Here is a 71,370-nt window from a genome sequence, read left to right as displayed (position 1 = left end):
GCAGCAAGGGCCGCAGGGAGTCAGCTCGCGGGTCCTGCTTTTCCTCAGACACCAGAAAAGGGGTACCCCATCCATCCAGGCTTCCCAGAGGCCTCTAGGATGGGTGCTGACTTGCCCTAAAGAGAAGCTTTCATGATCCCCCTTCCCACTCTCCACCTTCGAGCCCAGAGAGCAGCACTGTGGGGCGTGTCACCTGACATCTGTGGTCAAGGGGAGAGGGTCTGGATGTGGACTTTACATGCCAGGTGTAAACCAAAATGAATCTTAGACTGTAATAAAGAATGAAAAGCATTTATTTCAGCAAAAAGGAGCAGCAGCCCAGGAAACAGGTTCAAGTAGCAACCTAAATTGTGTTCCACCAAGACAAAGGGGAGGCCACCTTTTATAGTGAAAGTTCCCACCCAAGTTCTTAATTAGGTCTGTTTTATGTAAATGAGGTATTCCAACTTGTATACTTCCGATTGGTCGAAATCTCGCAGTCCTGGCTGTTCGGCATTATTCGTCCTGATCGGTGGTTATGGAGCAGTTCTGATTTACAAGGCAAAGGTGCAGGGCATAGTAGGTGAAGCTGAGGGTTCAGCCTCACGTGGGTCTGCAGAGTATGTGAGAAGCCCTCGGTTGACTGTGGGGAGTCCATCTCAGCTGAAAACTTTCATCTCGGGGTTCATATCAAAAGAATCTTTCTGCCCTGGGCAGTTTGGCTCAGTGGTTAGAGTGTTGGCCTGCAGACTGGAAGGTCCCAGGTTCAATTCTGGCCAAGGCACGTGCCTTGATTGCAGGCTCGATCCCAGCGCTGGTGCAGGAGACAATCAATAGATGTGTCTCTCACATTGATGTTTCTCTCTCTCTACCTATGTCTCCTTTCCACTCTTTCTGAAAAGGCAATGGAAAAAATATCCTCAGATGAAAACTAAAAAAAAAAGGATGCTTCTTCTCAGGGTCCACATTTTACTGAAGTAGTTAAGTAGTTGGGGAGGGGATTAAAGAAAGATGAACGGGGATTCACTGTGCAACAAATGAGCAGCTTCAAACTCGACACTAGCCTTCCTAGAAACCCTTCCAGCCTCACTACCACTGGGGGTGTCTTAGGAACTCATCACCCACATGCTCTCACTGGCCCGTCTCCTTGCCCCTCACACTTCTACCTGCTCCCCTGACATCCAGGAGGAAGAAAGAAAACACAACCCAGCCTCGCCCAGTCTCCTGCACAGCAGCCCTCTCCTTCACCAACTTAGCCCTCACTGGACATGTACCTTGGGGCCCACCCTCTCTCCCAAGCAGCTTATCCAGTCATTTACACACACACGCACGCACGCACACACACACACATGCACACACGTGCACACACACACTGTCCTCTCTGAGAGGAACGCTGATGTCAGTTCTTAAACCAGTAGGTTTTTTAAAATAGATTTTTCACTTCTGTACATATACGAAAGCAACAAATCATTGTCCCACCTGGAAGAGACTAAGGTCTAATGTGGCCACCTCAATATAACGAGACATATTAAAAGATTACATAGTCAGGATTCAGAACCAAATGAGAGGAGACCGTGGCCACGTCTGGCGTCCTTTGCGACCCTTTCCTCATGCCCACCTTGGCATAGTGCCACTGCGCACTAGAAGGCAAGGTTTGCTGTGCCAGGATCAGCCTGGCCGCACATGCAACCAGTGCCCTCTCCCCGCACTGCTCAGGACGTAGCAATCTCCTCATGGCAGGGTGCACGCTGATGCCACTTGTCAGGTTTCCTGACAAGGGCTCTGGCATTGAGACGTGAGTGAATGAGAGGCATTAGGTGCTGGGTCCACGTGGACGAGCACATGTGAGGGGTGGGGATCACAGAGCACACCTTTGTTGTGGCCTGACACGCTCGTGCAAGTGCGGTGCTCCCCGCACTTGTCTTCCTGTGACATCACTGTCCACTGGCATTAGCCCCCATCCACCCGCATGTTCCTGCCTCATGCATACCCAGAGCCTGAGGGCTGCCAGGCTGCCAGGGCAGATGCCCCAGCAGCCAGAGAGCTTCTGGGTCGGAGCAGGGACTGCCCGTTTGGCACATGAGCATGTGCACATATAGTCATCACGGTGACTGTGCTGCAGGCAGGAAGAGGCAGGGTCCCCCGGCAGAGTGAGAAGTGTCCAGGACACAGAGAGCTGTGTCTGGAATGTGCCATCTGCCCAGGCGCAGGCGGGAACGGCAGAGCAGGACTCAGTGGCAGGAGAAAGAGGACGGGGCTGGAAGGGGGGAGCTGGTTCTCAGCCTGCGTCGTGCGTGGCCAGCCCTAGTAGCATCCCTCGCGTGGACCCTCAGCCAGGCCACGGCCCATTAGATGCCCAGCTGCCCAGCCCCGGCTCCCGTGATTTGGGAGCCTGTGCCAACCTGACTGCTCCATTGCCCTTTGTATTTCTCCTTTCCCTTTAACTGGAAGAGCCATGGCCTCGTTATGTTTTGGCGGCTTTAGTTGTTGACCCAGCATTAACTGGGCACCTACCAAGTGCCAGGTATTGGGAATACTAAGGGAGAAGTAGAGTGAAAAAGGAAACGTAGAGAAACAACCCCAGTAGGAATTCGAATAGAGGTTTTGCCAAGTGCTCTGCGAGCCCAGAGGATCCAGAGGAGGCGGCCGGGTGCAGGAGGGAAAGACGGGCACGGAGAGCAGAGGGGGAGCAAACACGGACGCATGGACATCCCCGGCGTGTTCAGCTGGCCCAGCAGGCACTGCCCTCTTCTCTCCACTGCCTTGTATCTGCCCAAAAAAATGCATCTGAGTTTCCACACAGCTGGTTTAAAGGCTTACGCCTTCCCTTTAGTACCCACTGTTTTAACACTTCAAAGTGGAGGCTGCGGAGGAGCCTGCAGTCACCAAACCAGGATACAAAGCAGCTCTAGGGACTGGTGACAGCTTTGTAAAAATTAAGTCTGTGTAATGATAAAGATGGGAAGAGATCATAAGGTTATATAAATAAGGTGAGGTTTTGAGTTTAAAGGGATTCTTTAGTATTTTTCTATTTGTCTAGATCTAGATACACACACATATCCATGCACAAGCAAACACATGTGTATAGATATGTATACATACACATACATATATGCACACACATTTCATGGGAGAGTAGCACCTCAAAGGCTCCAGAGCCATAGGGCTTTGCTTTAGATTGAGACCCGTTAATGTTTGCTGAATTAGAGCAAATCTCTGCTATGCCCATCCTGGTTTTTTATCGTTGACCATTGCTCTCGAGTTAATATTTGAACTTAGCCATACAGGAGGTGACAGATGCTGACCTATGGCCAACATTCAAAGGGGAAACAGCCTCCTATAAATCAGTGCACACTGGACAGCCCCGCCAGCAGAGCTGCCTATCAACTGCGGAGGGAGCCTCATCGCCACCATGAACTTCTCCGGCAAGTACCAGCTGCAGAGCCAGGAAAACTTTGAGGCCTTCATGAAGGCAATTGGTGAGTGTTGAACTGGACACCAAGGCTGGTGGCCATGGCAGTCAGTGTCTGGCTGGGCAGGTGGTGGCCAGTCATAAATGTAGGCTCGATGTTGGGTTGGGAGGAGAGGTTCAGGCTTTATACAAACCAGGGCAGTGTCATGCTTGTAACTCTTGCAGTCACAGGCAGCTTGTGCTAGTACTCACTGGACAAAGCCGCTCCATAGGCGAGTGGAAAGAGCGCTGAACTAGTGTCTGATTTGGACTGAAGCCACCTCTGCTAATAACTCATTGTGGGATTTTGTTCACTCATTCATCCATCCATCCATTCATTCATTCTTCTAACAGACTGATTCGAGGCCAACCGTATTCTGAGCACTGTGCTGGACAGCTACTAGGGAAACAGATAACGATGGGCCACATTTCCAAAGTCACCATTTACAGAGGAAAAAGAGGAGAAATGAATACAGTAAAGAATCTCCTAACATGTACTGAGTGTTAACTCAGTGCCAGGCACTGTGCTAAGCCTTTGATATGCAATATCCCATTGAATCCTTTTTTTAAAAACCCTCTGAGTTGGGTACTATTCTTTTTCCCATTTTACAGTCCAAGCAACTGAGGCCTTGGAAAGTTAAGAAATCCCAACCAAGGTCACTCAGATAGGAAATGTTTACACCAGGATTTGAAGCAGGCACTGGTTCCCAGAGACCCCAGGCTCACCCCCCACCCCCACCGCGTTCCCCAGAGGATTGTGCAAGAGGATGTCATGCTCACAGGAGGGCATGGAGAGATTTGATGGTGGTGAAGGGAAGCCATGACTAAACCTTGGAAGATCAGCAGGTGTCCACTAGGGGTCCAGGAAAGGGAATTGTGCTTCAGGTAGAGGAAGCCTTATGGGCAAAGGGGCAATGTGACAAGGAAGAGTGGCAAGAGGGAGAAGGGTGGGAAAGACAGAGAGAGGAGGACCTTCAGGGCCAGAAGAGAGCTTGGATCTTCTCCTGTAGGGCAAGTCATGCCACCTCTCTGTGTCCCACATCCCTCACCTGTGCAACAGGATCCTCCCTGCCCACTGTCAACACATGTGGGCTTGTAAATCTCAATTCATATGACACCTTAGACACCCTCAAATTTGTAAAGCTCTGTCCCAGAGCAAGGGACTCCTGATACATCTTCGAGAGCCTTGCCAGCAGAAGTTGAGGTAGGGCTGGGTGGACAGGTGTTTACCAGGACAGTCCTATCGTGTGCATGTTGCCCTGGCATAAGAGCACCCCCAACCCCATGTCTCACTCTCAGGAGCGACCTGGCTTGGAAGAGAAACTGTATGGGTCAACCTGAGTATAGAGGATGAACGCTTGTGCTCAGAGAGCCAGTTCTCTGGGTGTTAAAGGCAGGGGAGTGAGGCAGGAGAGTGAGCCCCAACCAGGTGCTTGCCAGTGGAGAGGTTCTTCAGGCCAGAGGGGTGCCTTCTTTATAAAGCAATTGGCAAGACAGTGAGCCGGCCAGGGCAGGTCTACTCAAGCCACTGACCTTTCCTTTCAAAGGTCAAAGTTCATGTTGCTCTCAGGACTCCAGTACATGCCTGTGGCCTCCAGGGAGACGCAGCATCTCCCTCTCCCCCTTTGTGCCACAGCCTCTCTGTCACCACCACCTTGCCACTCCCACCTCTGCCCATCTAAACCCCAGATGCTTCCCACCAGGTCTGCCTGATGACCTCATCCAGAAGGGGAAGGACATCAAGGGAGTGTCGGAAATCGTGCAGAATGGGAAGCACTTCAAGGTCACCACCACCACCGGGTCCAAGGTGATCCAGAACGAGTTCACCTTGGGCGAGGAGTGTGAGCTGGATATCATGACCGGGGAGAAGGTCAAGGTAGGAGATGCCCCGTCAGCCACACTCTGCTCCCAGAACTTTTCTTGGAGCCTTTTTTTTTTTTGTACCAGATGATGCTCCAACCATCTGAGCCACCTGGCCACAGCTGGCTAGAAATTTTTTTTTTCTTTATCTTTATTGTTGCAAGTATTACAAATGTCCCCCTTTTCCCCCCATTGATCTCCTCCACCCTGCACCCCTCCCCCAGGCCTTCACCCCACTATTGTCTGTGTCCTTGTGTTATGCATATGTGCATATAAATTCTTAGGTTAATCTCTCCCCACCCACCCACTGCCGCCTTCCCTCTGAGATCCCTCAGTCTGCTCCATGCTTCTGTGCCTCTGGATCTATTTTGCTCATCGGTTTATTTTGTTCATTAGATTCCACATGTGAGTAAGATTATGTGCACCTCATTTCTGTTTAGAGCCAGAGAGCTGGGAGGTTGGCCTCATATAAAGGCGTGGTAGTTATAAGCAGAGGCCCATGCAGGGGAACCAACCTCATTGGCAAGGGTCTTGCTCCCTGCCCGGACCCTTCCTCACAGGCCATCTCTTCTGTCCCCTGCAGGCTGTGGTTCAGATGGAAGGTGAGAATAAACTGGTGTCATCTTTCAAAGGCATCAAGTCCGTGACCGAACTCAACGGAGACACGATCACCAACGTAAGTTGACGCTCTGAGCCTGTGGCTCCCAGGGCCTGAGGGGAGAAGGTGCAGAGAGAGGAGCGGCCTTCCCGCCACCTTGGCTGTTGTCAGCCTCCGCTGCCACTTACTGAGGACCACTATGGACCAGGCAGTTGACACACGTTACCTCCAATCTTCCCAGCAACGCTGAGCTTTCTAAATGGGGAAACCAAGGCAACAAATAGCCAGAGAATGGCAGAGCTAGGGTTCCTCTAAGTGGGATCTGTCTCAGGGCTGCCGACCTCAGTTGTACAACTGCACACCTTAGGGGGAGCCACTCCCAACCAGAGACAGTTGAGATTTGCATACTTATTACAATGTTGCGGTGTCTGCTGGTAAGGAGCATTATTCTAACAAAACCAGTACAATGCATGAGGGTAGCTTTCCAACAGACAAAAGAACAGTGTTGTGAAGAAGGGGCCCCCTTTTCTGATTCACTAAAGACTCCTCATGTGAGGGCAGATGCTCCAGCTGGTGCTTCCCACTCCTCCTGGGCTCCTTTTCCTTCCCTCCTCACGGCCCTACCCTTCCTTCCCCAAACCTAAATAAGGTGGGGCAAGAGAAGTGCTTGGTAGGAGGAGACCCAGGGTCATGCAGAGCTAACAGCACAGCCCACCTTCCTCCTTCCACCTTCCTTGGGATGTAGCCACAGGACACGGTCACCGGCTAGGGGGCAGAAATCCATTCGTTGCCTCCTGGGGCCTCTGATTCACGGGCAACCCTTTCCACCAACACAACCCACATACAAAGAAGGCTTCATTTAGCCAAAAGCTGAGGCCTTTCGTTGCTTTTTCTATTTTATGATAGTGCAATAATTATTAGCCAGAACCCTCCTCTTCTGCCTCAGCACTAACCAAGAAGCCACCGAGACCTCTGTGTGCCCTATGAGCCGGGGGCACTCAGTAAATGCTTTTGTCCTTTGGCATTTATAGGGCAATAATACCCATGGCAATGTTATGGCTGCTATGAATCTGGCACACTGCCTTGGCTGTGTGCCACATCCCCCTTGGTGCCTGGCTGCTGGCCAGTCTCTCTGATCACCGCAGTGTTTCTCCATCAATTATACCCCCTGGGTCTGCCTTTCCCTAGGCTATATTTTAGGGAATAACAATAGGCAGAATGCTTCCCAAAGGATGTGTCATCACTCAGTTCAAGTGGGAAAATCCCTCAACGAGGGAGAGTGTGAGAGTCAAGCATGAAACCTGAGGTTTCCCGACCCCACCCGGGCACATTCACAGCAGAGCAGGGAGGCACCAGAGAGGATCTGTCCTGGGTTAAGCCCCAGCCAATGTCCTTTGATATTCTCCCTCCCCTCTAATCCTTATATCTCCTGTGAGGGAGGCTGGATGAGGGGTTTAATAGACTGATTGACCTGTTCAAGGTCATCTACAACGAGTTATAGAACCAAGGTTCAAACCCAAATCTTTTTATTCCATTCTATTGTTGCCGAAGCTAAGAGACTCCTTTTTAACTCTGATGACATTACCCGGCATCATTGCCACAATCTTGTTCAAGAGAATCAGTGAGAGCGAGGGGCAGGGAGAGAAAGGATCATGCCTCAAACACTCAAAAAATGATGAGCCCAAGAAATCCAGCTTTTATATGCTTGACAGCTTTGGGAGGGAAATTATGCTCTACCTGCTGTGTTCCAGGCTGGGTGCCTAGGTGTGCCTTTGCTATTTAACATGTTTGGTACATAGTAGGCACTCAATGAAACTATGAGAAACTGGACTGGAAGAGACTGGTTTTGATGGTCTTGCTCTAACAACCACTAATGTAGAAAAGAACTCAGTAACAGTCAAGACAACTCTCCATGTGAGGAACTAAGTGACAAAAAGATTGCCCACCCACCCTTTCTCTGGTCCTGTAAGGAAACAGTGGAATCTTTGGGCTGTTTGATCTGTCAGCATATTTAGAGCTATTTTGATGGCTTAGTTATCTCTTGCGATTCAACATCAGATGGGTAATGCATGATTTCTTTTCTGACTTTCAGACCATGACATTGGGCGACATTGTCTTCAAGAGAATCAGCAAGAAAATTTAGACAAGTCTGCATTCAGATTCTTTTACTGTGTATAATTGATGTAATAAAGTAAACTTTGTTTTAAAAAAAAATCCTTGCTCCTTGATGGCCTCTCACTGATGGTGGTGTTGATATCAGTGAGCACTGATCGCCGACGTTTTCACAAACTTTGATCATCTGCATGGTCCATCCTAATGGGGTCAGGTCTGACGCATACCCCAGGCTGACCACTCGGGCGCCCCTACAAGGAGCATGAAATGTGGCTGGATCTGTAGAACAGCCCTGGGCTCACTTTTCCTAGTACCTGTAGTTGGAACCAGAAGGTATGCAGGGTGCTGGCCAGAAGGGTGGCTCCCCATGGGGACAGAGAGCATTGCCACAGCGGCCTCACCCACCAGTGGACATGAACAGAAAGAGCAGGCACCGACCCACCAAATGAACAATTCCCTCCGAGGGAAGGGCTGAGTGAAGAGCTTAGCAAGAGGGGCCAGAAATAAAGGGGAAGCTCAGGAGGAAATTCCCTTCCTGCTAAGAGCAGAGGCAGGCTGTGGAGGAAGAATGATCTCTTTGAACAGTACCTTGTGCCAGGCTCTGGTAGTTGTCACCGGTTAAGCTTCATCTCCTGCAAATTTGCATGTGAAGTCCTAACCCAAGTTACCTCCAAATGTGACCTTATCTCAGAATAAGGCCATTGGGGATGCAACTAGTTAAGTTAAAGTGAGGTCATACTGGAGTAGCGTGGGCCACTAACCCAATACAGGTGGCACCCTCATTAAAAGAAGAGATTGGACACTAAGACACCTCCGGGAGAGTACACCGTGCAAAGACTGGAGTTGTGCTGTCAGAAGCCAAGGAATTACGAGAAGCTGGAGAGGGGCCTGGAACAGGTCCTTGCCTAGTGCCTTCAGAGGGAGCACGGCTCTGCCCTCACCTTGCTCTCAGGTTTCTGGCCCCAGACTGTAAGGGGATACATTTCTGTTGTTTAAGCCACCCCGTCTGTAGCATTTTGTTATGGCAGCCCGAGCAAACTGGTGTTCGTTCCCCATCTCTGAAGAGCTGCCAGCCTCTGACATTTCCACCTTCGTCACTGCTCTCAGCTTCCAGAACTGTGCCCAGCTCACAGAAAACTCTCAACAAAGAAGCTCTTTTGAGAAAACCCAGTTTTCCCCCTCTACTTTCACACAGTCCACTTTCTTGTGATACTTCTGATCACCCAATGTGTGTGTGTGGGGGGGGGTTCCCCCTACACCAAGCAATTTTAGGACACCAGCTCGGTGTGCTACAATTTAACTCAGTTCTCACACTAGATGCCCAGAGATGGTGTCAGATCCCACAGGTTAAGGGCTCAGTCCCGTGGGACCGCCACTTTCCCGCACACTTTAGATGCCAATTGCAAGTAGTCAGCCCCCAGGTCACCCACCACTTCCTGTTGGACTTGGCTGCAAATCAGAGGTTCCCATGACCTTCTCCTCTTTGGATCCAATTATTCGCTAGAATAGCTCACAGAACTCAGGGACACACTCGCATTCATCAGTTTATTACAGAATATGATAAAAAGTACAGATGAGCAGCCAGATAAAAAGGCACACAAGGGGAGGCCTGGGAGGGTCTGAGCACAGGAGCTTCTGTCCCTGTGGAGTTGGGGAGCGTGGCCCTCTCGGTACATAATTGTGCTCGCCAACCTGGAAGCCCTCTGAGCCCCATACTATTGGGGTTCTAGGGAGGCTGCCTCATGTAGGCACGATCAGTTATTAACTCCATTCCTAGCCCCTTTCCCTCCCTGAAGAAGTGGGAGGTGGAGCTGAAAATTACAACCTTGGCCTTTCTTACTGCTTCATCTTTCTGGTGACCAGCCCCGACCCAGGAGCCACCCAGGAGCCCACCCAGAGTCACCTCATTGGAACATAAGATGCCTCTAGTGCTCCTATGACTCTGGAATTTACAGGGGTTTGGGGAGCCCCATTTCAGGGACTGGGCATGAAGACCAAATGTATATTTCTTATTATAAATCACCATATCTTAATAAATAAATGAATAATAAATAAATGAATCTGTCACATTTCCCCCTCCTCTTTTCAACTTCTAGAGATGGAGTCCAATGACTTGTTCCTTAGATTATTTCGCAGTCAGCCTAAGGCATCTCCCTGCCTCTCTCTGTCGCCTGCAAACCTCCCCCTTCCCAATAGCCACCTTCCTTATAAACAGAGCCTGCCGTATGCTTCCTTGCTCATTGCCCAGCACGTAAGAGACAAACTCCTAAACCTGCATTCAAGTCCTTGTATCGGGCCAGTCAGCTCTTTCTAAAAAAGCTAGAGAGGAAACATTCTCAGCGTCGTGGCCCATCCAGTCTCTGTCACACTCCTCAATCATGCTATAGCACGGAGGCAGCCACAGACAATACACAGCTATGTTTCAATAAAACTTTATTTATGGGCACTGAAATGTGAATTTCATATTATTCTATATGTTATAAAATAATAATCTTCTTTTTTTTAGTCATTTAAACATGTGAAAACCACTCTCAGCGCACACACTGCACAGAAGCAGGCGGCGGCCAGATCCGGCCCATGGACGGCAGCTGGCCGACCCTTGCTCGGTCAAGCCTGCCCGCCTTGTCGAGCTTCCCACGCTTTCCTGTACCACACACGCCAGTCAGGCTAAACAACCTCTCATTCCGCTTGTGACTTAAGTGCCGCCTCTTACAAGAAAGTTTTCTTAACTGCACATTTTATGTGCACTATTCTTTTGGAATGAAATTCTTCCTGCCTTGCACTGTATGTAGTGTTCCCCAGACATGTGCCTGCTTTCTCCCATGTGGCTGAGGGTCTTGGAAAAAGGGGACAGCATTATTTCAGGAGCTAAGGCAGACTTACGGAAAGAGTTTTGGAGCATCAATAAAAACTCAGAGTTGGGAGATACAAAAAAAATCCAAAAAAACCAATGGCATACTACAAGACACCATTTACAAAAATAAGTTCCAAGTGAACTAAAGAGCTAAATCAATAAATGTGAAATATTACAAATAGATCTGATGGTAGATAAATAACTTGAATTACAGACGAGTTTCTTAAACATGGTGCAAAAACCATGAAAAAAAAGGTTAATTCATTTTACTACCTCAAAATTTTTAAATTTTATATGAAAAAAGACACTGTAAACAGTTTCAAAAAAAGCAACAATGCGGGAGAAAATATGTGTGGCTTACGTAACAGAAGTCAATAGAATATAAAAACCTCCCTCAAATTAGTAAGAAGACCAACAAGTCAATGGCAAAGTGGGCTGAGGACACTCATAAGGAATTCGCAAGATGAGATATGCTGAGTCTCAGAGTATTCAGGAAGGAGGAATGTAAGATGAGATATTTGTAAATCAAACTAGCAAAAGGTAAAAGGATTGGTAAGATCCAGTGTTTGCAGGGTAGTGGAGATGGAAATTGGTACAGCCCGTATGGAATACCATTTAACAGTAGTCATTAATTTTTCTCAGTGTGACTTGCCTAACACCTAGCAATGCCACTGCTGTATATTCCCCAGAGACATGTTTAAACACGTGCACAAAGAAATATATAAAGGTGCAACAGCCAAAAACTGAAAACAAATACCCATCTGTAAAAAAATATGGTTAAATAAACTGTGGCACAGCCGTACTCTGAAATAACCTATGGTAGATGAAATGAGCAAGACAGATCTATATGTACTGTCATAGAACTATCTTTAAGACAAAGCTTAATTTTTAAGAAAAAAGAGCAAGTTTTAGAACAATATCAACAGTATAATATTATTCATGTAAATTTTGTTAAAATGTGAAACAAAGTTATCTATTTATATAGATTTACATATATATGTACATGTGTCCATGGATGTTTGTATAAGAGCCATTATGCTACAGTGGCAACAGGAATTGGGTGGGAGGTCCAGAGAACTTTTTTGCATTATTTATATTGTTTGAATCTTTTCCGAGGAAGTAATTTTGTGGAACTATTTTTTTTAAAATAAGCAATGAATTCTTTAAAAAGCAGATGATGTAAAGTAAAAATATTGGACTTGAAGATATAATTCAACTAATCTATGATTTTTTTTCTACCTCGTTTTTCTCAACTGTAAAATGGGCAATACAATACCTTCTCTCGTGTCTTTTATAAGGAGTCAATGCATGTGCCATCCAAGTGAAACGTATTATTGCCAATTGGATTCCTCAGGGAACTGCAGTTGGGTTTGACATTCAGACCATGAGCAGAAACTCTGTTATGCCCAGAGAAACACCAGTGAGCCGATGAAGAGGCACCCAGAGGAAAAGCAGTTTGCCTGGGACTACCCAGCTGATAAACGGGGAGCTGAGGTCCTTTGACTCTCAAGGCACAGGAGGAGGGAAGCAGTAGAAACAAGGTGTCTCAGCCTCTAGGGAGCTGAAAAATTCCCAATCTCCTTCTAACTGGAAACAGTGCTGGGTTTAGAAGGGGATTGTTTGTATGTCTTCGCCTGAAAAGGAGAATACATTTTAAATACTGAACTTAGATTTTGTACAGGTGCCCAAAGAACTTTGGGCCCGAAACCTGCTTTAAGTAAATTGAGTAAACAGCTGTTGGTTTCATCAGCTCTTTTTCCCTTGACCTCTCTCCCCTCCCAACCCTCCTGCCTTCTCAGAGGGTGCTCCTGCCCCCAAAAGCCAGCTGATTTGAGAAGAGCCAGTATTGGTGTCTATATCCACACAAAAGTAGACATTTCTGTTGTTGTTTTTCTTCTTTTTTTCTTTTTTAACTGATTGCCATTACAGTAAAGAAAGTGGTATTTTTTTATAGGGAGGGGGCTCTCACTTAGTCCGTACTTAATCTTCAGAGCAGTTTTCTATACATAGTAGAGGCCATCTCATGATTTTCTAGTATTTCTTACCAGAAAAACATGGAACTTATTGACCTTCTTTACAACCTATCCTCATTCAGCCAAACCAGGGCTGGGCAGCACTAAGGTCTGAGTACACGGTGATCCTTGGGAGACTTGCTGTCTAGCAGGGAGGCCAACCCATAATCCACATGGCGACAGTGTGATCCGTGCAGTGGCACTATTGTGAACAAGCTCCAGACTTGCCTACCCACGAAAATGTCTCAGAGGAGGTGGCATCACAGCTGACTCACAAAGCATTCAGGGATTTTTTTATTTTTATTTTTTTGTCGGGGAGGTGCAATGAAATGAGGGCTTGGCAAGAGATGAGGCAGAGAAGAACAGAGTCTCTGCCATAAATAATCCTTTACTCTTGTAAGGAGTTTGGACTTGATCCTGGAGACCCTGGGGTATCATGGAAGGGATTTCAGCTACAAGAATAGCATGATACTAAAGGCATTGTAGAAAAGTTATTCTGGCCTTGGTGCCGAGACTAATGAGAAAGGTCAAGGCAGGATATAGAGAGGCCATTAAGAGGCAGTGGCCATGGTCCAGGCAAGAGATGTTGAAAGCCTGAGCTAAGGCGAGCAAAGCAGAAAGGTCCAAGAGCATTAGGAATTGGAATCAATGGGCTCTAGTAACGAGATGTGAGAAGTGTGTTAGGGACATATATGCCGGGGTTGTACCTGCAGGAAATAAGGCACACTCAAGTGTTTTCTTGACGAAAATTTAATGCAAGCACTGTCCATAAAGGTGCAGTTAGAGTAAAGGAAGCTGACAAGGTAAGTGAGAAGCCCAGGGACCAGCAACCACAGAAAGCCATTACCATCCATAGGCCTGAAAGGGCAACGTGGGGATCAGCATTACTGGAGCTCAGTGAGAGCTAGAGCCATCAAAGAGCCACCCAACAGGAGCTGAGCCCTGGCTGGGCAGGGAGGGGCAGGGAAGGTAGAGTGGAGTGGGGGGTAACAACCCACTTCTCTCTCCTTCTGCCTCCAGTCTCCTGCTGATGCCTCCTGTTGGCTGCAAATGCAGAGGCCAACCTTTCTGGGTACAGCAGGGCAGAGAAGAATGGGAAAGGGAGGTGGGTGAGCGAGCTGAGATGAACCAGCATGATGGGAACTCCTCTAGCTGCAGGCGAAAGCCACTTAAACTGGCCTAGGCCGCAATTAGAGTGGGGTGTGGGGAAGGGGTGGCTCACTGGCTCCTGTAACTGGAAAGACTAGATGAATCCCAAGGCTCACAACAATGTCATCAACAGTTTTTTTCTCTATTAATTCCTTTTCCTCCCTCAATGCCAGCTATGGTCTCCCAGAACTTTCCAGATAGTGAGTGGTGTGTATGACTACCAGCACTTCCAGGGTCACAAACTGAGAGCTTGCATTCCCAGAGAAGAGCAGGGACTCCTCTTTCTCCAATTCAGAAGGGCTCTGGCAAGGGTCCGATTGTCTGGCCTGAGGTCACATGTAATGGTGTGTTGGAGCCAGAGAGCACCGGCGCCCAACTCAACATACAACTTGGTAGCTTGACACTGGCCATGGTGGGAGTGTTTACAACATGGAAATCAGCAAGTGTTACAAGCATTTACCAGCACGCCATGACTCTTGGGCCATCGCTAGATGTCAGGACATGCTGTGCCATGATAGGTTCAGGCTGGGTCCTGAGCCAACCTGTCCCTAACAGTCCCCTAAGAACGTCATGGTGCAGAAGAACGGCTCTGGAGGAAGGGGGGGGTAACTGTTATCAGAAGTGGGGAGGAGAAGATGGGAAAGGACAAGCTACAGAAGCTCATTACAGGGGGTGAAGGAGAGGGAAGCATCTAAGATAATATCCCAGATCTTGGGGAACTCCGTGGGCGGCGAGGTGGTGAATGGAGGTCTTCAGGGAAGTGCCGAGTGAGTTCAGGTAGAAACAAGCTGAGCATGAATCGCCTGAACACCTGCCATGAAGAAGGGAAAATTCTGCCGCTCAAGAAACAGGTACTCTAACGAGACAGGAGGTCCATAAAATGCGAAGGACAGGCTTACAAGGCCAAATGCAAGTGCCAGCAAAGGACGCAGGCACATAGCTGGACTGCCGGGGGCGGCGTCAAGCTGGAGTTCCCTGCACGGCCCCCGCAGGCCCAGGAAGGCGCAGGGTCCACAGAGGCTCCACGCGTGCCACGCCTGCCCAGGACTGGTGGGCAGAGGGCAGCGGTGGTGTGCTGGGTGAGAACTGAGAAACCCCCGCTGGTGGACTGGGAAGAGAAAGAAGGCAGATTGGACATGGCTTCCATGTGACAGAGAGGAAGGATGATTCATTCTCAGGAGCCTGGGAATCAGGATTCAAGTCCCGAGCCTTCTGCTCAGAGGCTTGTGGCTGGGCCTGCACGGCTGGTCTGGGGGCTTGAGAGCAGGACTGCTGGGTGGGCAGGATGATGGCCTCCAAAGATGCCCATGTGCAAACTCCTGGGCCTGTGAGTGTGTCCTTACATGGCAAAAGAGATTTTGCAGATGTGACTAAGGGAAGGACTTTGAGAGGAGGAGATATCCTGGATGATGCCCAGTGGGCCCAATAAAGAGGGAGGCAGGGGGATTGGAGAAGAAGGATGCCATTGCTGGCTGGGGGACCACAAACCAAAGAATGTGCACATTCTAGAAGGAGCTTTTAGGAGCTAAAAAAGCAAGAAACGGATTCCTCCCTAGAGCCTCCAGAAGGAACGCAGCTCTCCTGACACCTAGATTTTAGCCCAGTGAGACCCATTTTGGACTTCTGACCTCTAGAACTGTAAGGTAATAAATCTGCATTGTTTTAAGTCACTAAGTTCATGGCAATAAGTTATGGCAAGAGGCAACAAATACAACTCCTAAAGACATCTGAGAAACTGTGCCTGGACCCGAATGTCCTGAGACCAAACCCTGTGAGGTGGGGAGGCCAAGGCTGATAGTGAGACAGAGTGAGTGAGCCCAGGTGTTGGCCTGTGGTCACACTGCACATTGTGGGTCTGTGAGATTGATGAGGCCTTCCTGGACAGTGGGACACTGTGATTTGTATGTAATGCTGGGCCAGGAGGGGACAAGGAGCTTCCAGAAGTGCTGTTTAGCTTCACACACTGAGTGCTAATCATTCACAACTGTGCACACCTTGGTCCAGAAGCATGCACCTCTGACTATCCTCAGAATGTTGCTATTTTCTCTGCTGTGTCCCAACTACATGGATTCCCTCCTGTGCCCTTAAGAGAAGTAAACTCTGAGCAATTCCCCCAAGCAGCGGCTGTACCTGGACTTTAATACATGTATCTGTCAGTATAATGGTGGTGCAATGGGTGGGTGGCTTAGTCTGAAGGGTAGTAATCAGAGGTTTTACACTGGTTTGTTACGACCTTGGGGGTGGAGGTTTCAGAATGCAGATTCCCCCCAGTTTAAGTAAAGATTTCTTTAGTGGTCTCTAAATTACCCATTCTGCTACTTCCATGTAGCAAACCCCATTTTACAGATTGACAACACTAGCAGTTAATGTGCTCTTCTAAAGTTAAGCTGATTACCATGGTGTAAATATTCCCACTATGGCCAATGTCAAAGTATCAGTGTGGTGTTGATAAATGCAGAGTTGGGAAGAGATGTGCACAGTCAGTTCTCAGAAGCTGGTAAGAGGTGGTTCCAGTACACTGCTTATCTCTACCCTTTACCTTCACTTTCTGATTGGGAGAAGGGACATCCCAACAGCAACATGGCTGGAATGCTCATGGAGCACTTATGATGGACCAGGGACTGTTGTAAGGGCTTTCCATTTTTAAATTTTAATTCTCACAGCAATTCTGTGTGGTAGGTGGAAATGGGGAAACTGAAGCATGGGTGAAATTACCAGTCCAAGCTAATAGCTTATGATACAAATTTAATTTGTCTCAGTGCCCATAATCTTGAGACCAAGATTATCTTAAAAGCTACACTAAAGTATTCTCTAAAACTTCACTGTCTAATACAGTAGCCACTAGCCACATTGGCTATTTTAATTGAAATTAAATAAAATTAAAAATTCACTTCCTCACTCATACTAGACACATTTTAAGTACCCAATAGTCACGTGCCGCTAGTGGCTACTGTACTGGATGACACAGATATAATACACTTCCATCATCACAGGAAGTTCTTTGAATAGTGCTGCCCTAAATAGGTTGTCAGAAAGAAAGAAGCCACACATATTTGCTTGGAAACAGTGGATTTAATGTCCTTTGTGGACGGCTATAACATAAAAACGGAAAATACACAGTCCATGTCTCTTCTGCTCTGAGATCAGCAAAGTCATTCACTTATTACTTCATTCATTCAACACACATTAAGTGAGCACCTACTGTGTTTCAGGACCTGTGCTAGGTTCTGGAGATAGAAAGATGGGACACAGCTCCTGCCCTCCAGGAGCTCACAATCTGATAGAGGAGGCAGACAAGTATAAAGGCAATTACATACAATGCCATGAGGAGAGTTATGATGGGGGATTCGAGGGTGATACGAGAGACTCAGACAGGCAGCCATCTGAATCAAAGGCATTCAGGGAAGGCTTCACGGAGGGGGTGAATTCCAAACTGGATGCTGAAAGATGAGTAGGAGTCAACAGGTTTGGGGTATTTTAGATAGAAAACTCAAAGAGAGGCACAGAGAACATGGGTCACTCAGGGACCCGCGAGTGACTGGGTTTGACTGAGGTCTAGGATGCAACAGAAGCAGGAGTCAGGCGCTCTCCGGTGGTGTGCTGAGGAGGGACAGATGTTGGGGAGGGGAGAAAGAAATTTTTTTCTGGATGTGCTGAGTTTGATGTGCCTGCAGAACATTCAAGAGGGTATGTGGGGCTGGAGCTCAAGAGCAAGGTTGGGAGATACGGATTTAAGACTCTCAGACTCAAGGCGGTGAACAAAGCCAGGGCCTGCCGAGCTCATGCAGGGAATGTGTGCAGACTGAGGTGAAACTAAAGTAAGAGTGACCAGAATGAACAAAACCAACTACGGGAAATGCCAAGATATCAAGGCATGCGGAGAGACAGGAACAGAGAGAGACTGAGAAACCACATCAGAGCATCAGCAAAGGAAGTGGTGTTCCAGAAATCAGCCCTAGGAGTGTCAACTGATGCAGAGATGCCAAGTGACATAAGGACCCAAAAGTACCCACTAGAGTGGACCTTGATAAAATCTCTGCTAGTGGAGTTCAGGAAGTCAGCCTTCAGTGGTTTCAGGAAGAAATGAAAAGTGAAGGAAATAAGACAATAACTATGAGAGACAAGCCCTTTTAAAAAAAAAAATACCCAGCTGTGAAGATTATGGCTGCAGATTACCCCCAGCATGTTTACTGGCTGCACTGAAAAAGCCAGGGGACAGAGAAATGTCCAGGATCCAAGGCAGAAGAGTAATAGGTGAAGCGAGGCCCTTGCAAGGACAGGGGGGAAGGAGCCCAGAGCGGGTGCAGGAGGCGGCTCCTGGCCACTGGTGTGAGGAGGGCAGGGAAAGGTGGGTGGAGACACGACACGCGTGAATGTAGGAGGAGGGAACTGAGGGAATCCCAGGGACATGTGTTTCCAAGTTTCTCCCTCAGCTTCCCCCTGAAAAGCCTTCTCCCATCCTAGTCAGCCAAACCCTGAATATTCCAGACCGTGGGTGAGACCAGCAGCCCCAGAGACACCTGCACAGATGGGTGAGCAGCCACCTGAGGCTCCAAGTGCCTGCCACCCTCAGCTCAGATGTCATCCCCTCTGTGACATTCCACTTGTAGGTATACACACACTAGACGTGCCCTCTACCGCACCCCTCTCTCCATATGGTTTACATTGCATTTATTATCACACAGTGCTTTTAATTGTTTCTTTACATTTTACCTCCCCGGCTACTCTTGGAGCATCTTTATCTCTAAGGCCTACTACCCAATAAACATTTGTTGAGCTATAGCATGAGTTAAACTGAATCAAACTGAGTTGAGATGACCCAAAATGACACCGGGGAACACAGAGCAGTACATTCCCATAGCAACAAAGTTGAGCATTCCTCTGACTTCCTCATCAAGGGTCTCCCCAGAAACCCACTACCTCCAGGGTGTCTCCCCAGGTCCCCAGCCATGGTCCCCCGCCCCCCCCCCCCCCCCCCCGACCAGGCAGGTCCTCATTGCTTCTTATGGAACAGAGGTGGTGCTGGCTCACTGCTGGGCTCAGCCATGACCTGCATGGGCTGGTTGTTCAGGGCGGCCTCGCGCATCTTGTGATACATGAACTCGTTCTGATGGAACAGGCGCAGCTCCATCTCTGTCTGCACCCGCATGGCCTGTGGGATGCAGATACACCATAAACAGTGAGGACAAGCCCCCAGGACATCTTGGTCTCTGGCTTACCTTGGCCCTTTTGGAAAGGGCAGACAGTGGGGTAAATGACTCTCAGCCACCAAGATTCAACTCTACCCCCGCAGACAATACATCCACCGGGGGCCTAATGTCCTGCCAGTGGCATCAGTTTGTTAGGGAGAGGGAGTCAGGCCCCTAGACAGTAGCTGAGGGATTTTTCTCAGGAACCATCAAGTGGGGACCTGGATTTGAACCCTGGCCCCTGCATTTGGGTCCCACCTAAGATCGTGGGACCTTATGCAAGAGATTGAACCCGTTCAGCCCTCAGTCTCTTTGTATATGAAATGGGTATGATTCCTTCATACTTCCCAATAGGCCAGGAAAATTACCATCTGTGACACACACACAAAGCCCTCACTGTCCCATATGTTCATTCAAGAAATATTTATCCAGGGCCAGGCATCGCTGAGGGGCTGAGGAAGCAGCAGTGGACAAGACTGACAAAACTCTGCCTTTGACAAGGTTAATACACTAGACATGAAGTTGGTCTTCCCATACACTTTATGACCCCAAGCCTGTCCTCTTTCCCTGCACTGCACTGTCTGAGGACAGCTCCCTGAACTCTGTCACTCTGAAATAAACCCGCCCTTTGAAGCACAGAGCAAACCAGCAGCCACTGAGAGCATGCATGTGCCAGGCACGAGTCTCAGTGCTGTTCACACAGCAACTCACCGAGCGAGCCCTTGCTCCAACCCTTCTCCATTTCCTCCACTTACCAATGAGGAGACTAAGCCCACACATTCAATATCTGCAGTCCCAGGGTTCAAGCCTCAGCTTGTCATCCACCAGCTATAGGACTATGAATAGATTACTCCCTTCCCTGGGCCTCAGTTTCCTCAGATGTAAAACAAGGAGAGTGGGCTAAAGCCTTTCTGAGTTCCCTTCAGGTCTAGCAGGCAATCTAGGGACTTTCCAAAAACAGTGTTCAGAAGTCAGCTCTCATCCTCAGAGAGCTCAGAGCAGGCAGAGGGGCCCAGTGTTGAGATGCTACTTGCCTCTAAGTCCTTGGTAATTGGGTGGGTGGGTCCGTGTGTCACCAAGAGAATGGCATAGGCTTTGCAGATCATACCATGCCCCACCTCGATGTTACCAGCATGCCAGTTGGTCAGCCCTGCCCGCATCATGGCCATGCCCAGTTGAGCATTGTTGGGATGGTAGAGCTTCCTGTAGGGGCATATGAAATAATCATAACACATAATCCCAACCTTTCTTATATCTGCAGAGTATCTGACAACTTATAAAGTACTCTCATTGAAGTCCGTCTGCTTTCCCACCAATGCCACGAAGCATCTGCAGCCCGTTGGGGAGGGACTGAGGCACAGACAGCTGGGTGAATTGCTGAAAACTCCACACAGTGAAGCTGTAAGAGCTGAGGCTCTGCCTGAGCCACTAAGCCACATCCTCATGAGGAATCAGGATTGTACTCTGAACATTACTGCAGGAAGCTGGGACCTCTCAGGTGCACCCCAGTCCTCTCTCTGGAGAGCAGTAGAAAGGTCAAAGGGACAAAAAAATAACTAACTTCAATGTCCTTCTTGGGACAGAATTGTATTTTTCCCTCCTCGGCACCTTCTTAACAGAGCTTCCTTGGGACATGTTATCTAGTTTTCCCACATTTTATTTATGAGGAACATCCTCCCCCAAAAAATGAACCTTCTTGTGCCAATGTAGTCATTTGGCCAGAAGTACAAACTCACATGCCATTGTGGACAGTGAGGACATTGGCAGAGAGAAGGCAAGGGCATTCTATTTTATAATTTATCATTTTAATGAAAGAAAGCTCGCAAGATTTTCTGTGTTGATTGTTAGGGTGGAACCTCTCTGAGCACTTGAAATCAAGCTGGACTTGGCCGTCAGGAAATCAGAAGCAGAAGCCACCAGCAAGTAATGGATGAGCTGAAGGGTTTGGGAAAGACCAGGGGTGACAAATAGGTTTCATCTCAGGTACCAACTCTGATTATTTGGGCATTACTACTAGGAGCACCGTGATAAAAAGGCTCCATTGTAGAGTCCTGATTACTGTGGGTACAGAAGGGAGAGATAGCAACATGTGTGCCATCTATTTTCCTGCCTGGAATAGACACATTTCCAGGAGATAATCTGAGACCCAGGATTGTCACCTACACATAGCCATCCACCATCCTCCTGGCGTAGTATGAGGCCTCCTCAAACGCTTGGAGGTAGGAGAGGACCTCCGAAACGATGCTCAGCATCCTCAGCATGTAGATATTGGTGTCAGAAAACACTGACTCCTGCTTCTCCAGGCACTCCCGGCATAATCTCACAACCTGGAAGAGACAGGCCCTGTCCATTACCAACACGCCGTAGCACATACTTAATTCACATACAGGAGCAGCAAGATCACATTGGAGACACCTTCTTTGAAAGTTGAGATTGCTAACAAGTTGGAAAGCAACAGTTTGTGATTTGAATAGCAAAATGGTCCTATTTGGGTAAGACGTGGATGGGAAGGGTAACAGTGGAGTTACAACTGATTGGCAAGACAAGGAGTTTTCATATACAAGGCAGTTGGTAGCAGGGAATTATGAAAGATATATATCTACCTTTATATCATTATACATATATATTTATGTTCTCACAACAATGCAATGAGATAGTTGCTACTAATCTTCTCGTTTTACCAGATAAGAAACTGAAGCACAGAGAGGGTAAGTGCTTTGCTGAAGTCACACAGGTAGTGAGCAATGGAGCAAACCAAGCAATCGAGCTTTATTGTAACCACCTTTCCTATGATTCTCTACCCTGGCTGTGTTCTGGAATCACCTGGAGACCTATTTTTTGGCCTCACCCTCGGTCCAATTGGAGCCCAATATCTGGGGGAGGGACCCTGGCCTCTGTCGTTTGTATAAGCCTCTGGGTGGTCCTTATGCACAGTGAAGTTGAACAATCAGGATGGCCTGCTTAAAGTACACGGGATGGCTAGGCAGAGAGGGAGGCTCGCAGGAAGCTGGAAGACCCATCAGAACACCCCATTGGTCCTGGTGAGAAGTAAGATGACCTTGACCCTGGTCAGCTTGGAGTCAGGCTTTTCCGACTGATTCACGTGCAGACAAAGGCTCCGGCTGCCATCTGCAAAGTTAGATGGTCCTTAGACTTCAGTTGTTCAGTTCTCCTTTCTCTCTTGTCACTCTCATGGGAGAAATGCCACACAATTCTTTCCATTTTAAATGAGTGGAAACTAATTTTGCTCTGAGACTCTCCCAGAGGCCCATGAGGCAACTGGGTCGGGGTGCGGCAAAATACGGGCTGGCAATCCACCCTAAAGGCAATTCTCTAAGCCCGCGGGCAGTGTCCAGCCCCACCTCGGCCCTGGCCACTTTGAATGGAGAAAGGGAGAAATGAAGAGGAGGAGGGAGGCCAGGGGAATGGAGCCAGTGGGGCCTCCCTGGCCGCTCCGGCTCCGATCTCCTGCCTCTGACATAGATTTTCCATATTGTTCAATAACACTTTGTTCAGGTGACTGTCTCTCCCATCTGACAGAACTCCTGGGCCTGAAGGAGCATATCGATCACCCCAGTAAGGGCTCAAAAATGTGCAGTGAATGAGTAAAGGGTGAAAATGAAGACCCAGCTCCACACCTGAGCTGTTTAAAGAGCTTGGGGGGGAAATTTGGATTTATGGTCCCTGTGCTCTGTTGCAGATAAATCACACCTTAGGAGATGAGCACAAGAATCTATATTTCCAAAAAGCTGCCTATGTGAGTTCAATGCAAATGCTCTGCAGGTCAGTGTCTGGCAGCAGGTATCAACTTTGAATGCACACTGAAATCACTTGTGAGCTTTAAAAGTCCTGATGTCTGGCCCAGCCAGCATGGCTCAGCGGTTGAGCATTGACCTAGGACCCAGGAGATCATGGTTTGATTCCCAGTCAGGGCACATGCCCAGGCTTGATTCCTGGTACAGGGTGTGCAGGAGGCAGTCGATCAACGACTCTCTCTCATCATTGATGTTTCTTTCTCTCTCCCTCTCCCTTTCTCTCTCTGAAGTCAATAAAAACTTTTTTTTTTTAATTCTGATGTCTGGGTCCCACACCCAAGAGATCCTGGTAAAATTGTCCTGGGCCAAGATCCAAGCAGTAGGATTTTTCAATGGTTCTAGTATGCAGCCAGTTGAGAACTCCTGGTGCTTCGAGAGCCAGGGTTGAAGGCTCAGAGACTGGAAATTGTCACCAGGACGTGCATGGGAAATCAAACGACCCACTGCCATCTCCATTTCTCCATTTCTGACGCCAACTTGAGACATCACAAATGCCACAGGGACATTTTTCAGGCTGCCTGTGTTCTTCTCAGACCCAGTTTCAGCCGGTTGAACAGTCACTGAGAATACACCCCTCAGAAGTGCTAAAAGCTTAAGAGTAAGAGGATACCTGGTCTCAACAAAGGGACATCCTCAGAAAAACAACCTGCTTGGTAGCCTCCACCTTTACCCCACCCCATTGCCCTCCCTTCCTAGAGAACCTTTCTGCCCTCTTCGCCTCCCCTACCCCCCAAGGAAATGAATTCTTACCTCGTGGTACAAGCCCTCGGAGCGAGCCTTGTCAATTTTTTCTAGTGTATCCTTGGAGGATTGTATCATCTCCTTTACCACATCCTGAGAGGGCTGGGAGAGGGAGGGACACTGAGTTACATCTTTGCATGGCTGCCATCTTTGACATTGAATGTAGTGCAAAATCAATGCCTTCTTCATTCTGAATGTTTCGCTTCTATAAATGCTGTGCAAGATCCCTATAGCTTTTCCAGCTCCCTCACCGTGCTTCTGACTCTTGCTGTGTTTTCCATTGACCAAGGCCCAGAGCCTTGCTGCCAGCCAATCATCCCAACACTGTGCTCATGCCAGAGCTTTGGACCCAGTGCAGAATTGGACATTGATCTCTCTTGTATTTTCTCTGGCATTTTGGATTCTCACTCTAGCACCTAAAATATTTCCCATTTTTCCTCTGTACTTCAAGTCAGCTGTATATACTACAAATATGCCCTTGCTTTTTTGTCTTCACCCAAGTCTTTGATTTAAATACTGGCCAGCACAGACAGGGCTGAGGACAGGGGCTGAGGACAGAGCCTGAGGACTTGACTAAAAATTTGTACTCGGTTTGCCATCAGAGATCATGAAAGACAGCCCTTGTGGCGATGGGCATCCCAACCCTTCCAGTGTCTTAGCATCCAGTTCATATTGCCTTGTCTTCACCAAAAGCATATTATGAGAGACTTTGTCAGCTGTCTCTGTGAAATCTAGACTCAGTGGGCTTATTGTATTTGCCTGAGCAGTATAGTGATATCATTTAAAAAAAAAAGAGAGAGAGATTTTGATATTTGAGGCAAAGAGGTACCATAATTAAGAAGTCTATGAGAAAGGGGGGGTGAGGAATGGGGACACTTATAATAGTGTCAACAATTTAAAAAATTAAAAGTTTAAAAAAGAAAAAGAAGTCCATGAGGGCACCATAATTTCAAAGAAAAGGTGCCACGTTTTTTCAAAGTCCAAAGGAAAAGTTTACTCGCTATGCTTATCCATATTAGAGGCTCTTTTCTGGTATTTTGGTTTTTGCTTAGGCAAATCTGATAAAGCTTTTTTCCGAAATGAAAATAACTTTATCGTTTATTCTGACTGTAAAATAGGTGTGTGGAAGCTGTAAAAAATTAAAACATATGAAAAAAGTATGGAGAAAAAGCTAGAAATCCCCAGAACCTACCCAAAGATGGACACAGTGTTTTGAGGAACATTTTACAATGCATATATATATAGGAATAATATTTAAATATTTAACAGCTGGTACAGTAAAGGCGCTGACCAACCAGAACAGACACTAACCATCGATGGTGAGTTTTCCTACCATGGCCTTTGCAGTGTGTATTGGCTGTATTGCAATCCTGTATGTGCACACATGCATGTGTGTGTATGTGCCAATAGCATCAAATATTTTTTCTAACTGGAATTATATCATATTTCTGTTTATATATTTTTTAATTTTATTTTTTAATAATAGTTTACATTCAATATTATTTTATATTAGTTTCAGATATACAGCATAGTGGTTAAATAATCATATAATCAATAAACAAAACATTTCCCCTAGTACCCACCTGGTACCATGCATAGTTATTACAATATTATTGACTATATTCCCTATGCTGTACTTTACATCCCTGTGACTATTTTGTAACTACCCATTTGTAGTTCTTTATCTCTTCACTTTTTCACCCACCCCCCAAACCCCCTCCCTCTGGCAACCATCACTCTCTTCTCTCTATCTATGGATCTGTTTCAATTTTGTTTATTTATTTATTTTGTTCTTTAGATTCCACATATAAATGAAATGATATGATATTTGTCTTTCTCTGACTTATTTCACTTACATAATACCCTCTAGGTCTATCCACACTGACTCAAATGATAAGATTTCATTCCTTTTTATGGCTGAGTAATATTCTATTGTATATATGTACCACTTTTTTTTTTTTTTTTAATCCTTACTCGAGGATATTTTTTCCCCATTGCTTTTCAGAGAGAAAGAGAGAGAGAGAGAAACATGGATGTGAGCGAGCCCAACTGGGGCCAGGGATCGAGCCTGCAACTGAGGTACATGTTCTTGACCAGAATCGAACCTGAGAGTCTTCATTCAGTCCAAAGGCTGGTGCTCTAACCACCGAGTCCAACCGGCTAGGGCTGTACCACTTCTTTTTTATCCACTTGTCTATTGATGGGCACTTGGGTTGCTTCCATATCTTGGCCATTGAAATAACGCTGCAGTGAATTAGTGTTTTGGGGTTTCTTTGGATATCTAGCCAGAAGTGGAATTGCTGGGTCATAGGCAGCTCCATTTTTAATTTTTTGAGGACCCCCCATACTGTTTTCCATGGTGGCTGCCCCAATCTGCGTTCCCACCAACAGTGCACATCCTCGAAACATGTGTTTGTTGTTTACTGATTTGTTGATGATAGCTATTCTGACAAGTATGAGGTATCTCATTGTGGTTTTAATTTGCATTTCTCTGATGATTAGTGACTTTCAGCATCTTTTTATATGTCTTTTTATACATCTATTTGTATGCCCTCTTTAGAGAAGTGCTTATTTAGGTCCTCCGCCCTTTTTTTTTATTGGATTGTTTGGGTTTTTGGTGTTGAGTTATACGAGTTCTTTATAAATTTATTATATTAACCCCTTATCGCATGTATCATTCATTGGTGAATATCTTCTCCCATTCAACAGGTTGCGTTTTTGTTTTATTGATGGTTTCCTTTGCTGTGCAAAAACTTTTTAGTCTGATACAATCTCATTTGTTTATTTTTTGTTTGTTTGTTTCCCATGCCCAAGGAGATATATCAGAAAAAAACATTACTACGATAAATATCAGAGAATTTACTGTCTGTTTTCTTCTGGGAATTTTATGGTTTTGAGTCTTTAATCCATTTTGAGTTTATTCTTGTATATGGTGTAAAAAGGTGGTCTAGTTTCCTTTTTTTGCACGTATCTGTTCGTTTTTCCCAAGATCATTTATTGAATAGACTATCTTTGCCCCATTGTATGCTCTTGCCTCCTTTGTCAAATATTAATTGACCATATACACATGAGTTTATTTCTGAGCTCTCTATTCTGGTCCATTGATCTACATGTCTGTTTTTATGCCAGTACCAGGCTGTTTTAATTACTGTAGACTTGCAGTATAGTTTGATATCAGGTAGTGTGATATCTTTAACTTTGTTTTTCTTTCTCAAGATTGCTGTGGCTATTTGGGGTCTTTTGCGGTTCCATATAAATTTTAAGATTATTTGTTCTAGTTCTGTGAAATATGCCATTGGTATTTTGATAAAAATTGTACTGAATCTATAGATTGCTTTAGGTAGTATGGACATTTTAATGATGCTAATTCTTCCTATTCTGTTTTATTTCCCACTCAGTAGATTATGGATATTTTCCCATATTTATATAAATATGTCACCACTTTAATAGCTGTGGAGATTTCACCATATGAAGCTAGAATAATTTATTTAACCAGTTCTCTAATCCAGTTTTTTACTATTAGGAATTGAGCTCAACAGCTTCTTTTACATTCGCTGCTTACATTATTTTGTGGGGTCACCTTCACTAACATACCAAACAGTAATGGGAGAATGGACATTTGTTCCCATAAAAACACACCCTCGGCCTTTATAGATGGAGATCAGGATCTTCTCTCAGTCTCCCAGCTGTCCTGAGCCAGTTCTGCGTGTCCCTGTTGCAGTATGCGAGGCCCCTGGCCAGGACAGCTTGCTTCAGGGCCAGAATCCTTTAAGAAAGGGGGAATTATATTTAGTCTTCACCTACGTTGGCTTCTGCAGAGTTCTTGAATATCCTTACAAGTTTGACTGCCCGCGTTTCCATATCCTTCAGTATCTGGGTCTCCCTGAAATTCTTCTGCATGCCTACTTGTACTTGTCCTGTGGCCTGACCCTCAAAATTAATACATCCATCAGTACTCTGGCTTCTGCTTACAGGTCTACTCCTGACTTAACCTTTGTATTGACCTTTGATTTGGCTGAGATTTCTGGCTTCTGGCTGCCTTCTATCCCGAGAGTGCTGCTTAGCCTTCTGTTGAAACATGTCTTGGTTTCAGACAAGTCATTTCAGTGTGTGTCTGCTTGTCTGTTTTGAATCAAGCACATTAGTAAGAGGGGGGTCCATGTCTTGTCCAATCATGCAGAGTTCTGTGACTGGTGATCCAGCGGTATACTATCAATCTTCTAAACCTACATTTTTAGTGTCATCCATAGCTTGTTGCCTATAATATCATATCTAGTTTATGACCACTAGTTTCTAGTCTACCATAAGTTTCATTATCTTTAGGAGTCAAAATTCTCAGTGAATCTTCTGGAGGAATCAGTAACTTGCAGGTAGATTTGAAAACTACCAAGTGGTTAGGTGTTAATAATAGTCTTGCTCAATTTGATGTTGTACGGAGGAGTGCTACTTTCAGCTCTGGAAGCCAATCAAAGTTTTTCAAGGAGGCAACCGCCACGGTTTCCAAAACAACCTGGCTGAAAGGTTGTTAATTGACACATGCATCATGTGATAAAGCTATTCTGAGAAGGGAAATGGGCAGTTCCACTTGGCTCTGCATTCAGAGCAAAGGCAGGAAAACCTGACCTGCAGATAGGATTTAAGGAACCTCACAAAGAAAGACTACCCTCTCCAGAGCATCACAGAAAACAGGAAGCAGAGAGGAAGAGGGGGAGGAGTCAGCGGAGGAAGGAAGGGGAGGAACTATAGGAAAAGGGGGAGGGCCCATAGGAGGAGTTAGAAGAGAAGGTAGAGGGGGAAAGAGGGATACTGATTCATCAAGCTTGAAAAATTGCCACGTTCTTATTGAGAACAGAGGTGAAGCCTGGTGAGAGAGAAACAGAAAAACCTAACAAACCTAAACAAAATCCAAAGCTACAATTGAGGGGAATGTTATAAATTTCAGTTTTATTTTCTAAATATTTGGTGTTTATTTTTATCCAAGTTTCCATATACAATATAAAGAAGTCAAGCCAGCTGGGCGTGGCTCAGCAGTTGAGCATCGACCTAGGATCCAGGAGATCGGGGTTCGATTCCGGGTCAGGGCACATGCCCTGGTTGTGGGCTGGATCCCCAGTAGGGGGCCCGCAGGAGGCAGCCAGTCAATGACGAGTCTCTCATCACTGATGTTTCTCTCTCTCTCTCCCTCTCCCTTCCTCTCTCTGAAATCAATAAAAACATATTTTTTAAAAAAGTCAAGAACAATTTTGATGTCAATTGAAAGTTTGGGGATGAGCCACAATGGCTAGTATACTGAGGGGGGCTTCTCAGACTAGGAGGAAGAATTATAAGGGAAAGAAAGAAAGGCAACTGTGATGCCAGCATAGATAAAACAGCTTGATGGAACTGTCAATAAGTTAGTACAACTCATCATTTACAGATGAGGAAACTGAGGCCCAAAAGAAGAGACTTGCCCAAGCACACACATTCAGGGCCACAGGCAGAACTAGCACACAGTCTTCTTAATTATTTTTCCAGTATTCTTTCTACTACATTATAATGGCCTTTTGTTATGCCTTAAGATACACTTGCTTTTAAAAAGTTATACTCAGTTTTTTGAATGAGTTGTTTTTATTTTGAGTTATTTATTTTAACAGACAGCCCAATTTGATATAAAAATAAAAGAAATTTTGTGCTTTGACTTCAGGTTAGGTTCAAACAGAAATAACCACCTTTTACATCAAGAGAGATGCCAACTCCGCAATTCAGATTAGAAGATGTGGGCATACCATCACCAGCTGGTGCCAGCATGTCTGAAGTGAAGGGACAGGGGAACCAATGACCACGTATTACCTGCTTATCTATTGGATCTGCCAGGTAAATATCAAGAGATTTAGAGAAATGGCTACATGGTTGTTTCATTTAATTTTGGAAAGGAGTAAAGAGGGTCAGACCTCTTAGCAAAAAAAAAAAATAAGCAGTGGTGGGAGCAAATGATGAAACAAATACTCAGGGCCAGGTCCCAGGAGGGAAGGCTGACTGCCTTGCAGATAAGACACATGCTTTGCTGTAGCTTCTGGAAGGTCAGGGTGAGGGTAGACACAGTAGCTTATTGTTTTTTCAGCCTCTACGGTCCCGTGCTTGGTGACTCACATGTACATGCCAATTCACATTCCCTGGGATATAGAACCTTTGATTCCACAAAGAAGGGGTTGTTCCTATGAAGAGCATATTAATCCTTGGGTCCCTACTGCTTTATATCCTGCCTGGGAGATGATTCTCAATTTCATGCAGGCGCTGCTGGTCTGTCGCAGTTCCTTCCCTCACCCCACCTATCTGGATAGAGACTGACTATGCTTGTGCACGGGTCTCGGTGTGTGAGTGCATCTGTCCCTCTCCATTTTCATAAATGGTAGCAGACACGTCTTAAGGGTTGAATTGCCATCCCCACAAATTCTTGTGTCAGTACTTCAGCATGTGACCTTATTTGGAAAAAGGGTCATTGCAGATATAATTAGTTGCGATGAGGTCATATTGGAGCAGGTTGGGCCCTTGATCCAATATGACTGCTGTCCTTATGAAAAGAATGCCAGGTGAAGAGAAGAGACACTGGGAAGACAACACGAAGAGACACGGGGAGAAGACGCATCTACAAGGCAAGGAGCGAGGCCTGGAACAGATCCTCCCCTCACAGCCCTCAGAAGGAATCCCTCTGTTGACACCTTGATTCCAGACTTCCAGCCCCCAGACTGTGAGCCAGATTTCTCTCATTTAAGCCACCTGGTGTGGGGATCTTTGTTATGGCAGCCCTGGGAAACTCATACACACGGCAGTGTTTGATCCCTTCATTCTTACTGCGCAGGAACTAGAGTTCATTCCGTATCTGTACACGAAGACCTACCTCATTAGCTTTAGTGACACAAGCTATTTTGTTTATTTAAATATTTCCCTGTTGGTGGTTATTTAGGTTTTATTCAATATTTTGTTGTCCCCAACAATGCTACAATATATCTCTTTATACATATATCTTTGGGCATATGTGCAAGTATATCCACAGGGCAAATTCTTAGAAGTAGAACTGCTTAGTCAAAGGGTTAAAAATATTATATATTAAGAATAAAAATAAATTAGCGCCTCCTGCCTCCTCCCCCCCAAAAAAGTCTAGAATGGCCAAGAGATGAAAGAGAGACGAGTCAAGTGTAGAAATAGTGTTACCTGAACATTAGCACGGACGCCACTGAGTAATGAAGGAGAGGCCCCACCTCCTGTACCAAGAGTCAGTTTTGCTTGCAGCCTTTGCTCTAACCAGAGACAAAGTTCTGCTCGCCCGTAGGATGCAGAGGTTAAGTTAATTAAGAAGTATGTTTGGCCCAGCCGTTGAGCGGCTACCTAGGATTCAGGCGATCAGGGTTCGATTCCCGGTCAGGGAACATCCCCGGGTTGCACGCTCAATCCCCAGTCAGGGGCGTGCAGGAGGCAGCCAATCAATGACTCTCATCATTGATGTTTCTCTCTCTCTCCCTCTCCTTTCCTCTCTCTGAAATCAATAAAGATATATTTAAAAAAAAAAATACATTTAAAAATACATTTAAAAAAAAAAAGAAGTATGTTTGTGTATTTGTATCTTAAATGCACCAGTGGACTGTGAGTTATATAAACGTAGTCAGTTAGCCCCTCCCGAGGAGTCCAGCTCCTGGTTAAAAACCTGTGTGTGATTTTTCACTCCAGACCACAGGCAGTTACAAAGGCTTTACCTGGGCGGCCTCACAGGGGAAGCGGCCCTCCCTCACCTGACTGGGCGCACTGTCCCTGAAGGGTCTTACAGTCAAGCCCTCAGGCCCTGCTGGCTGCTCGAGCTCTTAGAATATTTTCATTCCTAGCCCAGGAACCTTTATTCCTAGGTCTGTTTACCTGAGGCCTTGGGCTGAGGTCTTCTTTAGGTGCTTCTACCGAGGCCTGCTTATTGGGGAGGAGGTGAGGAGACTTGCAGACACTTTCCCACTCTGACTCAGTACCCAGTACTTTTTCTCTCCTAGCCCTTCCCCCGTGCCCTCTCCCTTAAGCCCTCACATCAGGGTCCATAAAAATGCTAGAGCCTTTTGTTCTGGGCCCTTCAGCAGTGAGAGGACCCCTACCTCTGTGCTGATCCCCCTGACTCTCCACCGGTGTACCTTTCCACGGGGGCAAATGAAACAGGGGAAGTCGGCACCTGCCCAGTCCAGCCTCTTGCTTAGCCCACTGCAGGTAGAGAGTGCAGGCTTAGTGCTTTAATGCTCTGCTCCAACACCCGGCAGCCCCCCCTTCTCCCAGCCCAGCTGAGCTCCAGACTACCCCTCAGCAAGCCTTCCCCCTGCTCAGTGGTCCCACCATCCAGTAGGCAACAGCTACTCAGCACTTAGGCAAATTAACCAATCGAAGCATTGCCCGATCTCCACATTGCCCATTTCCAGTGGGCCTAGGGATATCTTTGTGATAACCAGACAATGAATCTCTTTGCCCATGTGGTCTCAATATGTGAACATTCTCAGCATTATTTAAACTGCAAAGGGGCAAGGAGAGCACTAAAGTTTATTGTCTACTCTACATGCCACACCCTTTACACATATCGTTTTGTTTAATGCTCAAAACAACCCCTTGAAATGGCTGCCATCTTTCCTATTCCCAGATGAGAAAACCTAGTAATGCCCCCAAACTCAAACACCTAGCAAGTGATGGTGCCTGGACACTAGCTGGGACCTATGGGCAGTGCTCTGTCCCCCACCCCATCCAGCCTTCCCAGGGGTTACAGGCTGGTCCTCTGGGAACTCCTGAGAGGGGTGCACTGATTGGCTGTGGGATCCCCCCGAGCCTGGCCGCTGTGGAGGTGGCCACAAACACCCCAGAGCAGGGCTGCGCGTACCTTCGGGTTGTCTTTCGCCCCCAGGAAGAGGTCGTCCTTCAGCCCTTTCTGGCAGTGCTCGCACGTGCAGTCAAAGTAGTACTGTTTCCTCAGCTGCCTCTTGCGTTCCTCGCTGACGTTGAGGAAGTCGATGTAGGATACTGTCAGCTCTTGTCCTTCTGGGATCTTGCCCAGGGCCCGGAGCTCGATTCTGGAGCAGAGCAAAGGGGAAGAGTGTATCAGACCCGCGGCTGTCCGTGGCATCTGCGCGCTTCAGGTTCCAGGGAGTTGATTCTCAAAGACAACGACTTCCACTAGCGCTAGAGAAAACTCCCATTCCCTCCAAAAACAGGAGATGTAGCTAACAGAAAGTTTTCTGGATACTTCTCACTCGTATAACAATCAAATCTGCTCCAAAATCTGCTCAAATAGATTCCTGGTAGAGGACCGGTATTGGTCTTAAAACCACACATGGCTTCCATGCCCCCAGTCATCCCTGTACATTCAGCTACTGGTTGCTAACAAAGGAAGTGAGAAATAGTAAGAAGGTGAAAACTCGAACAAGAGGAGGCTCAATCGCCATTTTTGCTTAGTCTGGGGACTGCTCCCTCAGAAACACACACACTCGGTCAGCACCAGTCTTGGCCTATTCCATGTCTGACTATAAGCCCCTTCCTACCCCAACCTACATTGTGTGAGGAGGCTGGTTCAGCAGACCCTTGGCAACAAACAGGCTGGCTCTGTTAGCCTGCTGCAGTGTTCACTTCTGTGTTTATTGGGGGACAGGGCTTTTTGGTCGAAGGCGGTTAGCAAGAGCAGGTGGCATTTCGATCCCCTTCCGGCCTATACCTGACCCTCCAATGACCTACAGCACAACCCATTTTACCATGTGATAGATGCAGAACGTGCTGAAGACAAAAGCCCACTGGGGAACTGACATCCAGCTAAGCCAACCAAGCAGAGACGAGCCTGTGGGCCTCTCAGCCATGCACAAGGCCAGAAGCTACAGAAAACGAGCTGCTCCTGCAAGCTGATCCTAAGCTATGCTTCTATATCTCCCCAGGATTTCGGGGCCACAGTACCCAGCGGGAAGCCATCACCCAGAGAGTGAGTGGCAGGATGCAGAGGCCAGGCAGAGTATCTGCAGGGAGGTCTGTGGTCATATCTTTTACCTCTTGGGGTGGCTGTTAGACACTCCCTTCCACGTGCTCTGAAGTGACAGTCGAGCAAGCAACTACTGAATGGCAGTGACATGCATGTGCAGGTATCAGAGGTGACCACTTATGGTTAAAAGCCTTCTCCCAAAATGGAGGCCACTGAAATGCCAAATAAATGTGATAATATATATAAAAACAACTCATATGGCCCCTGGCAAAATCGAAGTTCCCATTCACCTCTTGTTCTTTCTTTTCTTTCTTCCCCACCCCAATTTTTGGCAACAGCTGCTACTGACGTGATGAAAGGCAAGGGGGAGAGGAGGGTGAAGTGACTCTACTCACAACTCTGCTTGGAATCCTAATATGTCTGCGCTGCAGGGAATCCACCTCCTCATGTCACAAATGAGGGCTCTGATGCCCAGAGAGGTGAAGTGACTTCCCAAAGGTCCCACAGCACTTTGGCCACAGAGTCAAGATTAGAGCGCATGCCTCACCGCATCATATTGGCCTCACCTGATTGTTTCCAGTCTGCCTCCTGAGTCTGCAATGCATGGGAAGTGAGACGCGCCAAAGCCCTTGATTTTAGGATTCTGCTAATGTCCTAAATAGTTCTATTTGCGCAATTTCTGAGCCAGTGTTGAGTGTGGATGTTTGGCGTTTGGTCCTGGTAGGGTCAGTAAGCATGCTAACTCCAAATGCCCCTTTTATAGAGGCAGTTCACCATCATAACATATCCCCACTCAATGGTGATTTGATGGCCAATAAGTCAGGATTTCCAGTAGCTTTACTTCCCATCATGGTTAAGCCAGTTCGTACAAGGTCTCAGAGTATCTCAAATTATATCAGTAATATTAGGGAATTTTCAAAATCAAATTAATTTAATGTCACTTAAATATGAAAAAAATGCATATATGTATACCCCATTTACCTAACTTGGAATTGGAGATCAGGGGATGAACAGTGACTATCACTCTGTTCTGGACCCCAGACTCCTTCCATCTCTAATGCTCTGCAATTTTATATAGTTCAGCCAATTGAGCCACAGTAGGCAATTAATTTATTTCTTGTGGAGACTGGGAAGGTCCCCAGCAACACTCTCATCCTGACCTTTGCTCTACAAATGTGGAACGAGATGTCCAGGAGACGATGTGAATCATTCGAAGTCACGTGCAACGCATGCCAACACGGGCTCAGGTGCAGAAACCACCCCTCCTCTGCATCCCCAAAGGCCACACTCCCATGCAGCCTTTTCTTCTAAATCCAAAGAGCATTTCAAGTGCTTTCAAGCCCAGCTTAAGAAAAAGATCCATCTGGGGCCATTTGGTTGTGATTAAGGAAACTCAAAAGTAAAATCTAACCTAAACCGGTAACTCATAGTTGGCCAGAGCAGTAAACCCAATACTATGAATAAATATTTATCAAAGTATCACAATTATGGGTGCAATTTTCAGAACCCAGCCTGGCTGAGAAGTTGGGGGTTATAAACAAACACACAGTCCATTAGTAAGTCAGTAATATCAGCAGTCTTCATTTCATGGTAAGCAGGGTTTAGAGGGACAAACTAGGTTTTTGCCAAGATGACATGGACCAGAAAGGGCTGTCACGCTTTGTTGTTAGAGGAACAAGAGAAGTAAGGAGTTGAAAGCGGAGAAAGAAAAAAAACAAAGCACCAAAATGATTAATTTAAATGCATTAAGAATACAGCATTAAAAAAAGAGGAGACTCTGGGGTGCAGAAGGACATTACAGACAGACAGCAGCCACGGAATCTTGGGAAGGGGTGGCCCCGGCAAACCAGGCAAGTGAGGGAGGTGGGTCAGAGGAGCGGGAAGTTTGCAAGAACTGACCCACCTCATCTGGGTGTGAAACATGGATTTCACTGCCTCATGACTGAAAGACAAAACAGACACCCAAATGGAAATCATTACCATTGACTGATCCTGCACAGCTAGCAAAGGTGCACAGTACTTCAGGTCATGCAATCAAAGCTTTGGCCATAACAACAACCTCTATCCCAGCCCCTGTAGTCCAGGCCCTGTAGCTGGGCTCACTTGACATCACCTGGTATAGCGGAAAGTTCACTGGATTTGCGATGAGAGGCTCTGGGTTCAAAACTATGTCTCCCTGGACAAGTGACTTCCCTTCCCCAGGCCTCAGTGTTCTCATCTATAGCCTGGCAATAGGCTCATGAGACAATGGGTTTAAAAGTAGAGTGCTAGCCCTAGCTCAGTGGTTAGAGCATCTGCCCTCAGACTGAAGGGTCCCAGGTTCAATTCCAGCCAAGGGCACGTATCTCAGTTGCAGGCTCGGCCCAGGTTGGGGTGTGTGGGGGAGGTAGTAGATAAAAATTGTTGGGGTTAGAACTGGGCTCCTAACATCGTGACCACTGTTCTTTCTACTACAGCAGGCAGCTAGACAGTGACTGAAAAGTCATCTTCTCATGCACAACAACCAAGAAGCCAGGGTTCAACATGGCTGCTCAGAATTAGTGGGTGCATAGAAGCCAGAGTGGACACTGGAGGTGATCTGGAAAAAGATTCCCAGGTTCCTGTGACAGTTACATGTAGTGAAAAGAAGAGCCCTGGGTCACCATTGCTTAGTGGAAGGGATTCCGGAAAGATCGGCCTGCATGTGGCTGAATTTGATCTTCTCTGCCAACCAGGCTAACCCTGGACAACAGCCCCTCTGGGGAGGATTCCATGAAGTCTAGGCCAGTGACCCCATGAGGTGTAGGAAGGGAAACACAAATGCTGTGCAAAGGTTATCATCTGGATCCAAAATAAACTTCCTGTCTTGAGTGACTGTCTCAATTGCTTAAGAGCCCGGTGTCATGTGGGCCCTTGCCTCCAGAAATAGGAAGGAAAAGGGAAACCAGAGCCCCTGCTACATTGGGGCTTAGGCTTGATCCTTGGCTAAGAACCAGAAGCCATTGTCATTATTTTCCAGGAAGTGTTTTGGGGAAACCTGCTCACTGTTAATGGCTCAGAGTCAACTTGCATTGGTCATAAGAGCTTGTCTCTAAGAGCAAAAGCAAAATGCTCAGGCCTCATTCCCCCAAATCCCCCAGCCTGAGCCACAGACAGCTGGGGATCACCCTCTTTGCTGACACTTTTTCATTTGTGCCCCACCCCCAAATCCCATTCTTTACCCTTTTGTCCCCTCTGTGCCTGCTTGGGGGGCGGGGGGGGGGGCATTAACTGACCTCTGAGGACTTCATGACCCAGTTTCCTTTGCCCTCTTGCTTCTGGTTGGGGTTTGGCCAATATGAGGAGATGAGAAGATGGGAGGAGAGAGAAGCTGGGGTCTGTAGTCCCGGCTCTCTCTGCCTCACCATGGTTCCCCCAGTGGCTGGTTTCTCTACAGGCCAAGCTGTTGGGGGAGGGGAGAGGAAAGGGCCCCTCCCACGGCTGTGGCTCTCTCCAACCACAGAAACAGTACTTCTTCCATTTGCCCTTCCAGGTCTAGAGGTAATAATGGTTTCATGCTGTTGCTAGATCCTGGACAACTCACCGTTCGTTATTAGTTGCTTAAATGCTTCCAACACTTCCATAAATTGTCCTTTTATTAAATTTTCTTCAGGTAAACTCTGAGTGTGCCTCTGATTTCTGCTGGGACTTTGACTAATATATGCTTCTGCCAAGCACCTTCTCAGTAAATGATGTTTTGTCATGACCTCAAGATAGGTAATCCAAGGCATCAAGTTTTAAAATAGTAGTTGAAGGTTTATCTGACATATCTAGGCAACCTCAAGAAACTCAGAAATTACCCATATGGATTTATTTTCTATTTTCTCCATTACCTTTCTCCTAGCCACAAATATTCTAGAATGAAATTTCTGTTTTCTTCCCATTTGAAATACATGCTAGTTCAGGTTCAACAGTTTACCTTTGGCTTAAGTCAAGTGGAGAAAACACTAAAGGTCTCCCCATCCCCATCACACCACCCCCAGTGAAAGGCATACTCACTTGCCGTTGTTAAATATGACGGTGCAGTTGGGCCAACAGTCATGGTTCACCAGGCCCAGGTTGGGAAAGATGCCCACGCCCACTGCCTGCAGGCCTCTCTGATCACTGAGCGTGAAACCATTGCAGTTAATCTACCCAGAGGAAAAGATAAAAGAGTCAGCTAAGACATATGGACTAGGGACAGAATACCATCCTCGCTATTGAAAGTTTTGGGGTTTTTTTTTAATAGAAAACCAGAGCTCATCCTGGAAATGCTTAGCAAGTCTGGAAACAAAAGTCTCCTGTTCTCGGCTTGATTCCAAATGACCCTCAAGACTGGTACCATGGGGGAGTCCCATATCTGCTAAAATGCAACACCACCTAGAAAGTTTTTGGTAGCTATATTCTAAAAAGGCCAAAGATGGAAATGCTGTTTCTGAAAGTCTCTCCCTTACTTGTCCCTGGGTCTCACGTGTGTTTTCCCCAGTATCTCTTTGGTTTCTCTCTCCATGCGCTCCTGTGACTCACAGTGGGGGGTCCCCCTGCTTTCTGCTTTCTTTGCCTACCCACCCTCAACTCCTATAGCTGCTCATAAGATAAAACTGACATCTCCTTTTTATTAGGTGTGTTTGTTGGATATTTTATGCTCCCTGTTCACAATTTTAAATTCTGATGAGTGCAACATTTATCTCTGAATCCAAGGTAAGTCAAGTTGGTTATTACTTATACAGCACTTGATTTATTTCCTTTTCTTTCAAAATAAGTGGCTTTTCCCAGCCGGGCATGGCTCAGCGGTTGAGCATTGACCTAGGATCCAGGAGATTGAGGTTTGATTCCTGGTCAGGGCACATGTCCTGGTTGGATTGCAGGCCCGATCTCCAGCAGGGGGTGTGCAGGAGGCAGCTGGTCAATGACTCTTATCATTGATGTTTCTCTCTCTCCCCTTCTCCCTTCTCTCTGAAATCAATAAAAAGATATATACATATTTTTTTAATGTTTAAAAAAATAAGTGGCTCTTTATAAAAACAGATTCCAAATATCTACTATCTGTGTATGAAAAATGCATAATAAATATAACCTAAACTACATTAACAACTCTTTATATATAAATAATATACATAAATACATACTATACACAATATAATATACATTTATATATGTATATCGATATCTATAGCACATGGCTATTTGTTATAGATATTGGGAGACTGTCACTTTCTCCATTCAATCTCATTGGCCATTCAGCAAGTACATGAAATTAAGCCAGTCAGTACCACTAACAAGCTGTGTTACCTTAATCAAATTTCTTTCTTTTCTGAGCCCCAGTTTTCCCGTCTGTACGTTAAGTTGGACTAGGTGATCTCCACTGCCCTTCCAGTTCTCACTTTGGTGATTCTGCCATCCTGTGGCTGTAGTCCCCAGGTCACCTTGGGGTTACCCAGGATGGTCTATGACACCCATTCACCTCAGGCCTGTGGAGCCTAACTGCTAAGAGTAGCAACTCTGGCACCAGGCAGACAGCTTCTAGCCCTTTCATGGACACCAGCTCACTGTGTGGCCTTTGGAAGTCAAGTAACCTCTCTGGGCCTAGGCTTTCTGTTTATAAAATAGTAATGTTAAAAGCACAAACTTCACTTTGTGCTGTAAAGATCGCATAAAATAACACATGGGAAGCTGTGATGGTTAATTTTATATGTCAACTTGGCTGGGCTGCGGTGCCCACGTATTTTGTCAGACATTATATCATATGTTTCTGTGAAGGTGTTTTTGGTAGATTTTTGAGTAAAGCAAATTAGCCTGTGCAGTGTAGGTGGCCTCATGCAATCAGCGAACTTAATAGAACAAAGACTGACCTCCCCTGAGCAAGAAGGAACTCTTCCAGCAATTGGCCTTTGGACTTGAACCACAATTCTTTTTTGGGTGTCCTGCCTGCAGGCTTATCAGCAGGTTTTGAATTTACCCTCTACAATCTCAAGAGCTAATTCATTAAAATAAATTTCCTCCTCCCTCAATAGGTAGACAGATGATAGACAGATAATAGGTAGGAAAACAGATAAATGATGATGGATGGATGGATGGATGGATGGATGGATGGATGGATGGATGGATGGATGGATGGATGGATGGGTGGATGGGTGGGTGGATGGATAGATGATTAGATAGATGGACAGATAGATGATAGACGATAGATAGATAGATAGATAGATAGATAGATAGATAGATAGATAGATAGATGATAGATGATAGATAGATAGATAGATAGATAGATAGATAGATAGATAGATAGATAATAGATAGATGATAGATAGATAGATAGATAGATAGATAGATAGATAGATAGATAGATAGATAGATGATAGATAGATGATGATAGATGATAGATAGATAGATAGATAGATAGATAGATAGATAGATAGATAGATGATAGATAGATAGATAGATAGATAGATAGATAGATAGATAGATGATAGATAGATGATGATAGATGATAGATAGATAGATGATAGATAGATAGATAGATAGATAGATAGATAGATAGATAGATAGATAGATAGATAGATAGATAGATAGATAGATGATAGGCAGCTGGTTCTGTTTCTCTGGAGAAATCTGACTATTAGAGAAGTATCAGCACACTGTAAGGGCTCAAGAGATGTTGGTTGTGATCATGCTGTTGTTATTACCATAACTCCCTTCTTCAGCCCGCTCACCAATCCCACAGAAGGTGCTGAGCCTGCCAGATGGAAAACATCTACCCCACAGCCCAGGGCCTGCTGATCCTCAGGACTCTACCCCCACCTCCTGGGCCCCCGCGCCCAAGAGAGAGTCCCAGCTTTGTTGCTCCAAGGCAGCACCCTCCAAAAGGCCCTTACTCCCCTCCCTCTGGCTTCCACTACTCCAGGCTCCCCATTATCCAGTCCATCAGACCTAGAAAAGGAAGGACCTTATTTTCAAAGTGACTAGAAGGCAAGAAGGGATGGTAATTGGGTCTTTGTTTTCAATGTGGAAAAGAGAAAATACAGGAAGTACAGGAAAACAGGAAAGTAAAATATCATCCAAATCTACCATTCAGAGATAAGGGAAAGTTTGTGTTGGGACGCCAACTTCAGATAGGGCAGGAATGACCTCATAGTAAGCAAGACCGGAAAGACAAAGGACAGGATGACAGTTGTTCATTTTAGGGCTCTGTCTCCCTTCAATTCTTGTCTTGGCCCCTCCTCCCCACTCTGGCCTGGCAGCACCTTAATTCTTCTTCGTTGGACAATCTCAGCTGTCACCCAGCCCACCCCCACACGACGAGAAACCATACCACGCCAATGATGTGCGAGATGTACTGCATGCTGAACTGCTGGCTCTGGGGCAGCCAGTACTGCAAGAAGGTGTCCACGTCCACCCGCAGCTGCTTCTGCTCTTCCTCCCCAAAGTTCTCCACGTGGTTCTGCAGGTCGTCCACGGAGACCAGGCAGCCCTCTGTGAGCCCCGTGCCCTCTCTCTCCACCCGCCACATGATGCGCGCAGCCAGCCTGTGGAGAGGGCAGGGTTAGGGAGGCCCCGCTGCATTCATTCATTCATTCATTCATTCATTCAACAAACACACACTGAATGCCTAATGCCTGCCAGTCAGTGTCGGGCCCAAGGCACGGCCTTGAACTAGACAGAGTTTCTTCTATCATGAAGTTTCTCATAGTGGGGGAGACAAAAGTTTAAAACATCATTAAACTAGTGTTAAACGCTATACAGAAAACAGAATCGGGTAACATGACACAGAGTGGCAGGAGGTGGGGGAGGAGACAGGGGAGGTGGCACGGGGGAGGCACACTCAAGCTGAAAGTGGGATGAAGAGGAGCCTGCTCTGTGCGGGTGGGGAAAGAGCAGTGAGTACAAAGTCTATGAAGAAGAAATGAGCTTGGCGTGAAGGAGAAACAGCAAGAAGACCAAGGAGGCTGGAGCACAGGGAGTGAGGAGTGGAAAGCAAATAAAGGCAGAGAGGTGGGCAGAAGCCAGGTCATGTGGGGTCTAGGAGACCATAAAAGGAGCCTGGGGACACCGTGAGGTATGGCAGCCTGGGTCTCTCCCTGTAGTATGGCTAACTGAGATGAGCACTGGAGAAGGAGTCTAATGACCTGGGTTCAGGTTTGTTTCCACTTCTTATTGTGTGACCCTGGACAAGTCATTTGACCTCCCTGAACCTATCTAATGGCCAGTAAAATGAGGATAATATATATTTCCTGCCATGCTAACCTCCAGGGGTATTTGGAGGACAAATGGATGTCCACATCGTGTGTGAACTTATTTATATTCTTAATGATTAGATAAAGAGAAGGTGAAGAAGACGGTCTAGGTGGGGAAACAGGGTACGCAAAGGTCTGGATGCAGCCACAGGCATGGCATAAGCAGGGAGGGATCCGCCCTGGCTGGAGCAGAGGCCTCAGGAGGGCACAGGGCTTTGAGTGTGAGACAGAGGGATGGACTTAATCTGGAGGGAAGAGAGGGCCTCCTTGTTAACCAGCCAGCAGCCCATACCCACGAGATGAAGCCTGTAACCAAGGGACACTTTGGTAATTCTGCCATTCACTGACTGCAGGGTGGCCAGGCACCGTGGAGGGACTGGTGGGCTAGGCCAGACCCTGTCTCTGAAGAGGAACCCCCTTGGCAAAGCCCGGCCCTTTTTCCCTCTCATTCGGGTCACAGGGCCCCATGTGCCTGAGAACCAAGATGGCCCCATGTGGAGCCCAGGACAGAAATAAGGAAAATAAGACTCAAGCTGGAGTATCTGTTACTTCCAAATATTAGGAAGAATGTCACCAAGCCCAGAGAGTAGAGACTAATAGGTGACAGATGACAGATTTCAACCCAGTATCAGAAGAAATTACTACTTGGGACTGTGCAGCTGGAAAGAGTGACCCCTCATCCCAGGAGGGAACACTGGGTAAGTAAGGTCTCGGGGAGGTACCTGCACCCCCATGCTCACTGCAGCACAGTCACAATAGCCAAGACATGGAGACCACCCAAGTGCCGTCAGCAAATGAAAACAGGTGGGGAAAGAAGGCGTGCAATTTTCTATGTTCAGTCATGAGAAAGAAGGAGATCCCGCCATTTGGAAGAGTGTGGAGGGAACTTGAGGGCATTCTGCTAAGTAAAACAAGCCAGACAGAGAAAGACAAATACTGCATAGAATCACTTATATGTGGAAGCCTAAAAAAAAATTTAAAAAGCCAAACTTACAGAATCAGAGAATAGAAAAGTGTGTGCCAGGGACTGGTGGCTGAGGAAAATAGGGAGAGGTGGGTAAAAGGGTACCAGCTGGGGTGGGGAACACACAATACAATACACAGATGACGTATTGTAGAATGGTGCACCAGAAACCCAAATAATCTCATTAGCCCATGTCACCCCAATAGATAAAGTTTTTAAAAGGGTAAAACCTTCTGGTCACAGGATGAACATGCTCTGAGATCTAATGCAGAACATGATAACTATACTGATGATACTGTATTGTATAATTGAAATTCACTAAGAGAGAATCTAAATGTTCTCACACACACACGAAAGATAAAATGTGTGAGGTGATGGATGCGGTAACTAGACGGAGGATCCTTTCACAATGTGCATGATATTGAATCACTGCAGTGCACACTTTAAACATCTCACAACTCTACGGCAAAGACACCTCAATAAAGCTGAAATTAAAAATAAATAAATACGCCCTGACCCCTGTGGCTCAGTGGTTAAGAGTATCATGCTGCGCACTGACGAGTCCCAGGTTCGAATTCGATTCCTGGTCAAGGGTACGTAGCTGGGTTGCAGGTTTGATCCCCGATCCCGATGCTGGAGGCAACTAATCAATGTCTCCCTCCCTCCCTCCTTTCCTTCCACTCTCTCTAAAAATCAATGGAAAAAATATCCTCAGGTGAGGATTAACAAATAAATAAATACATATGTACATGCATGTACACATGCATGCAATTGCATGTGAAATTACCAAAAACAGAAGTAGGATTTCAACATCTGGAACTAATGGGGGTGGGGAAGCTGACCGAGCCATTTCATTCTGCAGTTTCCTAGAAATTACCAGCACGTGGTGAGTCCAGTCTGTGCTTTAACTTCACATCCTATACACATGGTGAAAATGATCCCAGCTTTCCCCGCCTCATCCCTTCTGCTCTCCACTGCCCACTTCATAAGCACCTACCTGCGGCCTAGCATCAGGCCCTGCCCTGGCGGAGCTCCAGGACTTGGGAGCTCTTGAACTGGGGCTCCCCAGGTATTAGCCCTGAGATTTCTGGTGATGACCTCCAGGGGAGGCCACTAACTGTTGCAAACACAAGTGCCTTTTGGGTAGAACGGGTGCAGAGGGCTGCGTGTACAAATGTTGGGGTTCATGGGGCTGTGGTTATTGAAAAGCTCAGCCTTTTGTAAAGGGGGCAGATGCTATTGAGCTCTAGCTTGTTTTGCCAAATCTTCAGATTTTTTTTTTCAAAAGAGGCCAGAAAACCTAATTTTTTTTTAATGTGAAATTTTCCAGTTTTAGAACATTGGCAGATCAAATTTTTTAAATTAAATACAGAATGAGCCTGTGGCCAGCTCCAGCCAGTGTCTACATTTTGGAGCCGCTAACCCGTTCTCCCTCTCAGACGGCTCCTGGACCTAAAGGGAGTTCACACATGTGACTATATTCAGTCTCTTGGAGGCCCTGTCCTGATTTGCACTTAGCCCGGCTTCCTCGGGCCTGGGAATGCTGTCACTGCCACCATTCCACCCGACATTTGGAAATCCTAAACACGACCCCAGGGCCCAGCTCTGACCTGATATTTTCATTGGGTACCTTCCCGTATCTCTTGATGGCCAAACACTCCTTCTTGTGGTTCAGCCAAGAGTCCTTCTGGCAGGTGCGGTCACAGTAACGAGCAAACTTGCACTGCCCACAGTGATGGAGCTTCTCCTGCCTCTTGAAGCAGGTGTGGCACACAGCGGTAACGAGGCTGGAACAGACGGAGAAAACGTGATTGAATTCGGGGGGCACCACGGAAAGGGACCGCACTGGCCTTCGAAAGACCTCGGGGTGGGTACTGGCTCAGCGGGCCATCCTTTCCTTTCTAAGCTTTGAACACCCACTTTTCAAAGTGAGGGGCTTGAGCTTCCAAAGGTCCCTTTGAAACTATCCTTTCAGCAGGTATTTTAAAGTGATCCAGATGGAAACATTATTGAGCTCTGCAGATAAGCCTTTCCATTGCATTCGGCAGGCATAGGTTTATGACCCGTGGGCACTGGGACCAGCACAAGTTGCCAGAGGAACAGGTGAACTTGCAGTGGCCGGGCAACGGGAGGAGCCTATGGTCGGGGAGGCACAAGGCGTTCCTGGAACGCACCGGGGAGGACGCTGGAGAACCCGGGAAGCCTACGGCAAGGAGTGAGTGACAATTCCTCATGGTGCCATTGCCAAAACTCACAGGTTCTTGGCACCATGGCATGGGAGGGGCATTCTGTGTGATGTGTCCTTCTCGCTGTTGAAATGTACTGTCCTTTTTCCCAAAGAATAAAAAATCGTAACTATCCTCAATAGGATGCGACCGAAACAGGATATATCTTACCCAAAATGAGGTCTACACATTCTGACTTATCACAGTTCTGTGTTTTGCAGCATTAAGAATTGCAGGGTTAGCCCAGCCGGGCGTGGCTCAGTGGTTGAGCGTCGACCTGGGATCCAGGAGATCGGGGTTTGATTCCTGGTCAGGGCACATGCCCGGGTTGTGGGCTCGATCTCCAGTCGGGGACATGCAGGAGGCAGCCCATCAATGACTCTCTCATCATTGATGTTTCTATCTTTCTCTCTCCCTCTCCTTTCCTCTCTCTGAAATCAATAAAGGTTTTTTTTAATTAAAAAACAAAAAGAATTGCAGAGTTACTGATGTCACTGATATTATCTGATATAGTCTCCTGGCTCAGAGAGGGTAAAGTGGTGAAGAAGATGAAGTGGGGTCGTCACCTTCATCCCTATCTGATTGCGTTCAGTGTAATATTCCAAACTGTCCAGATCATTTTGAATTTTTATTGTCACTCTTATATTACTAGGCTGAGTTTTCTTTTTGTTAACCCTCACCCAAGGATATTTTTTCCGTTGATTTTTAGAGAGAGTGGAAGGGAGAGAGGGAGGGAGAGAGAGAGAAAAACATTGATGTGAGAGAGCCGCATCAATTGGCTGTCTCCTGCACAAGCCTGGACCAGGGCTGGGGATCGAATCTGCAACCCAAGTACCTGCCCTTGACCAGGAATCAAACCCACGACCCTTCAGTGTGTGGGCCAGTGCTCTAACCACTGAGCACACTGGCCCAGGCCACTATTTAGATGGGGCCACTAAATTAAAACCACTTATTGCTTCAAGTCATCTGCAAACCAGAGCATGTCTTAGGTTGGGAAGGGAAAGGAGGAGCAGCTGCCACTTCTAGGGTATCAGCACCAGGAATACAAACAAAGACAGGAAAGAAAGGAAGGACAGCTAGGAAATGGGCTGGAGAGGAAGAGAGAGGGAGAGAGACATCAATTGGTTGCCTCCCGCACCCACCCTGACCCTGGCCAAGCCTGTAACTGAGGTACGTGCCCTTGGCTAGAATTGAACCCAGGACCCTTCAGTTCAAGGACCGATGCTGTAACCACTCCAAATAGGCTAGGGCAATATTTTCATATTTTTATTCATTTACATATATATTCATGTTCACATACATATTTCATGTGTAAACTGAAATCTGTACCTACCAAACATATATATTACACTTCACAATTCTCACACCATTGCACTGTTTGAAATTTTAAATGCTAATAAAAACTCCAAGTGGTCGCCTAGAATAACAGCAGTTCTGCTTCTTTATCTTTTACAATCGCTGCTTATTTCAATACTTTTTTTTTTTAATATATCTTTATTGATTTCAGAGAGAGGAAAGGAGAGGGAGAGAGATAGAAACATCAATGCTGAGAGAGTCATTGATCGAGCCCGCAACTGGGCATGTGCCCTGACCAGGAATCGAACCCCAATCGCCTGGATCCTAGGTCGACACTCAACCGCTGAGCCACGCCCGGCTGGGCACTGCTTACTTCTAAGCTACTTCAACTGCAGGGAGATGTGGTGTCTCAGGAATTGGTGTCTCAGACAATGTCCCCTTACTCTCTGCGCTAGAGATGGACCTCTGGCATTGCCCTCTCTTTGGCTGACACTGCCTGTGAGTCCCATTAGGGCAAATTTTCCTGCCCTGGCACAAAGGGAGAGAATATACCTGCTCTGGCACTTGCCTCCAGGCTCCCATGAACTGACTTAAAACACTTCTAACAGGGCCTGATTAGAGAATAACCTATCTCCCATGAACTACTGTCATGTCCATAAGAAACTCAGCACAATGTCCTTCATGTCTTCAAAGTCACTAATAACCCCTTTGATCAGGAGAAGGCTGGACACAGAGCCCTGAAGTGATGCAATATAGACTTCACCCAGACTGGGTGGTAGACCTTTACAATCATGTATATAACCATATATTAGGTTGTGAATCAATTCAACTATCAGTTCAATGACATCTCACCTTCATATTAGCTCATGAGATTCTTTACAATGATTTTGCTATAATAAACTTTCATTACTTTTCAGAAAAAGAGAATGGGCCCTGGCTGCATAGCTCAGTTGGTTAGAGTGTCATCCCCATACACCAAACTTGCGGGTTCGATTGTCAGGGCACATATGAAAATCAACCAATGAATGCACAAATAAGTGGAACCCAAAAAAATCCATGTTTCTCACCCTAGCCGGTTTTTCTCAGTGGTTAGAGCATCGACCTGTGGATTGAAGGGTCCCTGGTTTGATTCTGGCCAAGGGCACGTACCTTGGTTGCGAGCTCGGCCCCAACCCTGGTGGGTGCACTTGTAGGAGGCAACCAATAGATGTGTCTCTCTTACATCACTCTCTCTCTCTCTCTTTCCCTTCCACTCTCTCTGAAAAGCAATGGAAAAAATATCCTCAGGTGAGGATTACAAAAAAAAATCAATGTTTCTCTCTCTCTCGCAAATCAATAAAACAAATTTTTAAAGAAACTGTGATGAATTTGGAATGATTCTTTTTCTCATGGTGAACTCATAGTGAATTCCAAGTGTTAACTACCAAACTATTTTCCACAGGCTCACACACCTGTTTTAGATTCCATTCCACAATTTTTGTAGGGCCTAGAGTCAAGTTTTAAAAGTCGATGAAACCCAGCAAGCATTGTGAGTAATCTCCTAATTTAGATCACCTAAGAAAGAAGCTGACCTTTCTCCCCATTACCTCACCTGCTGTTAAGGCTTCACAGAGAAGAGGGAAGGTGTGACGAAGAGCAGGGCTTCTCAAACTTTAGTGGGCATCATATCGCCAGAGATCTTGTTGAATATCAGGTTCTAATTCAGTAGGTCTGGGGTTGGGCCTGAGACCCTGCATTTCTAACAAGCTCCAGGTGATGCTGATGCTACAACTTTGAGTAGCAAGAATTTAGAGATGAGAGAAAACCTAAATCCCACTCCTTTTGCAGGGGAGTATCAGGTATGCAGGAATGGGAAGTTTTTTTTTAAAAATGTTGTCCTTCTGGTCTCCATCTCCTTACATTGTTGGCAGGATGGGTATTATGGAAAATCAGACCGGGAGTCAGTCAGAGCTGAGTTCAACTCCTGATTCTAGTATCTATTGGCTATGTGACCTCAAGCAAGTACTCTAACCTCTCTGAGCCTTGGTTTCCTTATGTGAAAATGGGAACAGCAACACCTAGATCTTGACAATCTCTTAGACTAATGACTATTACTTTTTAATGAAGCATACTTACTATTATTTTAAAAATTCAAAAGGGAAGAAAATTACAAAGAAGTTCCAAAATCCCACCACTCCTGAAATGAAATAACAAGTAAAATAGCTCAGAGCCAGGCTCAGTAGACATCAGCCTGGTGGGCCACATGGTTCCTGAGCCTCTGCTCTCCCCCAGCACCCACTGTTTCTCAGACAGCCACGAGAGAGGAAGACCGCCGGCTGGAAGGCAATCCCTGTGGCCGGGAAAGGACACTTCCTCAACAGAAATCCACCCCCTTCTTTACTTCCCGCACGAGAGAGGAAACCCAAAAGACATGAAGCCCTAAACCACCTGTGGATTCCAGGAGAAAGACTGCTTCATCCAGACAGCATAACTGGCTGATCAGCAGCAAGTCTCTCTCCTCCGGGTCTCATTTTTCCAGTCCCCACAATAGTCCCATTTACACAACACTTTGCAAGATGTCAGCAATTCTCTTTTGTTAAACGTTCACAATAACCCTTTAGAGTAGCGGTGATCAGTACCCTCGCAGGGATGTTTTCTCATAGGCGTCCCTGAGGCCTGACACTGCTCCCAGCACACAGGGCGAAGGAAGCCACCGCGCCCACGTGGTTTGCCTGCCCCAGCCAGCGGGTCCCCACTCGCTCTTTGCTCTGCAGGCACTGGGTTATGTCCTCTGTCACAGTCAAGAGGGATGGAAGGGCAGCTGCTGCTCAGTTCCTTGTATGGAAATAACCAATTACTAGACAGATAAACACAAAGAGGAGCCTGCCGGTTAGATGAGCCCTCCAGCCAGAGAGAACTGGACCAACAGTTCTGGCTTTCTCAGCTGCTTAAAAACTCTCAACCGGCCAGAAGGACTCCCCTCCAATTTCAAGGGGGAAGAGGCATATCTTAAAGAATATTCCATCCCTCAAGTACCCAGAGAATTTTGCATTATTTTATTTTATTTATTTATTTTTAATTTTCACCTGAGGGTATTTTTTCCATTGCTTTTCAGAGAGAGTGGAGGGGGGCGGAGAGAGAAACATCGATGTGAGAGAGATGCATGGATTGGCTACCTCCCTGCACTCACCCTGACCAGGGCTGCGCCTGCATCTGAGGTTCGTGCCCTTGGCCAGAATCAAACCCCGGATCCTGCAGTCCACAGGCCGATGCTCTAACCACTGAGCAAAAACAGCTAGGGCTGCAATATTTTAAATGCCTTCTCTCCTTCCTTCCTTGTTCCTTCCACTCTTCCTTTCACAAGTATGTATTGGGTATCTATTATGTACTGTGCATCTAGCTAGAAGATAGAGGGCCTTAAAGATAAACAAGATGCAAACTTTGCCTTCAAGCAGTCTCCAGGCCGGGCTGGGACATTAACACATGTAGTAAGCAAGGTTGAGGCATGTGATCCAGGAATGCTGGGAACTAGCTATAGGGATCAAGGAAGGAGACCTGGCTCCTCCACTGAGGTGGAGGGGGCGAGGGATCTGAGAAGGCAATCACCCGGGAGGGGAGGAGACATGATTCTGATCCTCTGAAGTTGGACCGAGTTTGTACTCACAGAATGTCAAGTTCTTCCATTGAGAGCCACTGGAATTGGGCAAAGGCTTCCATGCTGGGGGAGCAGGCATGGATAGGAGGCAAGAGTAGCTATTTAACAAGATCACAAGATGCACCATATTGGGAAATAATGTTAGAAAGATGACTAGACTGTGGGGAACCTGGAATAAAATCAATCAGTTGCCTCCCACACACACCCTGACTGGGATCAAACCCAAAACCTGGGCATGTGCTCTGACTGGGAATCGAACCGGTGACCTTTCAGTGCATGAGACGACACTCAACCAACTGAGCCTACTGTTGTTTTTAAATGGCTCATTTAAACCCTTGAGGAGCATTACTGGATTCTTGTTTGCCCTATTGTTATATTTTAGCGTAAGAAGTTTGGTGGTACTGTTTCCTTAAGTCCGGCCTAGGGATTGCCTATTATTTATTTATTTATTCATTTATTTATTTATTCTGCCACTTAAAGAAACACTATGAACCCAGTAAAATGTCATGGAACAAAGGCTACCAAATGTTTTTTTTCTTTTTTTAAAAAATTTATTTTATGTTTAATTACAGTTGACATTCAACATTATAGCTTCAGGTGCACAGATAGTTGTTAGACGTTTATATAATTTACTAGGTGATTCCCCCTGACAAGACCAGTTACCCATCCAACACCATGGTTATTACATAATATTGACTATATTTCCTGTGCTGTACTTTACATCCCTGTGACTACTTTGTAACTGCCAATCCCTACTTCTTAATCCCTTCACCTTTTCCACCCAGCCCCCAAACCCCTCCCATCTGGCTACCAACTATCAGTTTGTTCTTCGTATCTATGAATTTATTTCTGTTTTGGTTGTCGATTTATTTTGTTTTTCAGATTCCACACAAGTGAAATCACATGATATGTAGTCTTGCTCTGTATGACTTATTTCACTTAGCATAATACCCTCTAGGTTATCCAAGTTGTCACAAATAGCAAGATTCATTCCTTTTTATTGCTGAGTGATATTCCACTGTATATATGTGCCACATCATCTATATGCATTCATCTACCAATGGACACTTAGGTTACTGTCCATATCTTGGCTATTGTAAATAATGATGCAATGAACATAAGGGTGCATATGTCTTTTACAACTCGTGTTTTGGATTTCTTTAGATAACTACCCAAAAGTGGGATTGCTGGGTCATATGATAATTCTATTTTTTAATTTTCTGAGGAACTCCATACTGTTTTTCATGGTGGCTGCACCAATTTACAATCCCACCAAGAGTGCACTAGGGTTTCCTTTTCCCCACATCCTTGCCAACCCTCATTGCTTGTTGATTTATTGATAATATCCATTCTGAGAGGTGTGAGGTAGTATCTCATTCTGATTTTAATTTGCATCTCTCTGATGATTAGCGACATTGAGCATCTTTTCATATACCTATTGGCTATCTGTATGTAATCTTTGGAGAAATGTCTGTTCAGGTCCTTTGTCCATTTTTTAATTGAATTGTTTGGGTTTTTGGTGTTAAGTTGTGTGAATTCTTTAAATATCTTGAATATTAACCCCTTATCAGATGTATTATTGGCAATTATCTTCTTCCATTCAGTAGATTGTCTTTCTGTTTTGCTGACGATTCCCTTCACTGTACAGAAGCTTTTTAGTTTGATGCAGTTCCCTTTGCTCATTTTTGCTTTTGTTTACCTTGCCCAAAGAGAAATCTCCAAAAAAAAAATATTACTAAGAGCAATGTAAAAGAGTTTACTGCCTGTGTTTTCTTCTAGGAGTTTTATGCTTTTGGGTCTTAAATTTAAGTCTTTAATCCATTTTGAATCTATTTTGGTATATGGTGTAACAAAGTGGCCTACTTTCATTTTTTTCACATGTATCTGACCAGTTTTTTAACTTACTGAAGACATTATCATTTCTCCATTGTATATTCTTGGCTCCTTTTTTGTAGATTAATTGATCATAGAAGAGAGGGTTTCATTCTCTATTATGTTTCCTGATCTATGTGTCTGTTTCTGTACCAGTACCATATCATTTCTTATCATTAGAGCCTTGTAGTATAGTTTGAAATCAGGGAGCAGGATAAACCCAAGTTTGTTTTTTTTCTCAAGATTGTTTTGATTATTTGAGGTCTTTTGTGGTTTATATAAATTTAGGGTTATTTGTTCTAGTTCTGAAAAGTTGCCTGTTTTTAAAATCTCTTTTATTAAAGTAGCAATTCTTAAAATTTTTTCTGCCACGATGCAAACAACTGGGTTCACACAACGCACTCAAACCAATATGCATTTCTCACACTCTAGCTGCAACCAAACCTTACTTCTCATGCTCAAAACACAACTTCAGATGCAACTGAGTGAAGATGACAATGTTATGGGGACAAGCTGGCATTTGGTCTAATCTATATTTAAAAGGAAATTATTCCCAAACTTCAGCATTTAAGGATTATTTTGTAAAATTCAGCAATATAGCTCATAACAGGCCATGTGACATATCAATGTGTCTTGCCTGCAAAGCTACAAGTGCCAAGTTAAGGGCATAATTCTAAATCTACTGTGGTTACCCTCATCATCAAGTATGAACATTTAATATTATAATCTGAATACTTTAACAGTTATTCATTCATTTTCTGAACTAACTGTTCAGGAATTTCTCTAATCCCTTTATTAAATTATTTCCATTTATAGCACCATTTGTCCCCTACCACCCATCCACCAGCTGTTACCAGATTAAAGGCCACACCAGTGTTTGTGTATATGCCACGGCTAATCCTGGTGTTCACACAGCTCCACACAGAATTACACTGGCTAAAAGCCCAGCTGTCTTTACTGGCCCTGAAGAAGTTCATAACTGGTTTGATTTTCAAAAAAAAAAAAAAAAAAAAGCCTGCTAACAGTTCTTTTAGAGTACTCTACTTTTTTTCATGTTCTCATTTCTTTTTCTCTACACCTGTATACATTTACATAATCTCCTGGGCACTTTCGACTCTAAACAGAATCATTCAATAGCTGGTAAAATTTTTGTCTAAAGAACTTTTAAAAAATTCACTGTCCTTGTTCCTTTTTTTTCTTTTCTTAACATCTTTTGTGATGAATTGGATTAATAGGAAATCAATATTATTGGCTGTGGCAGGCTGAATAGTCCTCCTAGTCCCCAGAAACTGCTAATATGTTACATTATATGGACTTTGAAGATGTGATTAAGAATAAGGCCCTTGAACCCTAGCTGTTTTGGCTCAGTGGTTAGATCATCGGCCTGCAGACTAAAGGGTCAAGGGTTCGAGTTCCAGTCAAGGGAATGTATCTTGGTTGCAAGCTCAATCCCGGTCCAGGTCAGGGCATGTGTGGGAGGCAACCAATCGATGATATCTTTCTCTCTCTCTCTCTTCCCCTCTCTAAAAAAAATCAATGGAAAAAATATTCTTCCATGAAGATTAACAACAAAAAAAAGTGTAAGGTCCTTGAGATGGAGAGATAATCTTGAATCATTGGGATGGGCCTAAGGTAATCACAAGGGTCCTTATAAGAAGGAGGCAGGAGGTCAAAGGGGGAAGATGCCAGCTGACTTTGAAGACAGAGCCCAGGAATGCATGTCCAATTCTGTACCCAATTCCAATGTGTGTGGGAGTGGTTTTTTACACCAAACAATTCTCCGACACTAGTTGGGCATCTTACAATTCAACTCAGTTCTTACACCAACTACCTGGAAATAGTATCAGGTACCACACATTAAGGGCTCAGCCCCACAAGTCTATTCCCCTGACCCCCCCCCTCACAATTTCATGTGGCACATGACTCTCTCCATATATATAAATATATATAAATAACTATCACAGCAGGTCACCTGTAGAAGCTAGAAAAGTCAAGGAAACCTAGCCTGTGGACCCATTTTAGATCTCTGACCTCCAGAAGTATAAGATAATAAAATGTATTGTTTAAGCCACTAAAATTTGTGGTAACTTGTTACAGGAACAGCAAGAAACTAATACATTGGTTTGTTACTATAAGTACTGTTGTTTTGCTATGTAATCACTTGTATATTCCTGTTTTTTACCTATGAGTTTCTGGATCTAACCATTCTCAGGCTCCAGAACCAGATTTTGATTCTTCTGACCTCGATGGATGGGTACTCTTTCTTTTACTAAGATTAAATATAATTAATTGGACTGACAAGAACAAAAGAAAATTAAGTAGGCAATTCTGGGTCCCCTTGTTGGGGATGTAGTCAGAGATGATGCCTGGACAAGATCCCAGAGGACTCAGTCCTGCCTTATGACTCACCCCTGGGTGACCTGGGGACGGCCCTTCACCTCATTAAGCCTCAGTTTCCCCATCTGTAAGAGAGGATTGAATAAATTCAAGAGGTCTCAACTTTCTTCTGGGTTGAAAGTAATTTTGAAAACAATTAAAGCTGTGGACTTTTACCACAAAAATAAAAACATGCGTGCCCATCCACATGAAACATTCATCCCCCAGTTATAGTTGTTTCCCTGGCCAAGGATCCGTGGACCCATGTTAGGAACCTGTAGACTAGATACCTTCTACACTCAAGACATCTGGGACTTGTTTTAAAAAATCAAAGCAGTATTTTTGTCTCCTAGAATGGCCCACAAGCACTATTCCTGTGCCATTTCTTATATTTGATGCTAAAATAAAATAATAATCAGAACAAGCTCTGTCCCTATTTTAGCCTAGCACTGCCCTCCTGTTGCACTGAAATTCTTTGCCCATAGAACGCATCATGCAACCTATAGAATCCCAGGCTGGGAGAGATCTTAAGAGTCATATGACCCAATTCCCCTCCCCTCATACATCATCTCTGCCAGTCGTCATGATGAAAATGCACAACCTAGGAAATAGCCCTTTCCATCTCTAGACAGCACTGACAGGCTTGTCTACTCATTAGGCAGTAGAGGCTCAGTGTCAAGGTGCTAAAAACTTGTAGGTAGCCCAGGAAAAGGTTTTAATGGTTCTGAAAAAAAATTTAAGGCAAAAACAAAACATGCAAAATGGAAATTAATAACAATTTTAAAAACGAAGTTGTAAAAATCCATTCAGAACTGATAAACAAAAACTACATTTTGGCCCTAGCCGGTTTGCTCACTGGTTAGAGCATCAGTCCTTGGACTGAAGGATCCCAGGTTGGATTCCGGCCAAGGGCATGTACCTCGGTTGCAGGCTCAATCCCTGGCCCTGGTCAGGTCAGGGCATATATAGGAGGCAACCAATCAATGTGTCTCTCTCACATCGGTGTTTCTCTCTCTTTCCCTTCCACTCTCTCTGTAAAGCAATGGAAAAAATATCCTCAGGTGAGGATTCTAAAAAAACGACGACTACATTTTGACATATGGTGAGGTGGTTCCTCTAAAAGGTAAGGGTGTCCAGGGTCCATTTAATCTTTAAATAACTTGAGCTCTGACTAGCATTCCCCCCTGGAGCCCTGCCTCTCACTTTCTCACCCCATTTTCACCTGAAATATGACTCTGTAACTTCTGCTTAAGATGCCTGGTTCTCACCCTTCCATCAATTAAAAAAAATTCAGAACCCACTTTCTTACAAATGACAGCCATTATTTGTAGATGGCTCTTAGGAGCAGTTCTCTATAAAACATGCTTCCAATTCCTTTACTGGGTCAGTTCTAAATCTATTCCAGTTTGGCCATGTATCTTTTGGTTGTAGGTATTGTTTGAAGATAGTGACAATTATGGTGACAGTGAAGGCGCAATTTTATTCATATTGTGAAAAATTGTGCCCCCTGGATCTTAGTCTGTGGGTCAACTGGGTTAACCAACTAATCAATTTTACAGTTTGGAAAAGATGGAGGTTCTGGTTCAGAAGGCTAGAAGAGTCCTTCCAAGACCAGGCAGAGAAAAGATAAGAATCTAATCTCCTTGCTGAAGTTCTTGCACTCTTCTTTTTTAATATATCTTTATTGATTTCAGAGAGAGGAAAGGAGAGGGAGAGGGAGAGGGAGAGAACTGAAACATCAATGATGAGAGAATCATTGATCGGCTGCCTCCTGCAGGCCCCCGACTGGGGATCGAGCCTGCAACCTGGGCATGTGCCCTGACTGGGAATTGAACTGCAATCTCCTGGATCCCAGCTGGGCGTCCTTGCACTCTTAAGACTAAAACCATTTATCTTCTCATTCCATTTGACATAAAATGAACTAAATAAGCCTGGCTTGCAATAAAGTGTAAAAAATAATATAAACCCTGGCCGGTGTGGCTCAGTTGGTTGAGCGTTGTCTGGTGCACCGAAAGGTCACCAACTCAATTCCCAGTCAGGGCACATACCCAGGTTTCAGGTTCGATTCCCGATCAGGGTGCCTACAGGAGGCAACTGATGGATGCTTCTCTCTCACATTGATGTTTCTCTCTCCCTCTTCCTTTCTCTCTCTCTCTCTAAAAAATCAATAAAAACATATTTTTAAAAATAATAATAATGTAAATGAAGCCACTCTAAATGGAGTCGGAGCTGCCATCCCAGACGGACTGTCTTGTATGTCTTATGCCTCAAACTTTTGGAAACAGGGCAAAATAGCCTTTGGATTAACCTATAGGAACATTATATCCCAAAGAACTTTTGCAAAGATAACAAGAAAGCAGCTCTTATGACTACGGGACTGAAAATTACAAACATTCTTTAGAATTAGTGTCACCATGTTAGTTTATCTGCACCAATAGAAATGCCTTCCTTATGTCGATGCAATTGTTCCGCTTCCATTTCTCATAAATACCCACTGCTTTTGTCTCCTCATCGGAACACTATTTGGGTTTCTGCCTGAATCAGTGTGTCCCCAATAGCTCTTCATTTTTCTTTTCTTTTTCTTTCTTTTTTATTTTAATCTCAAATAAATGCTTGTTGTCTCTTACTTTGGCCTTGTATTTTTAGGTTAATACATGGATTAAAACATGCCTCTTTAATAGAATGACTTTTGTGAGTGACTCAGTCCTACCTCCTCAGTCAGGTTTCTCACCTACAGTGGCAGAGTCTTACCAGGAGCCTAAAATGAGAGGAAGGACAGGGTGGCCAAAATTATCCTCTGACACCTCTCTAGGTGTCACTCAAAGAAAGAGCAGACCCTCATCTCTGCAGTGATGAGTTTGGACAAAGCACCTTTAAAAGGTATCTCTTTTAGATTTTTAAAAATCATTTTAAAGATCATGTACTCCAGTCATTCTAATTTTTATTGCTATTGTAATAATAATAACGACATTTTATGTAGCAGTTTATCTGTAATTTACACTAAGGTTGTTTTTGTAGTTATTACTTAAAATGAATAAGTTGTTTATAGTAACAAAAACATGTAAACAACCTAAATGTCCAGGTATAAAGGAATGGTAGGATAGCACGCAATCATTAAATACTATGTTTGTGAAGAGTATATACAGTAATATGAAAGATAATGAAATTGTTAAGTGAAAAGGAGACATAATATTTTGTAAAGTAAGATTCCATCTGTGTAGCACAAACAAATGAAACCTCTGTTTTAAAACAAGCTGGAAGGAAATAGACAACAATGTTAAGAGTGGTTATCTTCATGTGAAATCAGATATATTTTTTCTTCCTAAGTTTTACTTTTATACTGGAAGGAAAACTCACTCAACTCCAAACATTCTTGAAAGGGAAACCGGTTGGCTGTATTTCTTATAGGGGATTGGAGGCACCTATGAAGATGTTTTAAACAAGGCAAAATAGCAGCACCAATATCATTGTTCAGAGTCTTTGTGTTTCTAGATCTTTATATCTTAATTCTGAATCCAACTGACTCCTAAACTGCACTCACCTCCACCCCCAACACATGGTCCTGCCAGCCTCCTAGAACACATGTGGAACGTTCCCTTAGAGCATGTGCTAGGACTAGAATTGCCGGGTATTGTATGTGCATTTACAGGTAACTATGTGTTATTATTCTCACTAACAAACTTTCCTGCCAATCCTCGGCTTCAGGCTTAAAAAAAAAAGCAGAGCAAGTTCGAGAACGACATCTGAAGAATGATACCGTTTCTGTTAAAAAAAAAAAAAAAAAAGTAATGGACACACTACAGCTGTGCGTTTTGATAAGTGTAGATATATGTATGTTATAGTACAAGAACATTCTAGAAGGAAACACATTAAAATCATAACAGACATTACCTCTGGGGAAAGGCAGAGGGGCCTGGGGGTTAGGGATGGGAAAGGTAAAATGGATTCCAGCTTCCCTCGTGATAGTCTAATTTTTCAAAGGTGAGTGCATTCCAGCGTTACTGGCCTGTTTACAATTTCTCTTTAAAGTCTCATCAGGTAGGAGCCTTCTGCGAGAAAGTGTGTTCCCCAGCACCACACCCACTTTTCCACTCCTTGCCCCCACCCTCGCCACACCCGCACACCCACTGGGCCAGGTTCGCGGGTGTTGTAAGAAAGTGCCCCAAAGCCCGCGCTCCCTTCACAACCCTCCCGGGGCCCAGAGCGAACCACACTGGCAGCGAGTCTTTGCAGAAAAAGTGATGTCAGCAAACAGCTGGTGGAAATGCCATTTTCTTCCAAAGGATCCCATGGATTTTAGCCCTTTCCTGAGGATTTTGAGAGCAAAGTACTTTCGAGTTTGGCACTAGCCAAACCAACAGAAAAGGCAGCTCCCCACGTTTCGTACCTGTCGAAAACCACTGCAGCGTAAGCAGGCTCGGCAAAGATGACATCCGCGGCACAGAACTCCTTGGTGGCCTTCAGACCCCGGCCTTTGCCTTCGGAAGTGAAGACCTCCACGTCCCCCATTTTCCCTACGGTCATCTCACAGGCTGCAGGCCGCACCGCCGGATCCACACTGAGCCAGGCCTCTTGTCGCTGCTATTTTAGCACCTTCAGCATCCCAAAGAGCAAGCCTATAAATGGGCAAGCCACCTCCCCCTCCCCACCCCCTCTGGCTGCTGGGCCCTCACCTCCCCTGCTGCCACTTTTCCCGGAGGCAGGGATGGGGTGGACAAGAGGCCAGTGATGTGGGAAGGGCGTCACTCATCACCCAGCAATGCTGACAGAGCAGAAGATGCCCATGGGGTGGGGTGGCTCTGGGATTGGGTTGGAAAACTTGAAAAGTTCCCTTGCAAGAAGCAGCTGGGTCCTGGATGGCTGTCGTGTTCAGCTTTAGTTGGAATGGGAAGCACTTGTTCAGTGAGGTATTTTTAGCATCCAGATGCCTCTGTCAATCCAAAGTGGACGGCTGAATGGTCCAGGAGAAGAGGCGATGCCCGCTGCTCTGGGACCCTTCATCGGTCAGGCACACACTTTCTCAAGTGAGGCAGCCCCTCATCCCCCTGCTCCCTCCCCCATGGTGGACTTTTTTTTAGAGACCTAAAGGTGGGTAGCAGACACTGAACTACGCCTTTGGCATACACATAACAGCACTATTTAGGCTCCAAGGGGCATCCCTCTTCTCCAGTATTACTTAGGGTTCCCACAGCACCCCCACCAGGGCATAGAGGTCTGGTAATTCCCTGATAATGCGTGTGTATTGGGTGCAGGCTGCATGAGAGGAGGCAAGCCTTGAAAATAAAAACCCTCATTTCTATCATTCTATCAAATCTCCCTTTAACACATGTTTACTGCCAGGAAAATACCAATGTGCTCTGTGCTGAAGACACTGGAGAGACGATTCTAAAATCTCCAGTGAACTACATACCAACTCTCGCTCTGGTTGAAAAGAAAGACACTTGCAGATCTAGGGCTATGGCTTATCTTCCATGTAATATTTTTAGTTTCTGGGATGCATCTATTTCTGGGAACCCTGCTCTGGGTCTCGGTGAGTGTGGTCATTCTCAGGCACTAGCTTCTGAGTCAGATCTGCATTTGAATGCTGAGCCTACCAAGAGGACTTTGAGGTAGAAGTTGTAAAACAAGGATGGTAATTTCTACCTCTCTTCCATGATGTGAGGACACAGTGAGAAGTCTGCAACCCAGGAAAGGGCCTTCACCAGACCATGCTGGCACCCTGATCTAGGACATCCAGCTTCCAGAACTGTCAGAAATACATTTCCGCTGAGTGACAAGATCAAGGAAAAGGTACTTGTGCATATCTAGCACTCATATCCCAGGATGATAGAAGCAGGTTTCCATTGTTAATAGTCCATTATACCTGTATAATTACATCACTGACAAAACTTTACACTCTCTCTGGTCTCTGTGTTCTTACTAAAATATCATGCTTGCTTCCATCTTTCTTCCTTTGGCTCCAAGAAATACTTAGCTACCAATTGCTTTCCTCCCCAAATTCCTAGATTCGTTCATTCCACATGCATTTATCAGTACACGTATCAGGAAACTATGCTCAGTAAGTGCCTTGATACAAAGATGAATAAAATGTGGGCTCTGTCTTCAAGACATTGACCATGTAGAGAGGAGTATGGAAAAGCATAAAGATAATGAGAGATACGGGAGGCAAAGGGAAAAGTGTACCCAGGGATGGCTTCAGAGAAGAAGTGGCCAACGAAGGTAAGTAGGGAAGAGGAGAACCACAACAGGAGACCATTTCAGGCCCAAGGACACAGCAGCATGAGCAAGATGTGGAGGTAAAGAAACAGCATGACATGTGCAGACAACTACAATCTGTTAGGTATGGAGGGAGCTACAGGAACACATGTATTATACTTCTGTTTGTCATTCTGGGACCAGATTATTGCCATGTATGTCCTAGTGTTTCATATACATTTCAAAGCTATACTAACAGCAACAATAACCGTTTGAATGCTTAAAATTCTCCTGTACTTACAATACTTCATATCCTTTCACAACACTCTTTGAGGTGGGTATTACTGAGGCCTCCAAGTTAAAAAAAAATCTCCTAACTATAAACCCCAGAGAAACTCTTGCATACATGCATAAGGAGACGCCACAAGATCATTAGAGCAGCACTGACTATAAAAGCAAAAATGGGAAACAAGCTCAATGTCTATTGATACATGAGTAGATAGCTCATGGTAGTCATACAGTGGAGTGTTATAGAGCTATAAAAGTGAATGAATTAGAAACTCCTATCTCAGCATATATTAATATAAAAAATGGTGAGTGATAAAAGCAAATTGCAAAGGAATAAACAGTACGTATGTATAATAACATTTATGTAAAGTTTTAAATCATGCAAAGCAATACTTCATTTTACTTAGGGATACATACATACATAATAAAAGTTTAAGGAAATGCATGGGAATGAAATGCTGAATTCAGGATAATATTTACTTCTGAGGGAAGGAGAAGTTCATTAGAAAGTAGGGAGAGGACATTTCAGGAAGAGGGAGCAGCATATACAATAAGTTGAGTTTGTGCAATAGCTTGGTATTTACAGAAATCAGTAAAAGTTCAACTTTGCTGGATCATAAAGTGAAAGCAGGGTGGGAAGTAAAGGCAATAAGAAGATAATGAGATCAAGGAAGTGCACAGAAGCCTGGTAGTTTTCACTTTTGACTTTTCCAACAGACAGCGGGAGCCAGTAATAACTTCTAGATAGAGCCCTTTGGCAGCAATATGGGCGGTAGACTGGAGAGGTGAAGTCAGAGGAAGGATATCAGTTAGGCAGCTACTGCAGTGGTTCTAACAAAAGATGATAAGAAGCAGATGAGACAATTGGCAGTGTGACAGGAAAGGATACCCCAGAGGAACTTGCACAAGCACCAGGAGACACGCCCATCAAGAAAATGGGTAGAATGTTGTACAGCAATGAAATGAACAAATAACACTTACATACTAAAGTGTGGATGAACCTCAAAATGTTGAGTGAAACAAGTCCCAGAACTGCATAGGGAAAGATATAAATCTTACGAAATTCAAAAACAATCTAAACTTTTTAAAGCTGCATGTATATGTGCTCAACGTGCATATGTAAGGAGATGATGACCACAAACCAGGGTAGTGATTTATTGGGGAGGTGGGAATAGGACGATGAGATTTGCGTGTGTATATGTACATACATGCATATATACACACATTTGACAGAGAGGAAGGGAGGAAGGGAGAGGGGAGTAGGGGAGGGAAAGAGAGAGAAAGGGAAAGAGAGTCATTTATGGACCAATGATGACAGCATCTCATGACCAAGGATTTTGTCATGCAAAGGAAAGAAAGATTAAGCAGGAGATGATGTATTTTTCAGATGGTCTGGAGGTAGGATCCGTAGATTTCAGACTTTTCTTTTTTCTTAGTTGGTTTTAGATCCACTCTCAGAACGGTGAGAGGCCCCAGGAGCCTGAGCGAGCCAGGCCACAGGGGAGCTCCAGCCAGGCGGGGAAGGGGCGGGGCAAACGGGAGGGCGGGGCTAAAGGGGCTTTCTGGGCGGGGCCACCTGCGCAAGCGCAGTAGCGCGTCCCTCCGTCATGGCGTCGGCGCGGGCCAGTCAGCCGCCGACGGTGGCGGCAACTTCCCCTCAGGAGTCCCGGTCTCCGCCTCCTCCTCCCACCCCGTCTGCTCGGCGGCGGAGGCGGCGGTGGCGGCAGCGGTTGTCCTTGCCTCTCCGCCACCTCCACCTCGGCCTACCCCCCGGCCGGCGGCGTTGGCGGGGAGGGGGACAGTAGTTGTAGACGCCCGCCCCTGCCTCAAAGAAGGTGAGTTCCCGCCCCGGCGGCGGGGGCGGCCCCGCCTTCAGCCCCTCAAGTCCGCGGCCCAGTGAAGGCCCTGCGCCCAGCCGGCCCTGCGCGCCCGGAGTGTGCAAAATGGCCGACCCAGCTCGGCTCTCCCCGCCGCCCGCCGCCGGGAGAGGGGCGCCAGGGCCCCCCGAGTGGCGTGTGGAGGGAAAGGGCGCCTCGGTCGGCGGAGGAGGCCGAGGTGTGAGCGAGAGAGAGGCGGCCAGGAGGAGGCCCGCGGGCCCGCAGCGTCAGGGAGGAAGGGCGTGGAGGAGGAGGCCCAAGGTTGAGGGGACAGAGGCGGAGATGGAGGTCCGGGGACCTGGAAGGGGGCAGACCTCCGCTGGGTGAAATTCGACACCCTGGGAAATAAAAACGTTACCGTAATTAGGGAGAAGCGGAGTAGGAAGTAACCTAGGAGCTTAAAGTTACAAGGGCGCTGGGGGGAGGGGAGAGGAGGGGGGACGTTTCTGAGGGATCACTTTGGAGAGCTCCCCTTGGCTTTTTGAGGATAAACAGGCTTCTAAGATTTACAGGCCTGTGTTGATGGGGATCCGACTCTTACTGTGAACCCACCAATGTCAAATAAGACAAAGGCAGACATCCCAGCGGTGAAAACATCTGGAGCTACCGGCAGTAGGGAAAAGAGCTGAGCTCCGTTCGGTTTGCGCAGACGGGACTGGGCGTTTTAAAGGGAAAATGACGAAATGAGGGAGAGGTGGGGTCCAAGTCGACTCAGGGAAGTGAAAAATTGCAAAGGGCTGGTTAGTGTGAATGCAGTTAGCTGTGTCTGTTTGCTGGCTACATTAGGAAATCAGGATTCTTTCCTCCCACCGGGACTGGGGGGCTGAGGCCTGTATTTCCTGATGACTGCATTTCAGAGGAGTGACTATCAGGTCCTTGAGAAAGACAACCCTGAACTGTAGGACATACACACCCATCTTCCAGGGCCAGAGGAAGAAGTCACAGTGGAGAGCCATGTTTAGCAAGTACTGCTACAGAGATCAGGAGCACTTTGAAGTCACCTGTAATAGTGTCAACAATAAAAATAAAGCTAAAAAATAAAAAAGAGATCAGGAGCCTATCCTCGGGTGTTGGCTGGAACAAACAGTAAATTTGTTTTGACAGCCCGGAGCTTTTCCTGACAAGTTCGGAAGGGACTAGGTCATCCCAGGGATTCCACCTCAGGCTGCTAGAGACCATGATTAAAATTTGGTTATGTTTCTTTGTGCGGGGGTTTGGAAGGAGTGACCCTGCCAAAAGGTTTTACGGTTCTCACCAACACGTTTTCTGTGATAGGAAAGGCTATTTCTTGATTGTTTCTGTCTAAGAGCTGTTTAAATTCTTACAAGGCTCTACCTGCCAACAGCCTGCTTATTCCCAGCTGAGGAAAGGCTGTAAGGCAGCTTTGGAAGTGATTTTAGATGGAGTTTGATCCATCTACAGAAGATCTCAGTAAAACATTTAGCCATCTGCATTTTAATAACTAACTTTTAGTATTTACTGTATTACCTTGTGTTGCTTTTTGTCTCCAGAGTGAAAGATGGTGGAAGCCAGAATGTCGTAGAATAATTCCTTTCTTCTGGAGGGACACCAATAAATATAATAACCTCATAAAATAATTTTATTTTTACCCTCTTCCATGATATATTCTATTTTTGTGTGCTTTTCCATAATCTTTTACACCTTTCACTTTGGAGGAATAACAAAGTAGTAAAATATAATTTTTAAAAAACATTTAGTAAGCACTTTATATAAATTTTATTCATTAAAAATGGAAATTAGAAATTCATTGCAACCAGATGATGTTCCATTAAGTATCTTAGTGAGGGCAATTTGAAAGACTAGACTTAGTGTCTAGTGAGATTTAAAATATATCTGGATTTTTTTTTTTTTTCTTTTTCATACCAAACATCCTGCCTCTCACCAACAAGCCTGAGCAGTTTATAGGTGTCAAGACTACAGTTCAATTTGGCTGTTATAACAAGATCACAGGAAGATTTAGAAACAGTTTCTTGTGGAAAAACAGCTTTTTGCCTGACTTGGCATTTTCGGGGGGGGGGGAGGGTATTTTGTTTGGGGTGGGGTTTTTTTTGTGATAACTGAATATGTGCAAAATTACTAAAGACTTAATGATGTCAGTTCACACAATGCTAGTAATAACCTTTATACCACTTCTAGGTGGTATAATGAGAATACTGGAATAGGAGTTGATTAGTAGTAGGTTCTAGTGCTATTTTCTCCACTACCTGTATGACCCTGAGTAAGTACCAAACTTTTCTTTTAAGCTTTCCAAGTCCCAAACTTTTTTTTCTTTGAGTTTTGTCATCTGTGGGGAGGGGTAATTGGATTAGCCCAATTGAGTGGTTTCCAACTAGGGGTACCTTTGCCCCCAAACCCCACCGGAGAGGACATTTGGCAATGTCTGGAGACATTTTTTATTTTTACCACTAGTCAAGGTAGGGCATAGCGAAAGCACGTGCTACAGGCATCTGTTTTGTATAGGCCAGAGATGCTGCAAACATCCTGAAATGCTCGGGGTAGACACACACACAACGAAGGATTCCTTTACCCAAAATGTCAGTATGGTTGAGGTTGAGGAACTCTGCACTAACCAAACTGAGGTTCTTGACAGCTTTAAAATTGTTAGCTGATTTAGTTTTGTGTTGATAATCATTCCATGTCTTGGCTGTGTACTAGAATGGCAATTCATAAAACATGAAATTTTGACCTATAATGGCCATCAGATGACATTCAGAGAGTAATGAAATCTCTGTTGATTTAGGACTGAGACTATTCACTAGGATTTGGTAAACAAAATATAATTTGTTTCAGTAACTGTTCAGTTAACCACTGCTTAATATACTTTGATATATTATACTCTTTAAAACACTAGCCCCGGCCAGTGTTGGCCCATGTGCCAAAGGGTCCATCCCTAGTCCTGGTTGGGCATGTGCAAGAGGCAACCAATTGATGTGTCTCTCTCACATAGGTGTTTCTCTTTCTCTGTCCCTCCCTTTTTCCTTCCCTCCTTCTATTCTCTCTAAAAATAAATGGAAAAAATATCCTTGGGTGAGGATTAACAACAAAAAACACTAGTAAGGCTCAATAAATTTTTAGTTTAGGTATTTATAAAAACCTTAAACAATTGCCAATTAAGAGTACATGAACAGCCCAGCTGGTGTGGCTCAGTGGTTGAGTGCCAACCCATGAACCAGGAGATCACGGTTTGATTCCCGCTCAGGGCATGCGCCTCGGTTTGGGGCTCAGTTCCCAGTAGGGGGCGTGCAGAAGGCAGCCGATCAGTGACTCTCATCATTGATATTTCAATCTCCCTTTCCCTTTTCTCAAATAAATAAATAAAATAAATTTTAGGAAAAGCATTCATGAACAAGAAGAGGAAAAAAAATGTTGCTTGTTACTTAACCAGTATCTTATTTTTCTTTAAAAACTTTGTTAGGAGATTCTTCTAGGATTTTAGCAATTACGAAGATCATTAGAAATCTGTAATATGGCATCTACTAAAAAAAAAAAAAGCTAAGCTAAATGCAATATAAGAATGAAAATATTGTCAAGTTCAGGGGAAGAGATCATTTCATTGTACTCCACAATGGTCGTGATCTGTGTTCTTCAAACTAGGATGCTACAGACTTTGTAATGAGTAAGTAGTATTCACTATGCAAAATAATACAAAACAAAATAAATAGAGGTAGCATCAAAATTTTCCAAGGGAAGATTTCTACAACACCTAGAATTTACTACTATCTTTCTGTTCCTCTAATGGTTCCTGTTGCCCACCATGTTCACAGAAGTTTGGTACATATACAGTTAGTTCAAGTGCCCAACTATGTTAATTTGTAATCTTAATTTGTAAGGAATTTGAAGGTACATTGAATACCTGCAAGTTATTTAAACCCAGTTTTACATAAAGGGATTGAACACTAGAGGGATGGAACATAGAGGAAAGGAAAGGACAGATGTGAAAGATAATGATAGAATCTGAGTTTTTTCCAAAATCAAATTTATCTTTTTGAATACTACGCTTCTCCACTCCTCACTTCCTGCCTTCTGGGGAAGAATTACAACAGCAGTAGTAACTTCCCTTCTTCCTCTTCGTTATTCTGACTTCACTGGGATAAAAGCCTTAAAGTTATCCATGCTTCCCAATTCTACCTGCTCTCTCCCCAACTATAAAAAATTCTTTTGATTCCACCTGTAGAATGTCTCTTAAATTCTTCCCTTTTCTCTCCTCACTACCACGATTCTGGTTCAGCCCAGTAAACTCTTGCCTGTGATACCCTCCTTACCATTATCCCCATTTTGAGTCTTTTCCCCTATTGACTGCAGAATTCAATTCAAGTGCTCAAATAAGGTCTATTATGATCTGGCTCCATTTTGCCTTTACAGCCCTGTCTTTCTCTACCTTTATGCACATCTTGTTTTATCTAAAACAGATACGCATTCTGCAACCATCATAATATGGTAGCCCTCTCTTTGTGTGCCTGTCTTCTCTTAAAAGGGATACAAATCATTGGGTTAGGGCCCATTCTAATCCAGTATCTTCATTTTAACTTGATTACATCTGCAAAGACCCTATTTCCAAATAAGGTCAAGTTCATTGGCACTGATAGTTAAGACTTGAACTCATGTTTTGGGAGGATGTGGTTTATCCCCAAACAGTGTCCTTAATCACATTTCCTAGAAGCACAGTCAAAATAGATTAGATAGATAGATAGATGATAAATCAGATATGCCTTTTCTAATGTCCTTCCCTCCTCCAGAATACCCTTTCTTTATTCATTTTTTTCTTTAAATTTTGCCCATCTCCTAAGGACAGTCCAAATCCATTCTCCACAAAGCCTTTCCCAAAATCCTAAGCAAGAAAACATTGTACCTCCTATGTCTTAAAGCACTCAACACGTTTTTGTCCTACATTATAGTTCTTTGCATATCATTTTTACAAAATTGTAAATTCCTTGATACTAGAAATTGTCTTGTTCCCTTATTTATAATTCCCTATGTGTGGAACAGCTATGTATATATAATGGAAAGAGTTGAGATAAACCAAGGTTTAAGATCCAGCTCTATGATTTAACACATGTGGCAAGCAATTTTAATTTATTTTCATCCTGATATCTTAATCTTCAAAATGTGGAAAATTCCAGTTCTCTTGCAGAGATAAAAGATGGAAAGAATAATCTATTATCTTGTTTGGCATACAGTAGTCAATAAATATTCATCTCTTTTTTTCTATCCTGTCCCTCAGTACCAACCATGGTCCTTGAAGACAAAGTTCAGTTAATAGTGATAAAGTTGAATAAAGCCCAAAGGCATGGAGAACTTGAACTAAGTCATGTTATGGGGATTGAAAAATGAAGAGATAGCCCTGGCCAGTGAGGTCCAGTTGGTTCGTTGTTGCCCCGTTCATTGAAAGGTTGCAGGTTCAGTTCCTGGTCAGGGCAAATGCCCAGGTTTGGGGCTCGATCCCCGGTAGGGGGCATCCTGGAGGTAACCACTCGATGGTTCCCTCTCCCTCCCTCTCCTTTCCTTTCTCTTTAAAAATCAATTTTAAACGATTCTTTTAAAGAAAGAAAAATGAAGAGATAGATTTGGAAAAAAAATTATAAAACTAAAATTGACATGAATCAGGGCTTGATAGGGAGAAATATGGCTGAGATTTTGAGCGTGGGGATATGATACTATTTAATACAGATAAAGATAAAGTAAGAGCTTGGTGAGTGAGGACTTAAAGGTGACTCAAAGTCTCTTTAGTGTCAGCTGCCAAAATAAGAAAACGTCCAAACCTGTAGAAAATTTTTCTACGAGTTTATTGAGCCAAACTGAAAAAAAATGTGCCAGGAAGCAAGATCTCAAGTGCTCCAGAGAATAACAGTTTGCAGTTTCTTTTATGCATTTGAGATTAAGGAAGCAAAGTGGGGATTGAATTACAAGACAGTTAATAAGATTATATGCTCTCTTGAAGTGTGGTTATTGCGAAGATGTGTTGACCTAGATCAGCGATTTTCAACCTTTTTCATCTCATGGCACATGTAAACTATTTACTAAAAATCTGCAGCACATTAAAATAATATGTTTTTTACCTATCTGACAAAAATATATATATAATTTTCATTGGTTTATAAATAATGATAATATTAGTAATTATCTACCTTTTTGCTCCAAAGTGACTTTTTAAAAAAAAAAAATTAGGTGCCTATGCTTATATATAAGGATTTCTGGTACCAAGAGTTAACCAGTCAGATGTAACCTTATTATGCAACATGATTAATAAGATGCAGCTCTGTTATATGACCTGTATATTTATGGTTCAAGACAGGGCATTCATACCCGAAGGTTATTGTGTCGGCTGTTGTCTTTTTTTTTTTTTTTTTTAAACATTCTAGGGGAAAAGAGGTCAGTGCCCCTGACCAAATAGTCAAGTACTGCATGTTTAAAAAATTCTTGGAGCACAGGAGTTGAAAATCACTGACCTAGATGCATAGAAACAATGGTAAAGGCTTGCTTAAAGCACAGATAAACCTTTTACTAAAAAGTTATATGCCTGGGGCATGACAACCCACCATGACCTACCCTGTTAGGAATTCATGGTCAGATCACCCTGTGAGGTTACTGTCTATAGAACTGCTTTTTTTTCCATCCATTCAGCTTACAATGTTCACTTTCAGAAATGGGCAATCTGGTCTAGCCGGCATGGCTCAGCAGTTGAGCATCAACCTATGATCCTGGAGATCACGGTTCGATTCCTGGTCAGGGCACATGCCCAGGTCGTGGATTCAGCCTCTAGTAGGGGGCATGCAGGAGGCAGCTGATCAATGACACTCTCAACATTGATGTTTCTATCTCTCTCCTTCTTCCTTCCTCTCTCTGAATTCAATAAAGACATATTTTAAAATATATTTATTAAGCCCTTTCTAAAATGTTTCAGATTAGTTGGTCCGAAGGTTGTGGGTTATTGTTAAGCTGATTAAAATGTTTCAGATTTACAGTTCTTTGAACATATTTTTAAGCAAACCTTTTTATCTATACACTGGTACTGAAAATTAAGCTTAGTTCAATGATTTCCTGTAGAACCTTTAAATTTTTATGGCATTTTTAATTATAAAGTAATATATATTCTTTGCAAAAATTTAAACAGCCCTAGCTAGTGTGGCTCGGTTGACTGGAGCATCGTCCTGTACATCAAAGGGTTGTGGGTTCTATTCCCAGTCAGGACACACACTTGGGTTGCAGGTTCGATCCCCTCTTGGAGGGCATATGGGAGGCAACCGATTGATGTTTCCCTCTCACATCAATGTTTCTCTCTCTCTCTCACCCTCCCCCTCTCTCTAAAAAAAAATCAATAAACATATCCTCGGGTGAGGATTTTTTTTTTTTAAATATATCTTTATTGATTTCAGGGAGAGGAAAGGAGATGGAGAGAGAGATATAGAAACATCAATGATGAGAGTCATTGATTGGCTGCAGCCCGCAACCCAGGCGTGTGCCCTGACCGGAAATCGAACCCCGATCTCCTGGATCCTAGGTCAACGCTCAACCGCTGAGCCACGCCCGGCTGGGCCGGTGAGGATTTTTTTAAAAAATTTAAACAATACAGATATGTTCAGATAGCAAAACGTTAAATGTTCCCACTGGCTTTTTTTCTAACCCCATTCCCCAAACCCCATTAAGTTTAGTGTATCTTTTCAGATTTTTTTCTTACGGGTGTTGAGCTAACACACAAGATAAGACCATCAAATCAGACTCACAAGAATCAGTAATATTACCTAGTATCAAAGTTTACTGATTACTTAAAGGGTACAAGCAATCAAAAGGCTCTAACAAAACAGAGAGATGTAGTACATGAAAGATGGCTTATCAGACCATGTTTTCCCACATTAATCATGCTTCTCTGATCCAAAATAATAGATGAGTTTTCTAAATGAGAGTCACCTCACACAGTCAAAGTGTTTAAATTATGATCCTGCATTTTATATCCCAGAGAGTTGTTAGCTTATGTGGCATTCTTCAGGAAATATGCCGCAGAAATCCTAGATTTATCTGCTATAGGTAATCTTTAGCCACAGACATCTTGCTAAGAGCATTTCAGAGATAAGTTTTCTTCCTCCTAGCAAATATCATCAGGCTCTTTACTCAAGGTCCAGAGGTCACCTGCCACCTTTCCTCTTCCTCTTCTGGGAAAGGAAGGGAATGGATTACAATCCAGCTCCTTTAACTCCTTCCTTACAGTCAGTACTTATGTATATATTTAAATTTTGGTTCTGTGTGTTGAATATTTTTATATTAAAATTGGATTTTAGATCAATAGGAAGGCAGGTAGGTAGGTATGTAGGCAGATATAGTTCTACATCTATACACTATTAATGTTATCATGGACATTTCTCTATGTGGTTCCAACTCACTTATTTAAATGGCTGCATAGAAAGTATTTTGGTGTTCCATGACTGGCATTGCATTTATAAACTAGTAAACTTCTATAAAACAAATTTCAACTGTTAGGAACTCTAGGTAGTAGTATAGACCTCAAGTATAAATGTTGTAATTTTGACATAAATTATTGTGGTGAGAAACACTTTTAGCAAATATTCTAGAAGTTAATATGTGAATATGACTGTAGCTTTGAGTGGCTTGTCTAATCCTTGCTTGGTGAGCCTTGCTTGTGGTCATGTTTGTGCCAAATACGGAGGATGGTTGCCTACCATT

At 44.8% G+C, this 71,370-nt stretch overlaps 3 protein-coding genes across 7 annotated transcripts in view; 2 read left to right on the top strand and 1 right to left on the bottom strand.

Moving 5' to 3' along the window:
- Positions 1-3,391: 3,391 nt before the first annotated feature.
- Positions 3,392-8,031, top strand: FABP1 (fatty acid binding protein 1). Its single transcript, XM_016201777.2, has 4 exons — positions 3,392-3,458; positions 5,134-5,306; positions 5,874-5,966; positions 7,981-8,031. The coding sequence occupies exons 1-4, from the start codon at positions 3,392-3,394 to the stop codon at positions 8,029-8,031; spliced, it is 384 nt and encodes a 127-aa protein (XP_016057263.2).
- A 10,974-nt stretch (positions 8,032-19,005) lies between these two features.
- Positions 19,006-58,837, bottom strand: SMYD1 (SET and MYND domain containing 1). 2 transcript variants are annotated; one of them, XM_016201775.2, is made up of 10 exons: positions 58,701-58,837; positions 44,521-44,697; positions 41,025-41,238; positions 37,736-37,866; positions 35,622-35,660; positions 32,636-32,825; positions 23,770-23,862; positions 21,368-21,531; positions 20,239-20,407; positions 19,006-19,167 (listed from the first exon to the last, which is right to left on the bottom strand). In XM_016201775.2, exons 1-10 carry the CDS (start codon positions 58,835-58,837, stop codon positions 19,009-19,011), a joined length of 1,473 nt encoding a protein of 490 aa, XP_016057261.1. In that variant the 3' UTR covers positions 19,006-19,008. The 2 variants fall into 2 exon arrangements, with proteins under 2 accessions (XP_016057261.1, XP_016057262.1); XM_016201776.2 differs by lacking the exon at positions 35,622-35,660.
- Positions 58,838-62,492: 3,655 nt separating this feature from the next.
- The window catches only part of KRCC1 (lysine rich coiled-coil 1), a 15,293-nt gene continuing 6,415 nt past the window's right edge, over positions 62,493-71,370 (top strand). For 2 of the 4 annotated variants that reach the window (XM_016201821.2, XM_016201820.2), the window contains exon 1: positions 62,546-62,631. The gene's annotated coding sequence lies outside the window, so the exon portion shown is untranslated. Of the gene's footprint in view, positions 62,632-70,163; positions 70,231-71,370 lie in introns of those variants that run through there. The other 2 variants (XM_087823683.1, XM_087823682.1) reach the window with 2 other exon arrangements.

Source organism: Miniopterus natalensis, chromosome 13 (genome assembly GCF_054644295.1).
Source record: "Miniopterus natalensis isolate mMinNat1 chromosome 13, mMinNat1.hap1, whole genome shotgun sequence".
NCBI lineage: Eukaryota > Metazoa > Chordata > Mammalia > Chiroptera > Miniopteridae > Miniopterus > Miniopterus natalensis.
This window is presented reverse-complemented; position numbering and strand designations above follow the sequence as displayed.

Excerpts from the sequence above, each read along its gene's own strand:
- FABP1 (XM_016201777.2), top strand. The coding sequence starts at position 3,392 with ATGAACTTCTCCGGCAAGTACCAGCTGCAGAGCCAGGAAAACTTTGAG. Across the intron at positions 3,459-5,133 it reads GGCCTTCATGAAGGCAATTG|GTCTGCCTGATGACCTCATC; the intron begins GTGAGTGTTGAA and ends GCTTCCCACCAG. Across the intron at positions 5,967-7,980 it reads ACGGAGACACGATCACCAAC|ACCATGACATTGGGCGACAT; the intron begins GTAAGTTGACGC and ends TCTGACTTTCAG.
- SMYD1 (XM_016201775.2), bottom strand. The coding sequence starts at position 58,837 with ATGACCGTAGGGAAAATGGGGGACGTGGAGGTCTTCACTTCCGAAGGC. Across the intron at positions 35,661-37,735 it reads GTCATATTTAACAACGGCAA|TCATGAGGCAGTGAAATCCA; the intron begins GTGAGTATGCCT and ends TTTGTCTTTCAG. Across the intron at positions 23,863-32,635 it reads GGGCGAAAGACAACCCGAAG|CCCTCTCAGGATGTGGTAAA; the intron begins GTACGCGCAGCC and ends TCCCTCTCCCAG.